The sequence below is a fragment of the Eublepharis macularius genome, chromosome 4 (genome assembly GCF_028583425.1).
Source record: "Eublepharis macularius isolate TG4126 chromosome 4, MPM_Emac_v1.0, whole genome shotgun sequence".
In the NCBI taxonomy this organism is placed as follows: Eukaryota; Metazoa; Chordata; class Lepidosauria; order Squamata; family Eublepharidae; genus Eublepharis; species Eublepharis macularius.
The window spans coordinates 166,519,866-166,578,165 of record NC_072793.1 but is presented as its reverse complement, the minus strand read 5'-3'; the positions used below and the strand labels follow the sequence as shown (position 1 = coordinate 166,578,165).

Below are 58,300 nucleotides of genomic sequence, written 5' to 3'. Positions count from 1 at the left end.
CCATAAAATGCCCCCAGGCGCACCAGCATTCAGCCCATCACATTTACTCCCTTACACACATAGGCACTCCCAGCATTTGTCCCATCACATTCTCTCCTGTTCATACACAGGCACTCCTCAGCATTCAGCCCACCACATTCACTACCATCTACACACACACACAGGCACTCCCCAGCTTCCATCCATGAACGTCCCCCTGCTTCTGCTAGCTGACATCTGAGCTTCACTCAGGCAACACCAACTGACAGTTTCAGGCTGTGGTACTGTGCCAGTCATGAGTCAGCCCCTGCTGATGCTGCACCCACTTTCACAAGAGAACTTGCCTTCTTGATCCTTTTCCATCCACACAACTACCCACTGCCAAGGGCCAACTTCCCCCCCCCCCCATTACCCACTTAGATGTGCTTTGCTCTGCCCAGAGTAGAAACTTGAAATCAGGACTTAAGTTCGAGACTGCTTGAGATGGGCCTGTCTGAGAACTCAGTTCTACCTCTATGTGCTGGGTCATCCTTCAAAGGGCTGACTCCTTGAAGAAAGAGTACCCAACAGCAGCTGTGGCAGAGAGAAATAAAATCAATAAGGAATATTTTTCTTCTACCCTGTGCTCTGGGAATCTAACATGTTTCTGGCCTCCAAAAGTTTACCTCACAGCAACTGTGAGGGTTGTTTAGGCAGAGAGTGACTCCACAATCTTGATGGCTCCATGTAGATTTGAGTATGAGGCTCTCCAGTTCAAGACTGTAACAACAACAACCAATATATATACCACCCCTCAGGACAACTTAATGCCCACTCAGAGCACTTTACAAAGTTCATTATTATTATCCTCATGACAATCACCCTGTGAAGTGGGTTGGGCTGAGAGAACTCTGAGAGAGCTGTGTCTGACCCAAGGTGGAGGAGTGGGGAATCAAACCCCATTCTCCAGATTAGAGTCTTGCTGCTCTTAAATACTACACCAAACTGGCTTGCTGTACCAATACACCACACAGGTTTTCTACTTTTGAAGAAAATTCACAGGGATCAGTTTCTCCACTCCTTCCTCCTTCTCCTTGCCTGAGGGCCAAGCTACAAGTGATGAATGACAAAGGTTAGACACTTGTCACTTTCCCTTAAGTTTTGATGGGAAATGTCGGCATCCTGGTCTTGCAGCTTGGCTCTCCGACTGCTGCTCAATGCACTTTTCAACTGTCACTTGTCCAACATTCCACTAAGCTGCCTACATTTCCCATCAAAACTTGAGGGAAGCTGAGTCGGTTTCGTTTTCTCAGCCATGCCGGACGCTCCTCTCGGCTGGTCCGGGAGGAAACGACCGGGCACCCTGACCGGGCGGCTGATCTGCAAGGATTAGCCCCCAGGACTCCCAGGGAGGGAGCCAGGGTCCGGGACGCGGCGGGAAGAACTCCCCGAAATCAATGCGGGGAGGGAATTGCCCGTTTGTCCCTATGGAGGCCGGCAGATGTGCGCGGCGCCTCGAGTGCCGCCGGGCAACGAGAAACGGCAAGTAAAAGAAACAGGCGGAAGCCTGTAAACAAGCGAATCCCTTCTGTTCTACAAGCGTTTGTGAAGGAGAGGTTGATCTGAAGAAGACTCGCTCTTCCCCTTCGTGGAGTTCCAGAATTCTGTTGGCGCCCCCCCCCCAAATGGCAGCAAAGAAGCAAAGTCCCGCTCTCGGTAAGTCAATCTCGGCCACCTTGCAGAAAGGGGAGTCGCTCGAAGAATTGGTGCGCAGGGCGGTGGTGGAAGCTATAAAACCCTTTGTTGACAAGCTGAACGAAACTGATCAAAGGGTGGGCTTAATTGAAAGCGAGGTGAAAACCATTAAGGCAGCAGCGGGGGGGGCAGAAAAGTCTGCTCTGGAAAGTGCGTCACTTGTGAAGGCTACAAAAAAGGAGTTGAAGTTGGTGGAGAACCAACTGATCGGGCTACAAGTGGAACGAACGCAGACAATTTTGCGTCTCCAAAACGTGAAAGAGGAGGAAAATGAGGATCTGTGGGATTTGGTCTCGGAACTACTGGCGACACCCGCGAGGACGACTAAAGAAGAGGTTAAAAGCGCCATTTTGGAGGTCCGTCGGGCTTCTTCAAAATATGCAACAAAGCGACAGTTGCCTCGTGAGATCATTATTGACTTTTCAACTAAAAAGATTCGGGACACCATCCTATATAACTCATACAATGCGGATTTGGACTTTATGGGTTTGAAAGTCAAGATTTTGAAGGACGTTCCATTTCTAGTCCGGAAACGGCGTTTTAAATATAAAAAGTTTGCAGCTCTTCTGAGGGACCATGGAATAAAGTACAAATGGTTATTCCCGGAAGGAATATGGTTCAGATATAAAGATCAGGCCTATAAGATATTATCAGAAGATCAACTAAAGGATTTTGAGAATAAAAACCCAGAATTCTGCTGCACCAAGAACGAAGAAAAGGAGGAGCCGGAGGGGGGGGGGGAAGAGGAGAGCATTGCAACAGCAGTTGCACAGAGAGAATTGCGTCCGGGACCCAGAAGGGGGAGGAAAGTTTAATCAGAATTTGAAATGTTTATTCTCTGTATGATTAACCACTCCATCATTATTCTATGGAGCTATTTTTGTATTATGACAGTATGAAGGGAAACATTGAAGTGTAGTGCTTAGTGTTTGTAGTTCATTCCCCCCCCCCTTTTTCTTTTTCCACTCCCCTTTGTCCCTTCCCTCTTCCCTTTCCTTGTGATAGTCTGGTGTAGTGTTTTGTAGTTATGAAAAATAAAAAAATTTATAAAAAAAAAAACTTGAGGGAAGCTGACAAGTGTCCAACCTGTGTCATTTGTCACTTGTAGTTTGGCCCCGAGTGCCCCTGAGGTTGCCATCCTCTGAAGCTGGTGGTGCCCCCGAGTTAAGCAAGACCTGAGATGATATTGCAATGTCACAGTATGGAAATGCGCTCCTCCCCATCTGGTCTCGATGCGATGTCTTCCTCCATGAATCTCATTAATAAACATACATGAACATGCATGAAGCTGCCTTATACTGAATCAGACAATCCATCCATTAAAGTAAGTATTGTCTATTCAGCCTGGCAGCAGCTCTCCAAAGTCCAGGTCAAGGTCTTTCACATTATCTACTACTACCTGATCCTTTCCACTCGAGAGGCCAGGGATTGAGCTTGGGACCTTCTGCATACAAAGCAGAGCTTCTTCCACTGAGCCACAGGCCCTTCCCAATCCACGTCTTATGTGCTCTAGGGAGGGAAGGCAGCATGAATAGTCCATACATGGATGGCAGACTATCAAAGCAGACTCTGCAGAGGACGGCAGAGGCAAGGTTTATACCTTGCCTTTCTCCTCAAGGGGGGTCCAAAGTGGCTCACATCATTCTTTCTTTTCTGTTTTTCCTTTTTCCATTTCATCCTCACAACAACCTTGAGAGTCTGTGACTAGCCCAAGGCCACCCAAGAAGCTTTCATGACGGTGTGCAGATTCGGAACCTAGGTCTCTCATATGCCATACCTTCCGTATCCTGGTCAGACTCTCTAACCACTACCCCATGCAGTGTCTCCCAAATAGGCAGTCCCCTCATTAGTTGGGGGAAATTAGCTTAAAGGAGACAAACTGAGAGGGGGTAACGGTGATTCTCCACTAATGTTTATGGGGATTTTCCCCTTAAGATAACTCTAGAAATAAATCAGGCGGAAAGGTTTTTATTAAGAGAGAAATAAAAAGGCATTTCATACAAACACACACAAGAGAAAATCACGGAAGAAAGGGGAGAAAGCAATTTTGGCGAAGGCAAGTAGACTTGGTGCATATATGGATCCACATCCCGCCCCCCCCTACACACACACACAGCCCGGGGCAAGCTGACATCTTCCTCCCCGAAACAATAACTTGATGGGTTTTCTGGAGGTAAATAATAAGTTGGCAGAGGCTTAATGGGTCTACCTGAGGTGGACTAAAGGTGAAAATGAGTACCAGATGGGTGAGTTGGGGCACTGACAAAATTAACAGAGTTTATTTGGAGACCTATTGTCCTGAATTATGAACCTCTCTGGGCGTGGAGGAGGCTATCAGTCAGCCAGCTGCTATGACTTACCTTTTAAAATATTTTTCCAGGCTCTTACCTGGCTGGCACCCACTTTGTGTCATTACAGGCCAGGCAGTGCCTTGTGCTTATGACATTTGAGGGAAGGGTCTGATTGCTAACAGCTGGGTCTATAAAAAGGCCTTTGGACCTGAGTGTATATTTCCAGTATGTATGACTGGTGAGCAGGGCTGCCGAGACAGACATGGCGACCCCAACATTTTTATTGAAAATAAGAAAGACATGGAAAGAAAGGAGGAAAGGGAGGGAAAGGAGGGAGGGAAATAAACTAAACAAAGATGTATGGCAATACTCAAGAGACTTCTGGGAGCTGCTCAATATGTCTAGAAGAGTCACATGTGGCTCCCAAGCTGCAGTTTTGCCACCTCTGTTCTAGCTTGATGGCTGCTGCTGCCTTAGGGTTGCTATCCTCCAGGTGGTGTTTGGAGATTTCCCAGAATTACAACTGATCTCCAGGCCAGAGAGATCAGTTCCCTTGGAGAAAATGGCTGCTTTGGAGGGCGGAGTCTACGGGGTTATAGCTAAGGTTGCCAGGTTCCCTGGAGCCCAAGCTGAGGATGGGGTGGGAGGGACACACACACTGGGAGGACTCATATTTGAGGAACGTTGGAGGCTGATTTTTATCAAATTAATCCCGTGAGGGGGAGGCCATCATTTGCTTGTTGCACTGGGAATGACATCATTCCCAGCAGGACAAGGAAGTCCTCTGGAGCTTGCAGGACCATGCTGTGGGGCTCCTGGAGCCATTCCCCACGTCTTTTCCCCTACTAGCTAGGTGAGAGGTATCGGGGCACAGGCTAGGAGTAGGGGATCCCCGCCCCATCAGGGGACTACTAACCCTATTCCCAAGGCTCCATTCCCAAAATCTCCAGAAATGTCCCAACCTGGAGCTGGTAACCCTATGCTGCCAACAGTTGGGGGCACAGGTCTCTGCTCTGGCACTTAGTGCCTTTTTTCCAGCTTTGGTTGATACTCCAGCTATGGTTGTTCCTTAAAAAGTGTGATTTGGCCATGCTCCAATCACATCCCATTTCAATAACTGTAATCAAATTGTGTGGTTTTTAGGATATTTTTCATTACTCAGAAGTAGCACTTGTTAGAGAAAAAGCCTGTTCTATGACAGAACTAAAGCCTGGCGTAGCTCATTAAGAAAAAAATCAGGGAACCCCCAAATTAGCTACCAGCCTCATCTTGATAATCAGAGATTTGGTGCCAAAAATTAATCCTGGTGCAGAATAGCTCCCAAATATCCCTTGCTAGTTGCAATGGAAGCAAAGATTTATTCACAAGAAGCCTGGAGGGAAGAAATGGCACAGGGAGGGAGGGTGGAAAATTCCCCCTCAGTTAAAAAACAGAGGAGGGTAAACAACTTCCCTGACCTATCAGAACCTGCACAGTGTAGCAGTTAGAATGTCTGACTAGGAGCAAAGAGATCCAGAGCTGAATCCCTAGTCTGTCAATGAATGTTCTTGACACTGTCAGCCAGACCTAACCTCACAGGGTTGTCTTGACGACAAAATGGAGAGAACACCACAAACTGCTTTGGTTTCCCATCGAGGAGGCAGCACTGTCATGGAGGCTGGAAAATGTCTCCTCCTTTACAAAACCAAGCATAACCACATTTCCTTAGACAGGTGTGGACTCTAACTTGGTTCTGGGGCACTCACCCAGAACCGCAACCAATTTGGGGGTATTAAGCTCAGTGTCAGGGGGAATCCTCTTCCCACTTCTATAGTCTGACTAGCTGGGAAAACTGAAACATTTGCCAATTGGGGGAGCAGAATATGTGATTAATGATCTTTCACCTGGATACTGGGCAAGCAAGCTCAAAGGCTACCAGTAAGACTAAACAAGGATCAGAATTTATTGAGATATAGAGATACAAGGATTGAAAAGGTATTCACGCATAAGAATAGTGCAATTGTTGTGTTCAGAGGGACATGTTGACTTAAACAAATATATTTGCATAGGTTGTTTGCCCCCCCCCATTCCACAATTCATACCCCCCCCATTCCACAATTCATACCTAGGTAAATGTAGTCCCCTGGGCAAGCACTGAGTCATTACTGACCCATGGAGGGACGTCACACCGTTTTCTTTGCAGGTGTGGTTTGCTGTTGCCTTCCCCAGTCATCTACGCTTTACCCCCAGGAAACTGGGTACTCATTTTACCGACCTCAGAAGGATAGAAGGCTGAGTTAACCTTGAGCCGGCTTTTTGAACCCGGATTCCACCAGGATTGAACTCTGGTCATGTGAGCATAGCTTGGGCTGTAGTATTGCAGCTTAGTACTCTGCGCCAGGAGGCTTCATACCTAACTGCATTTTTTTTCTCACTAGGAAACTTCTGCTGTTAGGTTTAAATGTTATCATATCTTGCAATCCATTTACTGAATGACTCAAAAGGGTTTTTTCATACTTGTATTCTGTCTTTGGTCCCGCTGAGAAAGGTGGTTTAAAAAAAACAAAAAACAAATGAATCTGGAGGATAAGGTGAATAGCAGGAGACGGTATGGAAACGGTACCCTCCCCTTTTTTGTCCTATCCTTTTCCCTTTTTTGTGATTGGTAACAATTACATAATATGATGGCATTAATTATTGATTTGATAAGAGGTTATCAGATTATAGTGTTTATTTTTTCTTTGGCATTTGTTGTTGTGTATACTTATAAGCAAAGGCACACTAAGGACACGCCAAAAGACCACTGCTGCAATCCAAAGCTTTATTCATAAATGCCGAGGGTCAAAATCAAAAGGATGGGGGAGCGCCCACTCTCTCCGGCTGCTCCCGGCAGGAGACTGGCAACGGGTTTGCCTGGCTAAATTGTCCCGTTTCGCAAGGCTCACAGCTTCATCAAAAGCCACAAATGAATTCTTAGTGTAAAGCATATTCCTTTACTACAAAGAAACCTGCTGGACAACAGTCAAGTTGCTTCTTAGTTTTAGTTCAACAATATTTCCTCTCTTGTCCATCAGCAGCGGTCTTTTGGCGTGTCCTTAGTGTGCCTTTGCTTTGGAGTTTGGGACCGTTCCCCCTGTCCTTTGCCGTGTATACTTATAAAACAATAAAAACTATTCTTATAAAAAGAATGCTACACGAGGTAGCAGTGTGTGAAGAAGGTCTTGGGATACAGGTGGATAGGAAGCTAAATATGAGCAGTCGGTGTGATGCAGCAGCAAAAAAGGCAAATGCAGTCTTGGATTGTATCAACAAAGGCATAACATCCAAATCACAGGATGTCATTATCCCACAATATACAACATTGGTCAGGCCCCACTTGGAGTATTGTGAGCAACTCTGGAGGCCTCACTTCAAAAAGAATGTGGACAAACTGAAACGGGTGCAGAGGAGAGCAACCAAGAGGATCGAGGGCCTGGAGACCAAGCCCTAGGTGGAAAGACTGAGGGACCGGGGAATGTTCACTTTGGAGAAGAGAGGGCTGAGGGGAGACATGATTGCTCTCTTAGAGGTTGTTACTTAAAGGAGGGAAGACAGCTGTTCCTATTGGCAACAAAGGATAGGACTTGAAACAATGGGTTTAAACTATAGAAGGGAAGTTAGGAAAAACTTTTTCAGGTTAAGAGTAATTCAACAGCGGAATTGGCTCCCTAGGGATGTGGCGGGTTCCCCCTCATGGCAGTCTTCAAGGACCAGATATACGAGTACTTGTCAGGGCTGCTTTAGGCTGTTCCTGCATTGGGTGGGGGGTTGGACTGGGTAATCTGTAAGGCCCCTTCCAACTCTACGGTTCGATGATAGGGACAGAATTTGGCCTCAATGAAACCTATACCTCATGCAACATCTTAAATTCATCTCCTAAGTTAATACGCTGTCTGCCAAGTGTTTTCTATGCTTTCTTTTGAAAAGGCATTGTGAATGTCACGGGCTTAGAAAAAACGTTAAAGAGATATATTTTTTTTTGTTTATAAACTTTTTATTAAACGAAAACAATTACAACATACAAACTTGAACATGTACAACAAACAAACAATCAATTCAATGCATGGAATTTTGTTACAGAAGGAGAGTCAGCACATGTCAACAAAGTTATATACATTGTGGAACTTTATAGTGTAAAACCCTTTGACATAGTTATTGTTTGAAGGATTTTTGATTTCGGCTGAATGTTATGTTTTTCAACATATTCAAAAAACGGGAACCATTTCTCCACAAAATTAGAGCTCACCGGAAACTTCTCTGCTACATAGAGACCGTTGTGTGTTTTTTCCACAATGAAATAATTCCACACTTTTTCCAACCATGCTTCAATTAAGGGAGCTGAGTTTTTCTTCCAAACCAAAGCTATCTCATTCTTTGCTACTACAAGAAAAGTTGCAATCAGATCTCTTCTAATTTTAGGTATAGGTAAATCACCCCACTGATTCAAGAAGATAATCTTGGGGTCTAACGGGATTATATACTCTGTTATTACTCTGATTTCTTCAAGCACTTTACTCCAATAATTTTTAATAAGTGCACATTCCCACCAACAGTGGGCGAACGTTCCTACCTCTCCACATTTCTTCCAGCACTGTGGGGAGGCCAATGGGTATATATGTGATATTCTCTTAGGGGTAAGATACCACCTGTGCACAATCTTGAAAGATTGTAACTTAGTTGAAATAACATTTGATTTGAAAATGTCTGATGTCCAAATTTTTTTCCAGGTTTCCAAGGATTGGTCTACCTTACTGTCTTTGGCCCAGCTGGATTGACATGAAATCTGTTTTTTATTCACCGTGTTTAGAAGGATAGAATAAAGTATCGATATCATACCCTTTTTTTGCGTTGTATAGGAGCGTAGCACCATTTCAAATTCTGTCAGTGGTTCTTTCATAATTGACTTCAGACCTATTTGTTCTGACATGCTTTTAACCTGTAGATATCTGAACCATAACAGTTTTTGTTTCAGTTTACGTTCTAGTTCTAGTCTTCCCAGCAGACCCGCGGGTGACGCTAAGTCAATTAATCTTGTCAAGTTGGCTTGTCGAAAAATGTTTTGGAAAACTGGATCTTTACCTGGAGAAAACCAGGTTTGATTTATGAAGGAAGAGAATCTGGATATGTCTGGAACCAGTTTATTTTTATGTTTATCCCATGAGTTCAGTATTGCAAATAAAAACCTATTTTTATGAATGCTATTGGGCCTGTTTGTTTGCTTATTCCACATTAGATCGTTGATAGTGTAAGTGTCTATAAGCGTCTTGAAGAGAGTGACCCAGCCTGCTGTATTATTTTCGGAGATAAGTTGAAGTAAATTGAGAAGCCTGATTGCTGTTTGGTATAGGTTGAGGTCTGGGAAATTAAAACCACCATCTCTGGATTTCCAACGTAGTGTGGAGAATGGGATCCTGGGGTGTTTATTTTGCCATAGAAAGTTATTAATTAATGTCTGCCATTGAGTGATTAGAGTTATGGGAATTACCACTGGGATTGCCCTAAAAATGAAGAGAAATTTGGGTAAAATGAATGCTTTTATTAGTTGGTATCTGTCAAACCAGCTAAGTTGTAATTTGTTCCAATTAGAGATCTCAATCTTGATCTGTTTTTCTATCCTTTGGTGGTTTAATTTAATAAGGTCATTTAAATTGGAGGGAATATTAATGCCAAGATATGTTAGATATTTTGATGCCCATTGGAATTTGTACTGTGTGCCAATTTGATCTTCTAAATTTTTAGCTATATTTATGGGGAGAATTTGAGATTTTGATTGATTAACCCTCAGGCCAGAGATATTACCAAATTCCGATAATAAGGGATGGAGATGTTTCAAAGAATTTACTGGATGTGATAGATAAATAAGCATGTCATCCGCAAAGAGGGATAATTTAAGGGAGTCATTTTTAATGGGAATACCATGAATGTCCATGTTTTCCCTTAATGCTATTGCAAGTGGTTCTAAGGCAATTGCAAAAAGTATGGGCGATAGTGGGCAACCCTGTCTGGTACCTCTATTTATTACAATTTTCTCTGATCGTAACCCATTAATTTTGATGTTGGCCGAGGTGTGTGAGTATATAGCCCCTACAGCATTCAAAATTTTTTCCCCAAATCCAAAAAATTGGAGGGTACTACTCAAGTAATTTTTCTCCACAGAGTCAAAAGCTTTTTGAATGTCTAAAGACAAAAATAAGGCTTCAATTTTGTTGTTTTTGCAATGTTCTATCAAAGACAGAGTTTTGTAGATATTATCTGTGATTTCTCTTTTTGGGATAAAACCTGTCTGGTTGGGGTGGATATAATTGCTTATGAATGAGTTTAGACGCCGGACTAGAATGGATGTGAATACTTTATAATCATGGTTGAGCAGTGATATCGGTCTATATGATTCTGCATTTAATGGGTCTTTCCCTTGTTTATGTATTACGATAATGTCAGCCATGTTCCAAGTAGGGGGCATTTTACATTCATTCAAAACTACATTGCATGCATTGGTTAAGTGTTGAGCTAAAAGAACCGCATATTTTTTATAGAACTCTGATGGATAACCATCCGGTCCCGTAGCTTTGTTATTTTTTGCCAAGTTGATTGCTTCTAATGTTTCCTGCAAAGAGACAGGTTTGTCTAAGAGAGTCCTATGGCAACTTTCTATTTTTTTGACATTTTTGAGGGATTGTAAGAACTCCATGATTTTAGATTGATTAGGGTTCGTTGATGAGTACAAGTTCGTGTAAAATTCCCTAAAAATTTTTAGAATTGATTTGGAATCGTGAAATTTAACCTTGTTTACATCTTGAAGAAGATGGATATCATTCTGAGTGTTCCTCTGCTTTATTCTTTTCGATAGGGTCCTTAAAGCTTTTGGAGTATTAAACCAGTATCTTTGCTTGGTCTTAATTAAACTTCTATGTACTTTATTTGTTTCTAGCGTCTCCAAGATTTTACGTTGAGCCGTTAGAGCCATGTATGTCTTTTTATTTCCTGTTAGTTTATGTTTCTCCTCCAATATTTTAATGGACTCTTCTAATTCCTTCCTTTTCCTCATGTTTTCTTTATTTATTTTTGATGACAAAGCTATAATATGACCTCTAGCCACAGTCTTGATCGTGTCCCAAAGAGTGCTAGCCCCTATTTCTTCTGACATATTCTCATCTATGGTTCTTTTTAAAATTTTACCTATTTCTTCAGCTGACTGTTGGTTATAAATCAAATGCTTAGGCAGACACCATTGTTTAGAGCCTTGAATATGTGGTTCTGCTGTTATTAACACATTGACCCAAGAATGATCAGAGCATGTGCTTGAACCAATATCTGAATCAGTCACTTGATCAATCACTGAATTAGAGATCAATATGAAATCAATTCTAGTGTATGTGTTGTGTCTTTGGGAATAGTACGTATAATCTCTTTCCCCTTCGTGTAGTTGTCTCCATATATCAGTAATTTTATGCTTCATTATTATGGGAAACAGTTTGGTTTTACTATGTTTCTGAGTGGAACTTTTCCCAAAATTTGATTTGTCCCACTTATAATCCATTATGTGGTTTAGGTCCCCCCCCCCCCCCAGTATGAGATGACCTTCCTGAAATTTTCCCAATTTATCTAAAGTTTCTTCTATGAAGTTCAGTTGTTGACTATTGGGGGCATATATAGATGCCAAGGTATAAGGTTGATTCCCCAGTAAACCTTTCACAAAAATGTATCTTCCTTTAGGGTCTTTAAGAGTTTTTTTGTGTTGGAAAGGAAGACCTTTGGCCAGTATTATTGCCACCCCCCTTGACTTAGAGTTACCTGCTGCACAATATTGGGATTGAATCCAGCTTGCTTTTAGTAAGCATGGAACATCGTTTCTAGCATGAGTTTCTTGTAGAAAGATTATTTGAGAGTTAGTCTTAGCTAACATTGATATCACTCTTCGTCTTTTAATAGGGTTTCCCAAACCTCTTACATTCAGAGTAGTTGCTTTAAATTTGGAAGCCATATTATACTAATTAAATTTCTACTGTTGCACTAAAATATCGTTTCAGAATTCCTGTAATATTATCAGCAGCGATGAGCTTACAATATATTACTTTATATAATTTTACAAGTTTACATACTATCAATATACGTGCAGCCAAACCTTGAATCTTGTCCCTAGATAAATACCTTATTGATCAACCTTGCTTGCTTCTGTATTTTTTCCTTCTTTTTTATTTCCCACAGTTTCAAAAACGATGTTATCCTTGCTTGTGTTTTATGTTCCTTTGGGATTTTACTACCTCCTGCACTAAACTATCCTGTACGACACTCCCCCCCTCTTTCCCTTAGTATAAAACTTCCAATAAGAATGAATACAAGCCTCAAACGTCCCCCCTCCCCTCCCCACTCCCTTACCCCTAGAATATCAAGTAACTTTATGACTTTCCCAATCAACTTTAACACTTTTAACCACTTTTTAAACTAATATATATTTTCCTCAAAATTGTTTCAAACAAGCTTAATTTTCTATAACTTGTAAATAACAAATGACTTCTTATTAGTTTAACTTTTCTTTAAACATGCAGAATTCTGCCCCTCTTCCCTTTCTTCTCCAAACACTTTGAACCTTGTTCCAACAATGAATTCCCCCCCTATAAACCAACACCCCCTCCCCCTCTTCCCAAACTATCTAACAGCCCTATAAACACTCTCTATCCCCCCCAACCTCCCAATTTGTCTAATAACTCTGTAAATATTCTTATATATAAGTATATTCTAACTAGTTATCACCTGATATCAACAATTCCAGCTCAATATAGAACTTTCAGACTAGAGCGATCAATACCCACTCTAGTCTTGGACAGCCCAGCTTCCAAATGAAAAGTTCTACAAATAAGGAGCTATGCCGAGGTCACCCTTCTCCCACCCCCCAAATCCCCATTTGGCATTTATTAAAGATATTTAGTACACAACGAAAACTACTTGTTACTGAGATATCAATCCTGTCTTCCAAGGCACCTTAAGCATGTCTTATGGGAATTTTACTTCCCTTCTGCGGAGAAAGTAAGTCCGTTGATTTCCTCTTCTGGTTCTGTTTGCTTGTCTCCATAGGGATCTCCACCCCGATGTTGTTGAGAAGTTCTGTTCCATTTTCCAAGTTAGTAGCAATATGATGCTTCCCATTCTGTATTACTAATATTTTCACGTAGTTTAGCCATTTATATCTAACGTTGGCTTTCCTCAGTGTCTCTGTGATAGGCTTTAGTTCTTTTCGTATCAGTAAGGCTTCTCTTGGCAAGTCATTGAATATTTGCACAGGGGATCCATTAAATAAAAATGATCCAGTTATTTTAACCTTTTCGATTATCTTCATCCTTATTCTTTGGTCAGGAATTTCTATAATTATGTCCCTTGGTACTGATTTATTTCTATATTGCTTGATTGTTCCAACTCGATATGCTTTGGTGATTAGGGGGGCTATACCCTCCTCTAATTCAATTTGCTTTACAAGCCAGCTTGTAATCACAGATGTTAAGTCCTCCTTTTGTGTAAAAAGCTCATCAATTCCTCTTAGTTTAAGGTGATTTTGTCTGACATTGATTTCAAGATTAATTAGTCTCTCTTGTTGGGTCTCGATGGTTTCTTGCAGCGTTTTTATTTCACTTTGTGCAGCAGAGTTCATATCCAAGGCTCTGTCTGCTTTCTGATTTGCTGACTGCAGATCGAATTTTATTTCAGCAAGTTGTGAAGTTAATGGGGCAATTAATTTAGACATTTGGTCTAGAATGTCAGTTTTCAGTTTTGCAAGCTGTGGAACCAGTATAATTTCAGAATTATTTACCTTTTCAGTCCCATTTGTAAAGCTTCCGTCGGCCATTTTGGCCTGCTCCGTTTTTCCTTCTTCGCTTAGTAGTGTCTCTTTTGATGCCGAAAAGAATGATTGTAAGTTTTTCACTGCTCTAGAATCATTTTTCTTCTTTTTAGCACTTGAATTTCTCATACTCTATTGTTTAAAAGATCCGTTGTGTTGCTTTTAATGGGGATTCAGGGGATGGGAGGATCGGAGATCTCTCAGCATGCATCCATCCCGCAGGCAGCGATGCCACACCCCCGTTAAAGAGATATTTGATGGACTTTATTTATGCCTGTGGAGTTTGATTTCTTGAGTCTTGCCCCCAAAAGCTGAGTGTAACTTAAAATCAGCACCCTCTGAAGCAGCTCTGTATCTAACTTACAGTGCAGGCTTGCCCAGGATTCTCCATCATGCCCTGAAGAATTTTCCTTTCGCCAGCTCTTTATAAACAATTGCATTTTCTGTAAGATCCAGCCTGAGGAAGAATTCTAAAGCTCACATAGTTACAGTTCATTGGGTTGATCATAATAAAAGAAAGCTCACAAAATCCTTTCAGCTGCTGGGACCCCAACTTAGTGGTACCTGAGCTCCTGCCTGGGCCTACTGGCTTGAGCACATGCATGCAGTTTGAACAAGGAAATTGACTGAATGAGTATGAGGTCTTGTTCTCTGTCTTTTTGTTGTAATGTTGCCTGCGATTTGTGAAAAGTCTCCATTTACTGATGCAACCCCTATTCAGCTGCTGGGCCTACTGGCTTGAGCACATCCGTGCAGTTTCTGCCTCCACAAATGAAGCCTGGTGGGATGAAAGCAACAATGGATGGCATGCAGTCTAAAGCTCCGTACTCTTCCTTCGGAAACAAGCACTTTCACACAGGCTCTCTGTGTTTAAGAGCAACTCTCATCTAAGGTATATACTTACTTCAGTACCAAGCATACACTCTCTCTGCAGCTAGCTGAGCAATTTCTTGCTTCACAGGTCACAGCTTGTGAGGCTCTAAGTTTATTCGTAGAAATTGTGATATATTCACTACACATCCTTGCCATGACAACAGTCATCTAGCCTGTCCCCAGGACAGATGTACATGTGTGAGACAAAGCCTTCCCCCTCCCAAATGCCTCTCAGGACCAGCAACAATCCAATGGAGCCAGCCAAGGCTATAAGTGAAAGTAAGTACAATGTTTTGGTTACAGTGCTGGATGGGAGTTGGGCAGGCTTGTATTCAAATTCTCCTCAGTCATAAAGCACACAGGGTGAGTTTACGACCCTGAATTTCTTCTTGCCTGGCCTGTCTTTTTGGATTATTGGAAGAAGAAACTTAAGTGGTAAGAGAATGGTGTATGTTGAACTCCTACTGGAAACAATTGGGATAAAATCATATAAAATGTATAGGTATTAAGCATTTGAAAGTGTTGTAACTCAAGAAGGCACTTTTATTTAAAAAAAAAAACTGGGCAGCAGTCCCCATGCAGAGGTGGTGATGGAGTAAGATGCCTCGACATCAGGAGTGGAGGTTGCAAGAGAGGGGAAGCCCTGGGAGGCAAGACAGCCAGGAGGGGTATGGGAGGGGACAGGAGGAGGAGTCACAAGTGCAGATGCCTGGCCAAGCAAGCATGGAGGCACTGTCACTCACCTGGCCCAGTCCAGTGGAGGCAGCCATGGCACATCTCATTGTTGGAAGCTGGCCAGCCAGCCCCATCCTGCTGGGCCAGCCCCATTAGGAGCAGGCCTGGGAGGAGGCGTGCTGAGGAGCCCAAGGCTGGGCTAGTACCCCCGTCACATCCTAGGGTGCCCTCTATAAAAGTGGGCTCAATGCACAGGTCAGGGAGGAGGGAGAGCTGAACAGGTGATGGAGAAGGGAAGCGTGCAAGCATAAGCTTAATGCCCCTGCTGGCCAACCTGGGGGAGGGGGGATGAAAGGGGGCAGTGTGCTAAAGCCAGCCAGAGCTTTAGGGGTCAACCTGGAGGGCGGGTCCCCTACAGGCTCTGACGTCCTGGATGCGGAGTCTGACAAACCTATACCAACTTTATCACCACTCCAATGAAACGGCTGTCCAACACACTAACAGAGAATATCAATGAATTTAATTCAGTTATAAACTTCAAAAATCAGACAGAAATATATTGATAAAAACAAACAGAAAAGCATGCCATATTTCACTTTTCATGTTATGTGACTCCAATAACTAATAAACACATGCAGTTGCTGCATAGATACCTATGGTCTAGATGCCCTCCTTAAATGGAAATATACAGCTATTCAAATACTTCTTTGCTCTCTATGTATCATTTCTGATTTGCTTCAAATATTCCCCCACAGCCAAGTTAAATTCTTCTCCTGGTGTACAATCGGACCCTTTCTTACAATAGAAAATAGTGATGGATTCCTGATGTAGTAATGGATATCAGATTCATTTGCATGGCATCTCCTTGGTGTGAATCCTTCGGTGGTAAGTTTTACATTCTCTTTCCACACTCCAGACAAGTATAAGGTTTCTCCCCTGTATGCATCCTTCAGTGAGAAGTAAGGCATGAGCTTCATCCATACTATGAGCTTTTATACAGTTTCTCTTCTGTGAAGGGCTTATGCTGTAGCTGTAACTCTTTTCACACACCAAGCATTTCTGCAGTTTCTCTCCTATGTTAATCCTTTGATGTGAAGTTAGATGTCCTTTCCACACTCCAGATATTCTTAGGGTTTCTCCCCAGTGTGAATCCTTTGATGCCTAGCGAGATTACTGCTGCAACTTAAGCTCCTTCCACACTCAAAGCATTTATATGGATTCTCTCCTGTGTGGATTCTTTGATGTGAAATTAGATGTTCCCTCCGACTGAAACTCTTTCCACACTCCAAGCATTTGTATGGTTTCTCTCCTGTGTGAATTCTTTGATGTGAAGTAAGATTGGCTCTCAGACTGAAACTCTTTCCACACTCCAAGCATTTGTACGGTTTCTCTCCTGTGTGAATTCTTTGATGTGAAGTTAGATGGTCCCTCCGACTGAAACTCTTTCCGCACTCCAGGCATTTATATGGTTTCTCTCCTGTGTGTATTCTTTGATGTGAAATTAGATAATTCCTATGTCCGAAAGTCTGTCCACACTCCAAGCATTTGTATGGTTTCTCTCCTGTATGAATTCTTTGATGTGAAATTAGATGTTCCCTCCGACGGAAACTTTTTCCACACTCTAAACATTTATATGGTTTCTCTCCTGTGTGTAATTTTTTATGTGTAATTAGATAATTTCTATGTCCGAAACTCTGTCCACACTCCAAGCATTTGTATGGTTTCTCTCCTGTGTGAATTCTTTGATGTGAAATTAGATGTTCCCTCCAACGGAAACTCTTTCCACACTCAAAGCATTTGTATGGTTTCTCTCCTGTGTGAATTCTTTGATGTGAAGTTAAACAGTCCCTCCGACTGAAACTCTTACTACACTCCAAGCATTTATATGGTTTCTCTTTGAAGTGAATCTGTGAATGAATAGCAAAGCTCTTTCTACTACAAAAGCTCTTTCCACACTCCCAGAATTCATACAGTTTCTCTCCAGTGTGATTTCTCTGGTTTTCTTTAAAACTTGATTTGCAGTCTGATCTTTTCCCACTCAGAGGATACTTTTTCCTTCTTCCCCCCTCCTGTATTTTGCCTTCAGAGAGGATTTCCTGGACATCCCTCCTTTCAACAGTGAATGACTTCTGCTTTCCTTCTCTCTTCTGCCTGCCTTGATTCCCAGCTTCTTCGACTTCCACCTCGTCTCTTCCTACATTCACTGTATTTGGACCCCTTTCATCACCTTCTGGAATACAAAGAGAAATCCAATAAAAGCCCAGGAAGCAGTCACCACATATAAGGAACAGTCACATATGAATGGGGGTTGGGGAAGGGCGTCTAGTAGTTGTGTTTCAGTTCTCACAAGAAAAGCAGCCACTTAGGTCAAGATTATGTTTGGCTTATTTACAGATTAGAAGGGAACAGAGAAAGGGGGAATTAGCATCTATATCTAAGTTCCACATCTTTTACTGTGCACTCCGTGAAGGACAAGCCTCAAAGGAGAAGCTGAGCCCTCCATCTCAGAAAAACACTTTCCTCATTGACCAGAACCCCGCTCTGGCTCCTCCCGTTCCTGTCCCCAGTCTGTCCTTTCCTGTGGCACCAGCACAGCGAGTCCCGTGGAGCCACACAGGTGTTAAAGGCGGGACCAGGTTTTGCAAACTCTGAAGACCACTCCTCTACTACATATGCAAAGCAAATCCTAAACAGAGTTACTCCAGTCTAAATCCATTGATTTCAGTGAGCTTAGGCTGGAGAAACTCTGTTTAGCATTGCACTGATGAAGACCTGAAGTTCTCCAAGGGCCAAATCCCTTGGCTAAATTAGGCTAAGCTGAAGGACTTGAACCAATATTGAAGTAAAAGCCTTCACAGCTTTTAACCTGAGGTTGGTTTATGGGTATGAGAAAAGGAATGAGTGAATGAGGGTTGCATGAGAGAAGGGTGAGTGAATGCATCTTTAGTATCTACTGCATATTTGCACCAGAAGGGTATAAAAAGCACAGATTTGCATTTCTTAAGGGAACTGCAGCAAGTGACATAGGATAACATGTATCTCTTACGATTATCCTCCACTGAATCTTCACAACTGGGTTAGTCTGAGGGGAATGCCTGGCCCACGGCTACCCAGGGAGCTTAAGGCAGAGTCAGGACTCTAACCTCAGTATCCACAATTTCAAACTGGCTCCCTAGTCACGACACCAGACTGCTGTGCTTTACTGCTGAAAGGCCTCATCCTGGTGTTAGTTTCTCTTCATGTTCTATCTGGCCTTCTGTTTAAGATCTGCCTCCCAAGCCATGCTTTTACCACTAAGGCAAAGTCAGGACTTCAACCTGGGTATTGCGAATTTCAAGCAGGCACTCTAACCACTACACCATACTGCCCTGCCTCATCTTGATGTTAAGATTTGTCTCTCTAGCCCTGCTTTCTGTGACCCGACCTTGAGAGGTTAGGTGGGTGGTGACCAGAGACAGAGCATTTTCTCTGGTGGCTCCTCACCTCCAGAACACCCTCCCCTTGACACTAGCCTGGCACCAAGTTTACTCTTTTAGGAATCAGAAACTAAAGAGTCCTTCCAGACATTTAAGGTGGAGGGGTTCGTTTCCTGAGAGTACTGAGCAAACACCCAACCTGCGTTCTCCAACCAGGAGATATCAGGTCTGCAGGTTGAAGATCCTTCTAGGAGGAAAAGCAACACTAACTAATCACACTTCTGATATGTCTCCTCTACAGACCATCTATCTTAACAATAATTCATTAATGGAATCAATGAACTGAAATTTGGGAGGAAACTGAAAGAAGAAAGAGACAGGGATCTCTACCAGAGAATTCTCAGAACATTCACAAAATGACCCAAGACCTTCCACCCACCAGCCAGCCTCTTGCTTACCCAACGATGCCACGGTGCAAAAGATCTCCATCATGACTTCCCTATAAAGAGCTCTTTGGCCAGGATCCAGCAGAGCCCACTCCTCCTCCGTGAAATACACAGCCACCTCCTCGAAGGACACTGGGCCCTGAAAGACAGAGGAAGCACTCTTTATCAACAGGGAAGTCCAACTCAGGAAATGTACTTCCTATGGGAAAAGGCGGGAAGAGTTTGCAGCCTACCTTGCTTTGACATCTTGAACTGGCTGAAAGGCCCCCATGAGAAAGAAGTGGAGACATAGTATGTTCCTTGTTCATCTCCCTGGCCTGAGTGAGCCTTAGGCCGAAAGGCTTATTTTCACAGCTCTGCAAAGAAGTGGTGACCTGGATCAGGTCTGGGACGTCTTTCTGCTGCCTGTGAGCAATACAAAAGATGGTGGAAGATGTCTCTCACTTTTATTTTTACTTCATTTATACTCCACCTTTCTCCCCAGTGGAAGGTTAAACCTGGATTACCCAGATCTTAGTCTATAACTCTAGTCACTACACTATACACTCATAGATCCAATTTCTACTCCCAAGTCAATCTTTTTCCACCTTCCATGTATTGCAAGAGTAATGAGATCTACAGGGCAGGTATTTCCATATCCAACTATATCCATAAAAAATCTTCCTACTCACGTGGCCTTACATACTAGTGATAAAACTCCCATGCTCATATCAGCTTTTAAAACAGTTTGCTTCTGTTTTATAGTGTTGATGCCCAACGGACTTTGAATGGCTTGTTTTTACATGTTGCATTGGGTTTTTTGGTAAGACACCTCGAGCAGGAGTCTGAAGAAACAACATTATTTATTTGCTGTCCTTTATCCCCATCTTTCTCTACAACGGGGACCCAAGGTATCTTACATAGTTCTCCTCCTCCATTTTACCACACCACCTACACAAATTCACCTTCTACTTAATGCCCCTTTGATCGTGTTTCATCCCAGAGAGAATCGGCCATTTTGGTTCCATGGAGCTGGGGCGGGGCTACTAAAACAGCCTCCCAGAACTTCCTTCTCCCTTGCCTGCAGACAACTAAAAGAGACCTATCTAAATAAAATGGTTTTCTTATTTTATTTATGTCATTTATAGTCCGCCTTTCTCCCTGAGACTCAAGGCAGATTGCACAGCGTGAGATTAGTACAATCAGTATCAAGACCATTTCAATACAGTATCAAGGATATTTCCATAAACACTGCCGTAGGGTAAATGGACACAAGTTTAACAGTAAACACGGAGCACTGGTGGTACACAGGAGTACATATTTAAAGCATCAGATAATATGTACGGCAATATAGTGATGAAGCCTCTGGTCCCTAACTCACTCCCAGTCGTGCTGCAGCATTTTGCCCTCCAGAACACTCTTTTTTAAAATGTCTTTTTGTTATTGGAGCAGGTGGAAAGTTGTGTCTCAAGGTAATTTCATGGTTGGTTCGTCATTGACCGTGGATATAGGACTAAATAGACAGCGAGTATCATGCAGCAGGCTTCTCTGTTGTGTGGGATTTTTATCCCTCCCCACCCTGTTCCACGAGTTCAGCATGGCAGGAATGTTCCTCTCTTTAACCAAACATCAGCCCTGCAAGGTAGATGAGGCGGAGAGGGAAGGCTCAATATCTGAAGCCAGGGCTTCCTCTCCTCCCTTCCCACTACCCCACACGGCTTCCCTCGGGGCTCTTCCGAGAAGCGCCTCCGCCTCACGGCACCCAACGAACCACGTGCTCGGGGGGGGGGGTTCAAAGCCAGCAGGAGCCGTTTCCCAGCGGCGGAGGCGCCGGCAAGGAGCTCAGCAGAGCCCCCCAACGCCCGCCCCCCAACAGCCTTGCCCGGCCGGCTGCCCGGGGCTCCCTCCGCTCCAGCCGAGACCCTGCACGGAGCGCCACCCGAGCGAGGCACGCCGAAGCTTCCCTCCAAAACGCCGCCGGCAGCCGGCCCAGAAGCGCCAGCCAGGGGCAGCCCCAGCCCCGCCGAAGCCCCGCGCGAGTCCGGCTGCAGCCCCGCAGGGGGACCTGTGAGCAGCCGAGAAAGGAGAAGCCAAGCGCGGACGCCCCCGCAGGGGCCCCCTTACCTGCCCGCAGCAGCTGGGAAGGCCAGGAAGGAGGACGCCGCTGGATGGAGAGCGGAGCGCCGCGGAGCTCGGGAGTCGAACTGACCGCCCAAGAGACGAGCACGTGAAGGAGGGCGGGGCCTCGAGGGAAAGGAAGGTCTGGGGAGGGGGAGGGGTTCCGGAGGCCGTGAGGGGCGGTCTTCTGGGGAAGGGGCGGGGCGGAAACCGGGGCCGGTCGCGCCTGAAGGACCCGCGCGGTGCCCTGAGCAGGAGGGACGGGGGCAAAGCCGGGACGGGCGTACGACAAAGACTGGTCCCACCCAAACCAGTGGGATGTGTTAAGGACCCTCCAGAGCAAGATTGTAGAAATGGAAACTCGGAACTGGCACGCTTTTATTAACCTTACCCATGCCAAATGCTCCCGGGACAGCACGAAGCAGGCCCGAACGGGCACTAAAGAAATGCCAGTACTACAAAAAACAGTGGGAAGCACTACAGACCCTGCTGAAAAAGATTTTAGAAGTGAAATCACTGAACTGGCAGGCTGTTTCGGGGGGTACTGGCTGGACGTTAGGAAAATCATCTTTATATTAAGAATAATCCAGCAGCTGCCTAGGGCTGTGGTGGGTTCCCCCTCGTGGGCAGGCGGCAGCTGGACGAATACTTCCCAGGGGGATTTTCGGCTGGGCCTCCATTGGGCAGGGGGTTGGACTAGATGGTCTGGAAGGCCCCTCCCAACTCTCAGATTCTACGAAGGGCCCTTCTGAGGCTTCTTTGAAGTCCCAGCTTCAGGCTGCTGCACCGTTCCTGCAGAGAGACTTCTAAACCACAAGAATGAAATACACCACCTTTGCCTCAGAGGAAAAAAGGGAATCCTTCTTAAGACATCTAGTGATTAACATGTGGAATTCAATGCTAGAGGATGAAGCAATTACCACAGGCAATTAAAAGTTTAAAAGAACTCCATGGCACAGAGTGGTCCAAGTTCCGCTCATGACCTGAGTTCAATCCTGGCAGAAACCAGGTTCAGGTAGCTGGGTCAAGGTTGACTCAGCCTTCCATCCTTCTGAGGGTGATAAAATGAGTACCCAGTTTCCCGGAGGTAAAGTGTAGATGGCTGGGGAAGGCAAACCACCCCGTAAAAAGTCTGCCAAGAAAACGATGTGATGCGACGTCCCACATGGGTCAGTAAGGACTTGGTGCGTGCACTACCAAAACCGTGTCATGGAGTACCGGGTCTATCAGTGGATACTAGCCATGGTGACTAAAGGAAACTTCCCCATTCAGAGGCAGCTAAAGCTCTGAATAGGACAGCTAGGAGGAAATACGGGGGGGATAGCCTTGGCCTCTATGCCGTGTGGTTGGCCCTCCAGAGGAACTGGTTGGCCCCTGTATGACACAGGTTGCTGGATTAGATGGACAACTGGTGTGATCCAGCAGGGATGTTCTTATGTGGATCACATTTCATCACTCCAAAGGAAAAGTGATCAGCATAAGCCCAAATTAAGGAAAGGATGCTGAGATAGCATGTTATGAGCTATTTTAGTGGGCATCCACATATGAAGGCCTCAGACAGAATAAATAAGTGCTGAGAAACACCCATATTTTACGGACACCCAACTATCAAAAATAATTTTTTGAAACTAATATGCTTAGCGTTGGGGGCAGGGGTCGTCATTTATTTATTTTATAAAACTTATACAGCAGCTTTCTGTCCTCATAAGAATTGTGCTCTTCACAAGATTATGAAGGAGCCAGACATCTGTGGCATATTTAACTGGGAAGTTAAGTATTTCTTGCTTTATCTCAGAGGCTGGCCCATCCGGGCTGTGCTTCCAGGTTCAAAGATTACTCCATGATGGAAACTCAGCATGCCTTGTTGGACATGTCTCTGTGTGTATGTGTAATCAGGGCTTTTTTCTGGGCAAAGAGGTGGTGGAACTCCGTGGGTTGCCCTCGGCGAAAATGGTCACATGGCTGGTGGCCCCGCCCTCTGATCTCCAGACAGAGGGGAGTTTAGATTGCCCTCCATGCTGAAGAAAAGCCCTGTGTGTAATTCTCTTTTGTCTAAAGCGGGAATGCCTCCTGATGCCTCCTCTGTCTCTGTGTCTCTTAGGAGATTTCTTCTTCTTGCCTCGTGGCCTTCCAAAGGGGGATGTATTTCTCAGCAGTCCTGCCATGAAGGCCTCATCAACCGACCCACTTGCAGCCTCGATGCCAGACAGATCACCATGGTCTATATAGAGAAACTAACTCTTCTCTAAGATACTGCCATGAATGGAATCTACCTCAATAAACTTTTAAGTTCTATCTATAGTTTGATTGCCTGAGAATTAATTACTGCACATTGGAGAAAACACTTCTGACAAAGTAACTCTGCTACCAAACAAAATAGATCTAATTCTAATACCCGCAAAGAGACAAGTGGCTTGTGTTGATTATTATGATATTTATTAAAAACTTAATAAGATGTTATGAGCAAGGTGATGCAAAATAAAGGAAATGCGAAGAAAACTTACAACGTCCCTTCAGGTGCAGTGGACCCTGGGTCAGCAGTGGATGAACTCCCAGTCCTGTTGTTTGGATAATGTCTGTGCAGTTTCTATGTCTGCCACTGAAGCTCAATGGGTTAAAGCAACTGTTGTCTTCCCGATAAAGCAAGCACCTTCACACAGCCTGTATTTGCAAAAACTCTCTTCTAAAGTATGCACTCACTACAGTACCAAGCAGCAGTCACACTTTCTAGCCAGCTGAGAACTCTCTTGCTTTACTGACCACAGAATGTGAAACTCTGAAAGGGCGAAACATGGTCATTCATGGAACCTATGAATGATTTACTGTGAGCCGAGCTACAAGTGACGAATTACACTTGCCTGGCAAGTGAACAAATTCCTCCCTGTTCACTTGCCATTTACTTGTGCTCCACTTGATCAAGTAGAGTGCAAGTGAATGGCAAGTGAACAGGGAGGAATACACGTGAGTCTGTTCACTTGCCAGGCAAGTGTAATTCGTCACTTGTAGCTTGGCTCTGTGCCTCCTTGTCTTGACAATAGTCTTCCAGTCTGTCTCCAGTACAGCCGTACATATGTGACGCAAAGCTTCCCTCCTTCTAGATGCCTCTCAGGACTCCCAACAATCCACGAATGGATTCCGCTGAGGTCATATGTGATAGTTCAGAACATGTTTTGGTTACAGTGATGGACAGGAGTGGGACATGCTTGGATTCAACTCCTCCTCAACTATAAAGTTCGCGGGGTGAGTTTAAGACACTGAATTTCTCTCTGCCTGGGTTGTTGGAAGGGGAAAACTTTTAAGTGGTAAGAGACTAGTGGATGTTTCTTCTAAGGTATGCACTTAATACAGTACAAAGCATACAGTCCCTCTTCAGCTAGCTGAACAATCTCTTGCTTCACAGTCCAAGGCTCCAAAGGGGTGAAAAGTGAGCATTAATGGAAACTAGAAAAAGAGTCCAGCGGCACCTTTAAGACTAACCAACTTTACTGTAGCATAAACTTTCTAGAATCACAGTTCTCTTCATCAGATGCAGTTTGAGAACTGTGATTCTTGAAAGCTTATGCTTAGTCTTAAAGGTGCTACTGGACTCTTTTCTATTTTGCTGCTACAGACTAACACAGCTAACTCCTCTGGATTAACGGAAACTGTGAAGGATTCACTGTGCCTCCTTGCCATTACAGTAAGTCTTCTAGTCTGTCCCAAGTACAGCTGTTGATGTGTGAAGCAAGGCCTTTGCCCTCCCAAGTGCCTCTCGGGACCTGCAACAATGCATGAATGGAGCCAGCCTACACTGTAAGCTGTAGCTAATTCTGCACACATTGGGTAATGTACTTTCAATGCACTTTAGCAATCATTTGGAAGTGGATTTTTTTGTTTCACACATGAAAAATTCTGTTCCGAATGATCTCTAAAGAGGATTGGAAGTGCATTATCCAACGTGTGCAGAATCAAAATGAAAGTAAGTACAATGTTTTGTTTACAGTATTGGATTGGGGTTGGGCACACTTGGATTCAAATTCACCTGAGTCATAAAGTGCGTGTTGAACTTCTACTGGAAACAATTGGATAAAATCGTATAAAATGTATAGGTATTAAGCATTTGAATGTGTTGTAACTGAAGAAGGCACTTGTTATAAACAATACCCTGGGCTCCCACAACAATACAATGGCTAGACAACACATTAACAGTAAAAATCAACTATTTAATTTGGTTATAAACTTCAAAAATCAAACAGGAAGATAACACTTTTTTAAAAAAACAAAACATGTCATGTCTCACTTCTTCTGTTATGTGACTCCAATAATTAATATGGATATCAGGATTCTGGAAGCATCCACCATACCCATATCTGACGGTTGGGGCTGGATGTTATGATTATCTGTTGCAGCTGCGTTTCTTCACTCTCACTGGATGTGAATCTGGTTGTTCTTGGAATTCTCTCTCTTAGACTATGCTGGCTCCTAGCCACTGAGAAAGCAGCCTGCATAACCTTGAACCTTGTGTCTTCCCCAGCATAGATAGTTCCCAGCATACTTAGCCAGCCTTAAGGAAAAGAGCGGGGGGGGGGGGGAATGCTAGCCTGTGAATGATATATGTTCCTGATACTTGTTGGTGCTTTTTTCCTGACAATGAACCCAGGAAGATCATGAAACTAGCAACTTTTCAATAAAGCTTTACTAACCAAAGTGGACTCTTTTGGAAAGTCACTTGGCAGATCCTTACAATGTATAATTTCTGATTTGCTTCAAATAGTCCCCACAGGCAGTTACATTCTTCTCCTGGTGTACAGTCAGACAATGGCAGGTGTGACTTCTCTTTAACTAGGATCAGCTTCATTTGCATAGATTCTCCCTGGTAATTAGTCCTTCAGTGGGAACTAAGTTTTGCATTCTCTTTTCACACTCCAAACAAGTATAGGGGTTCTCCCTGGTGTGAATTCTTCAATGAGAACTAAGGTATGAGCTAACTGAGGCTATGTCTATGCTATGAGTTTTTATACAGATTCTCCTCTGTGCAATTCCTCGGATGCAGAGTAAAGCTTATGCTGTGACTTAATCTCTTTCCACACTCCAAATATTTATATGGTTTCTCTCTTATGTGAATCCTTTGATGTGCAGCAAGGCTTATGCTGTGACTGTAGCTCTTTCCACAAACCAAGCATTTGTATGGTTTCTCTCCTGGATGAATCCTTTGATGTGAAGTTAGATGGTCCCTCCGATGGAAACTCTTTCCACACTCCAAGCATCCATATGGTTTCTCCCCAGTGTGAATCCTTTGGTGAATACGAAGTGTACCGCTCTTACTAAAGATCTTCCCACACTCCAAGCAATTATACACCTTCTCTCCGGTGTGAATCCTTTGATGAGAAGTAAGATATGAGGTCTGATTGAAACTCTCTCCACACTCAAGACACTTGTACAGTTTCTCCCTTGTGTGAGTCCTTTGGTGAACAGTAAGATATTGGCTCCTACCAAAGCTCTTTCCACACTCCAAGCATTTATATGGTTTCTCCCCAGTGTGAATCCTTTGGTGAATACTAAGGTTTTTGCTGCTACTAAAGCTCTTTCCACACTCCAAGCATTTATATGGTTTCTCCCCAATGTGAATCCTTTGGTGAATAGTAAGGCTTTGGTTCTTACAAAAACTCTTTCCACATTCCAAGCATTTATATGGTTTCTTGCCAGTGTGAATGCTTTGGTGAATCGTAAGGCTTTTGCTGCTACTAAAGCTCTTTCCACACTCCAGGCATTTATATCGTTTCTCCCCTGTGTGAATTTTTTGATGTGAAGTTAGATGGTCCTTCCGACTGAAACTCTTTCCACACTCCAGGCATTCATACGGTTTCTCCCCAGTGTGAATCCTTTGGTGAACAGTAAGGCTTTTGCTGCCACTAAAGATTTTTCCACACTCCAAGCATTTATATGGTTTCTCCCCTGTATGAGTCCTTTGATGCAAAGCAAAGCTCATGCTGTGACGGTAGCTTTTTCCACACTCCAAGCATTTATATGGCTTCTCTCCTGTGTGAATTCTTTGATGTGATGTTAAATAGTCTTTCCGGCTGAAATTCTTTCCACACTCCAGGCATTCATACGGTTTCTCCCCAGTGTGAATCCTTTGATGTGAAGACAGATAACCCCTCTGACTGAAACTCTTTTCACACTCAAAGCATTTGTATTGTTTCTCCCTAGTGTGAATTCGTTGGTGAACAGTAAGGCTTTTGTTGCTACTGAAGCTCTTTCCACCATCCAAGCATTCATATGCTTTCTCCCCTGTGTGATTCCTCTGATGTGAAGTTAGACAGTCCCTTCGACTGAAACTCTTTCCACATTCTATGCATTCATACAGTTTCCCCCCAAAATGAATCCATGAGTGAATACTAAAGCTTTTGCTACTACAGAAGCTCTTACCACACTTCAAGCATTCATATAGTTTCTCTCCAGTGTGATTTCTCTGGTTTTCTTTAAAACATGATTTACAGTCTGATCTTTTCCCACTCAGAGGATACTTGTTCCTTTGTTCCCCCTCCTGTATTTTGCCTTCAAAGAGAATTGCCTGGACAGCCCTCCTTTCAAAGGCGAATGACTTCTGCTTTCCTTCTCTCTTCTGCCTGCCTTGATTCCCAGCTTCTTCCACCTCCACATCCTTGTCTCTTCGTACATTCACTGTATTTGGACCCCTTTCATCACCTTCTGGAATACAGAGAGAAATCCAATAAAAGCCAAGGAAACAGTCACCACATATCAGGAACAGTCATGTGTGAAAGGGGGCCGGAGATAGGGTGGCCTGGAAAGTGCCAGCACTTTCTAGTGGAATTGCTCTGTGCAGTATAGAGATTCAGGGAAATCTCCAGGCCCCATCTTGAGGATGCCGACCCTAGGCAGAGGTACACATTTAATATTTGTGTTAAATATCATAAGCAGAGAGAGTGGGCACACCTCTAGGAAATAATTAATAAATAAATGAGCTTCCCGACAGCATGGATTACAGCTCCTACAATAGGACAATATCTCTCACACAATGTAGAAATCATCCCAGATTATGCCTTGTCTGTTTTTCTGATACCATTATAAAAGAAACTTGCTCTCACCCAGTTCTGTCAGGAAGAAAATGTTCTCTTGAGATCCTCCCAATAAACACTCTGGCATGTCTTCAGATTCAAGGCCTTCCCACGAAGAACTCTCCACCTGCATCTCTCTCATGGTTGGGTCTTCTTTTGGAGATTGAAAGATGAGTCCATTTGTCAAGCAAGAAAGGGAATTTAAGGAAGGAGAAACTGTCTTGACTTAAATAAGATGGAACCTATAATCCTAGCCCACAGAAAAGGAATATGGATTCCCTATTATTATTAGCCTTTCAGTCATGAGGGGATGATACACAGCTACAGAGATGGTCAATGGAAAACCCCAGAGGCAGATGGATCAACATATTCTGAGTGGAATGAGGGCAGGAGAACCATTCTCAGAAACTGAAGGTTTAAGGCAGTACTTGTGGAGGTGTTCATTTCCTGAGAATACTGAACAAACACCCAACCTGCGTTCTCCAACCCAGAGATATCAGGTTTGCAGGTCCAAGATCCTTCTGGTAGGAAAAGCAACACAAACTAATCACACTACTGATACTACGTCTCCTCTGCAGACGATCTAGCTTAACAATAACTCATTAAAGGAATCAATGAACTGAAATTTGGGGGGAAATCAAAGAAAGAAAGAGACAGGGATCTCTACCAGAGAATTCTCAGAATAATCATAAAATGACTGAGGACCTTCCACCCATCAGCCAGCCTCTTGCTTACCTAAAGATGCCACGATGCAAAAATTCTCCACCATGACTTCTCTGTACAGAGCTCTTTGGCCAGGATCCAGCAGAGCCCACTCTTCCTCCGTGAAATATACTGCCACCTCCTCAAAGGATACAAGGCTCTGAAAAGAGGAGGAAGCGCTCTTTATCAACATCTAAGTCCAACTCAGGAATTGTCCATTCTCATGCAGGATGAGATGCTTTGTGTGGGAAGGGTGAGGGGAGGTTACAGCCTACCTTGCTTTGACATCTTGCACCAGCTGAAAGTCCCTGATGAGAAAGAAGGGGAGATACAGGATGTCCCTTGTTCATCTCCCTGATGCGAGCGAGCCTTAGGCAGAACGGCTGTTTCCACTGCTCTGCAAAGAAGCCGTGATCCGGATCAGGCCTGGGACGTCTTTCTGTTGTCTGTGAGCAACACAAAAGATGGGGGAAGATGTCTCTCGGTTTAATTTACTTCATTTTATTTACTTCATTTATACCCTACCTTTCTCCCCAGGGGGGAGATCAAACCTGTGTAGCCCAGATCCTAGTTTGTAACTATAGTCACTACACTAAACACTCATAGATCCTATTTCTACTCCACAGTTAATCTTTTTTTCACCTTCCAAGCTCTCCAAAAGCAGTGAGATTCTACAGGGCAGCTGTTTACATATCCAACTATATCCACAAAAAGTCTTACCGCTCACGTGGTCTTGCATACCAGTGTGAATAAACTTCTACACTCATCCCATTTTACAGGAGTTCTTTGCCTAGGAGCCATTCATAAATATCTATGTTATGAGTCTGATCAAATGACAGTTTCCGGGAGACAGAGGGAGAGAGAGGTGTGTGCCATTTTACAACACACAGATGAAGAAGGAAGGGGCATCCAGGCAAGCAGCTGTATTCTGATGAACTTCTAAACATACAAAACTGTATTCCCAATAGCCCAATTCTGATTCAGACTGATCCTCCCTCTCTTGGTTCTTTGGCAGAGGTTTGTAACATGTTTCTTCAAAACAGAAACGGAGAGTGCGTGCATGCACGTATGCGGAGGACAATCTTTCTCCAAAAATGAGTAAATAAATAAGGGTGCTCTGCAGGTAAGATGGAGGAGAGAGGAACCATAATTCCCAAGCTCCTTGAAGAAAGGACAGAATAACTAACCTATGGTAATATTAGGGGTTATGAGGAGTCATACAAAATGATTGAGATGGTATTAACCACTAATAATATGATAAAAACTGGCAGGACATACAAAAAAATTACAATTACAATTAACAGGTGGATTACCTAACATCTTTCCCATACAAATAAATAGAAACTATATTCAAAGACAGAAGTATTAGGCATATAGAGGAACAAATCCTGCATAGGGGAAACAGCATGGGTTCTGCAAAGGAAGTCCTGCCTCACCAATCTTCTGGAGGTCTTTGAGAAAGTGAGCAAGCATGTCAGTAATGGAGTCCAGGGAGAAATTATATACTTGGACTTTCAAAAGGCTTTTGATAAGGTGCCTCACCAAAGACCAATGATTAACCTTAGCATTTATGGGATAAGAGGTTGGGTCATCTTATGGATTAAAGACTGGTTTAATGACAGGAAGCAAAATAAATGGACAGTTCTCACAATGGACAGAAGAAAGCTGCAAGGTCCCCCAAAGAATCTTTATTGGGACTGTTGCTATTTAATTTGTTCATAAATCATCTGGAAGGGAGGGTGAACAGTGTAGTGGCCAAGACTGCAGATGATACGAAACTATTCAGGCTGGTGAAAACCAAGGAAATTCCACAAAATGAAAAGCAAGTGGGCAACAACGTGACTAATGAAGTTCAACGTAGGCAAGGGTAAGGTAATGCACAGTGGAACAAAAAATCCCAACTTCAAGCACGTGCTAATGGGGTCTGAACTTACCCGAAAGCGCTTACCTTGCACATTGTGTTTGCAGGCAGCCTCAGCAGCTGCTGGAAAAAGTCGGTTTGGAGGGGAGATTGGGCCCTTTGTCACTGCTGCTCACCTGCCTTTCAAAAAATTGTTTTAGCTCGGTACATGTGTAATCACATGCTGAGAGCTTGTGGGGAGATGCTGTGCACAGGCTGGAGGTTTTCTTGGTACGCTATTGCCACTCGCATGCCCAGGGACAAAGAAAGAGTGCTCCATTGAGCTGCGCTAAAACAAAAGACTGGAGAAAGTGCGTTCATGGAAGAAACGCCTAAAAAGCAATTGGCAAACGCCCTGCACCCGTTTTGCTAATGGAGACTTGTGAAAGGAAATGGAACAGCCGCCCACATTCTGTGAGTGTGTCCTTCCTTTAAGGATGTGTGGCAGTGGCCCAAGATGATCAGGAGGTGGGAGCACTTTTGCTATGGGGAAAGGCTGAAGAGTGTGGGAGTTTTCAGTTCAGAAAATAGATGGCTAAGGGGAGACATAATAAAGGTTTATAAAGTTATGCGTGGGGTTGAGAGGGTAAACAGAGAACTTTTTCTTCCTCTTCCTTCATAATAGAACTCGAGGGTGTCCAATGAAGCTGATGGGCAGTAGATTCAAGACAGACCAAAGGAAATATTAATTTCAACAATAAGCGTTTAAGATGTAGAATTCACTGCCAGAGGATGCAGGGATGGCCACAGGCACAGTCAGCTTTAAAAGGGGAATAGACAGAGTCATGGAGGACAGACCCACAGTAACCAATCGGCAGCTGCATAGGGCAGGATTCCGCGCTGGATTGACCAATGCTCTGAGCCGGTAGACCTCTTCTCATGTTCTATGATGAAGGAGGTATGGCGAACTGCTAAACTGTCTATTCAGAGAGGGTGTTTGTTAAAGGCATGGCAGGCACGGTAAATCTATTTGTTGCTAGAAAAGGAATTGAAAACGTTTTACGTTCCTTCTTTTCCAGAACTTCAGCATCTGCGGCAGCCACCAATTTCCTACCTCGTTTAATCTACAAATTTCAGTTTCATTCTCATTTTTTTCCCTACAGAATTTCCATGGGATGACCAAAATGAGGTCTCCTGAATGTCTTAATTATTTTTCCCAATCTGTGATAGCCTATTTTTCAGCTGACACCTGTCTTCAGCATCAGGTCCCATTAGCTTCAAGGGGACTTGCCCTCAAGGAAGTGTGCAAAGAACAGCATGTTCTTTGAAAGAGAGGACAGACTTCAAAAACAGAGAGGGGGATGGTACAGAAGGAAGCAACAATTATTCCATGTGTGAGGGGAAAAAAGAGATACTGACTAGTTCCAGAAGTAGGTGAAAAAGCTTAAAGGGCAGGGGACTCCTACTAGCAAGTTCTTGCTGCCCCAGGTTAATAACTGCTATTCTGCGACTGAAACATCTCGAAAATAAGTTGAAGCCCCTGCATGCTGGCTTACCCTCATTGAAGGACCACGCCTGCACAAAAGCACCACACCCACAGCAAAGGGCCTTTCTCCTGCCCTATACAAATCCACCTTCTAAATAACAATTCCTCTTTGATCCTGCTTCTTTCCAGAGGGAACTGGCCATTGTGGTTCCATCGAGCTGGGGTGAGGCTACTAAAACAGCCACTGCGAAACCTTCTTTCCCAAAGGGCCAAGCAGGCTCCAATTCAAACTCCCTTGCCTACATACATGTTATAGACCTATATAAATAAACAAAATGGCCTTCTCCAGAACACTCTTTTTATGCCTTTTTGTTGTTGTTTGCAGCTGGCAGGGAATTGCATTTCCAGGCAATGTCGTGGCTAGTTTGTCATTTTTATCCCGCATCACTCCTGTGCCGAGAGCTCAGCATGGCATGAACGTTCCTCTCTTTCACCAAACATCCACCCTGCAAGGTAGATGAGGCTGAGAGGGCCCGCTAAATATCTGGACGCAGAGCTTCCGCCCAGCTCTAACCACGGCTTCCCTCAAGGCTCTTCAAAAAAAAGCGCCTCCCCTCAGGGCAGCAGCTAACCACGTGCTCGGAGTTCAAAGCCAAGAGGAGCCGTTTCCCACCGGGGAGGCGCCGGCAAGGAGCTCAGCAGAGCACACCAACGCCCGCCCCCCCCCATTAGCCTCCCGGGGCTCCCTCGGCTCCAGCCAAGCCCCTGCACGGAGCGCCACCCGAGCGAGGCACGCCGAAGCTTCCCTCCAAAACGCCGCCAGCAACCGGTTCAGACGCACCCGCCAGGGGCAGCCCCAGCCAAGCCACGCGCGAGTCCGGCTGCAGCCCCACAGGGGGCCCCGTGAACAGCCGAGAAAGGAGAAGCCAAGCGCGGACGCCCCCTTCGTCCCCCAAGGAGCTCCCTTACCTGCCCGAAGGCGCTCGGAGAGCCAGGAAGGAGAAAGCCGCGGGATGGACTCGTCCGCCGCTGAGCTCAGGAGCCGAACTGACCGCCGAAGGGACGGCCACGCCGGGGTGTGTGTGGATTTCAATGCAAAGGCGGGTCAGGGGTGGGGTCATGGGCGGGGGAGCTTCAGGAGGACCAGAAGGGTGTTCCCCTGTGGCGGGGGCAGCGCAAAACTCGGCTCCAACAGCACCTCAAGGACCGGGACACGCGCCTTCCAGATTCAGGGCTCAGTGAGACGCAAACCCCGAGGGGTGTCGAAAGCACCTTCGAAGGAAATCTTTTCATGCAACTGGGCCCCCAGGACGGGACAGCAACATTCGGGTTCAGTGGCCCCTTAAAGACCCACTCGATTTCCAGGGCATGTGCTTTCCGGAGTCACAGCTCTCTTCTTCAGGTCCGTTTAGAAGTGGAAGTAGGTAGGGTTTTATCCTCCAGAAGACGCGAGGGTTAGTTAAGGCAAGGGCTTAAGGTATAGTACTACTACTACTACGGGATGGTTCTTGGCCTCCTGTACCTGGGAAGGGGCTTCTTTTATTTATTCGCTAGAGGCCTGCCCCAGCTTACTCCTTTTGCCAGCCCTGTAGCTGACAGGGCTTGCAGGTGCACCTTACACTGCCCCTTGGACATTATTACATTCGCTAACCCCAAAGCAGCGCTTTGCCACATCGTTCTCAAATGCTGAGCTTTTTCAATTCTGTTCCTGTTGGCAACAGAGGATAGGACTCGAAACAATGGGTTTAAACTACAGGAGGGAAGGTACCAGCTGGCTGTTAGGAAAAACTTCTTTACGTTAAGACTAATCCAGCAGAGGAATTGGCTGCCTGGGGGATGTGGTGGGTTCTGGAACACTCATCAGAGATGCTTTAGGCTGTGCCTGCATTGGGCAAAGGGTTGGACTAGATAGTCTGGAAGGCCCCTTCCAACTCTCCCGATTCCATGAAGGGCCCTTCTGGGGCTCCTTTGAGTCCCAGCCTCAGGCTGCTGCACTCTTCCTGCAGAGAGACTTCTATACCACAACAATTCAGAAGCAGCGAAACCTTTGAATACGACAGCAAGGAGGAAATATGGGGGGGGGATAGCCTTGGCCTCTATGACTTGCGGTTGGCCACATTGTACCTTTACATACCGATGCCCTCCCTTGTAACACCTACCCAACTTTGGCTGGGATATAAGGGCTCAAGGATCTCCATTCCTACTTGTATCTGAAGAAGATAGCTCTGACATTCAAAAGCTTACACCCTGGAAATCTAATTGGTCTCTAAGGTGCCACTGGACTCAAATCCTTCTGTTCTACTGCAGATGAACATGGCCACCTCCCTAAAGCAAGAAGCTTGATGAAGTAGATGATTTCTCCAAGTCTTCTGTGTCTATATATCTGTATCTTGCAGGGAATTTTTAAGCTGAGGGATCATTTAAAAGTTGGGGAGTCTGAAGATTAAAGAACAAAAGCAGATGAGGTGTTGAACTTTGTAAACACAAAGACTAACTAACATAAGCTTTGGGGCAAGGCCCTTTCTCATAGCAACCTTCTGTTGTGTAGGGGCGTTGCCTATCACTGACAAAGCCTTACACGGCCTCAGATTGACCGCTTCTCTTGCTATATACTCCAATGAGCTAAGCCTTCTAAAGACACTGCCCTGCAAAAATGTAAGCAGCTGTCCATAACCCATTCTCTGAGGTGGCTCATGTCACATCGAATTACCTGTCTGAACAGGCTAGGAAGGCTCCCATATTTCTGTCTTTCCACAGATGTGATTAAAAAGGGGAATTCACTGCCAGAGGATGTAGCGATGGCCCCAGACATTGACTGCCTTAAAAAGGGATTAGACAGAGCCATGGAGGACAGGTCTACCAGAGGCTACTAGCCATGGTGACGAAAAGGAACCTCCCCATTCAGAGGCAACTAAACCTCTGAATCCCAGGGCCAAGAGGCAACATCAGAAGGCCTTGGCCTCGGTGCACTGTTGTTGGCCCTTGTGTGAGACAGGATGCTGGGCTAGATGGGACAACTGGTCTTACCCTAATGGGATGTTCTTATGTGGATCACATTTCATCACTCCAAAGGAAAAGTGGTCAGTGTAAGCTCAAATTAAGGAAAAGATGCTGAGATAGCATGTTATGAGCTATTTTAGTGGGTATCCACATATGAGGGCCTCGGCCTGAATAGAGAAGTGCTGAGGCGTATATATTTTATATATGCCAATAAAGGCTTGCTTGCTTGCTGAGCAACACCCCTATTTCAAGGACTCTCCCATTACCCAAAATAATTTTTTGAAACTAATATGCTTAGTGTGTGTGTGGGGTGTGTGTGTGTGTGAGTTAATTACTTTATAAAACTTATACCGTACTTTTCTGCCCTCATTAGGGTTGTGCTTTGGTAAGGCAACATAGTATGCAACTTAGTGTTGAAGTCTATGGTCCCTAACTCATTAGCGAAGCATCTGAGACCCCCTCCCTACAATACAGCCCTCTTTTCTGAGCAAAAAACCTTTTTGAATAATTTGGTTTTGCATCGTTGGCAGAAAGTCAGAAAGGTGGGGGCTCTCCTGACCTCTTCAGGCAGGCCGTTCCACAGGGTAGGGGCCACCACAGAGAATGCTCATGGATGGGCTGCTGTTGATTTTGCCCATGTGCAGATTATAGATTTTAAGATGTTGTACAAACCATGTTTGTCCAATGTACAAACATTGGACAAACCAGCCAACCTCTACGCAAAAGAATAAATGGACACAAATCTGACATTAGAAATGGAAACGTCCAAAAACCAGTGGGAGAACACTTCAATCTACCAGGACATTCCACCAAAGACGTAAAGGTCGCTGTGGTTCAACAGAAACCTTTCAAAAACAAAATCCAACGGGAGGCTGCTGAATTGGAATTCATATGCAAATTTGACTCTGTCAAGCGGGGACTGAATAGAGACTATGAATGGTTATCACATTACCACAGGTAACAGATTCTCTTTACAGAGGCGTGATCTGGGGGAGCCCAGTGACGCCTGGTGTGGGCTTTCGGGGACCACAGTTCTCTTTGTCAGATGCAGCTGGCAGGGAGAGCTGTGGTCATTGAAGGCTTATACTACATAGGAATTGGATACTTTCACTGCTACAAACTAATACGGCAAACTGACTGCACACCAAAAGGAGATGTTTACATTTCCAAGCAAAGGAATGTTTTGATTGCCTCCACGCTAATTGCATTCTGTCCCCTTGTGATATATGTCCCCTTCTTTCCTCTCTCTCTCTCTTCTCCCCTCCTCTTCTGTATCTGCCCAGTTTTGATCAGGCATCTGACGAAGAGAACTTGATTCTCGAAAGCTTATGCTACAATAAAATTGGTTAGTCTTAAAGGTGTTACTGGACTCTTTTTGATTAAGATGTTGTAATAATCAGTACACTATACTGGCTATCCAGCATGCAAATGAAATAAACAGTTTGATTATAAACTTTCAAGTTATACTGAAAAATAAAGAAAAACACATTTATTTTATTTATGTTCTTCATAGTCCATCTTTCTAGCTGACACTCAACATGGATTATATTGTGTAAATGAATACATTCAACAGGATGGGACTTCCAAGTAACAAAGCAGTAGGGCATGGATTAAAGAAATCTGAAACTGAGCTGAAGCAAAGCTTTAGGTTTTAAAGACGACACATTAAATGATGCAGAAATTACAAAGTAGAAGCATATTTATAGCAGCAGACAGTAGCATATGGCCAAACTACAAGTGATGCCTGACACTAATTGGACACTTGTCAGCTTCCCTCATGTTTTGATGGGAAATGTAGGCAGCTTGGTGGAATGTTGGACAAGTGACCATTGAAAAGTCCATTGGACAGCAGTTGGAGAGCCAAGCTGCAAGACCAGGATGCCTACATTTCCCATCAAAACTTGAGGGAAGCTGACAAGTGTCCAACTAGTGTCAGGCATCACTTGTAGTTTGGCCCATAGTCTCTATCCCTTTACCAAAGCCTCTTTCCAAACTATTATAGTACAATTATATTTTGATTATTGTTGTTTTCCTATACTCCCCTTGTTGCAGATTTTAATTTTCAATCACTGTTTAGTATGTTTCTATACAGTCGCCCTAAGAATTCGTATAAATAAATAAATATACATTTCTCACTGCTCTGTCTTACAGTTTACAGCCTCAGGTAGGATAACACATGAATCAATGACTTTATACTCAGAATAAATCTCAGAACTGAGACAGAGTTTGCAACCGTTAAGCTTTTGAATGATCAGGGATGAGGGCAGATGGGGCAGGACGTTTTTATGGCAATTGATCAGCTATGCGGCAACACCAAGGCTGGGCCTCATCTGGCCAGATATGTGCAGTGGGAGTGAAACATCCCTTTGACTTGTTATCTAGCAGCCAAACTGGGCTGGGGGGGTGCTTTTTGCTCCAAAATACAAGGCCCAGATTTGCTATAGCCTTAGACTGCCAAGGCCTGGGTTCAAATTCCTGCTCAGGCATGAAGCCCACTAGGTCTTGCCCTAACTTCCCTCACCGGGTTGCTGGGAGGATAAAAATGCCACAGTCCCTTTGAAACATCATAAAAGAAAGAAGTAGGTATATAAATGAAAATGGCTTAGTATGGTTTTGAAGAGACACTAAAGCCAACAGGGAGAAAAACCTTTAGTATAAATAAACAGTGGAAACATCCCAGTAGGGTATCCCCAAAGGGGCAAACTTAGATCAGAAAATGGGGGCCTGCGAGAAAGGGCTAAACACCCCCTTCAGCAGCACTGCTCTCCCTTTCCAAATCCCTCCCCCTCTCAGTGGCACTGGAACAACTAAAAAGCTGTGGGATATGATTACAAATTTCTCAGCAGAGGGTTGCCAACCTCCAGGCAGGGCTTGGAGCTTCCCTCTCAACAGCTGGCAGAGATGGAGGGGAGGAAATAGATGGGAGGCAGATTGAGGGTCCTGGAAGCTGGATAGGCCCAGGGGTCTATTTAGAGCAGGCCTATTATTCTTTGTGATGTGAAATGTGTTACTGTCATTTTCAGAAATAACTTACAAAAACTGTCTCCATTTTAGTTAAGTCTGTTTTGGTGACTGGGAGCTTGTAGCGACCTTTGCAGGATTTAAAGGGCTCTTGAGAAAATGTATTTTCTTTTTAATGGTCCTCATGTGAAGAAAGGTTTTAAGAAGAGAGGCTGAGGTGGCCTTCTGAACGCACCCAAAATAAGGGCAAGAGGGTCTCTCCAGAGAAGGAGGCTCCAGAGAACTTGTAGAGAAGAGTCGCTCCGTCGGCATTGAAAAAGGCCACTTGCCCCCCTGCATAGTTCAGACACACTCGGATCCTCTTGAGCTCTCCACTTACAGACAGGATAGAGTGGCCTTCTATGCTAGCCCTGTACTCACCTGACCACTTCCCCACCGCCCATATCCCTTCCTTAGATTTAAAGATGACCTTTCCTTGCCTCTTCACAGACTTCCTGGCAACCCCGATAGCCCACTCTTCCTTGCTTTGCATGCTGACTTCCCAGAAATGTTGGCCTGCTGTGAATCCCTCACGCCCCAGCACAATACCCCATTGGTCAAATCTCTCAGGATTCTTAGGTAGATGTTCATATGTGCCTCCCCTTCTCACACTCTTCTGATCTGCCGACAAGATGAGTTCAGGATGGGCTGTGTCTGGATCGAGAATTACATTTGCTGTTGCAGAGAAGATGAAAAACAGTATCAGCTAGAAATACTGCCAGTTACTCAGCATTGTGGTTAATTTCCCCTCTGGATATCCCTGAGGTGGTTGATTGTCTAGAAATTTCTCCCTGTGGCTGGTTCTGTTCCTGTCTCCTGCCAATCACAATTTTTCCCTACCTCCTTTTTTGTTTTAGCCTGCATCTGGATTCACAGGCTCTCCTGCCTTCCTCTAACCTCTTCAAAGAAGTCTGCTCCACCCTAAGTGCAGACTAGTCTTCCCATGTGCTTCAAGAGAAGGTAACTAAGAACACATAAGAAAATTCCATGTGAATATACCCCACCCCCAAGAAGGGAACCTTGAGGGAGAAGATGACAACAGTGGATATTTCAACCATCATCTTTAAAAAAATGAACACCAGATCATGCCAAAATGATGCAGAGTACGGGTTGAACTTGTGAAGTGGATCTTAGTCATCATATCCCAGGAATGACATTTCTGTTCCAATCATGAGGATTTCTTAGGGCTACATTCCAGATTCAGATACACTGATTTTTCAACCTGAACATCTCCAACTTTGAACAAGGACAGAGCCTGAAATCTAAGCAAAAGCTAACAGCAGGTTGATGGACTCAAGAAAATATGTTCTTCAAAACCAACTTTTAATTATTTGTTTGGAAAAAAAATAATAACTAGCAACAAAGCCTGTTGCTCTACCAAACGGTTGGGAGGGATGCGCTGTGCTGAGCCTCCTTGCCACCCCCTCCTTGGCAGTATTGTAATGCTCTTCTATAGCATTATGATGCAGCCACATTGGAATGTGTACAATTCTAGTTGCCTTATCTCAGAGAAGCCGTTGTACTGCTGGAAAGTGTGCCAAAAATCATCCACAATTATCAAGAGATTGGAGTGCTTTTCCCAAGACGAAAGGCTAAAGAGATTAGCAAGGCAATCCTGAATACTTACCGTTCTAAGTCCACCTTAGAAACATGTGACTCCCTTTATAGTTTTGGTGGCTGATTATCAGGGCTCATTTCGAGGGGGAACGCGCAGGAATGCAGTTCCGACAGTTCCCCAAAGAGGTCACATGTCAGGTGGCCCTACCCACCTGACTCTTGGCCATTTTGGGCCCATTTTGTCCTGGATTGGGCCTCTGACAGGTGGTGGATCACTCTCCTATTTAGCAGTGGCTCAGTCCTGACCATTTGGGGCCCCTTTTCGGCCATGAATGGCCAGGATTGGGTCCAAAACAGCCAGGATAGGTGATGTCAGGGTGTGTGGCATAAGCAAATCAGTCTCGCCAACGACACATTTCTAGTGATGTCAAGGGGCATGGCATATGCTAATGAGTTATGCTAATGAGTTGTGCTAATGAGTTCCTCCAGCTCTTTTTCTACAAAATGACCCCTGCTGATTATGCCCATTACACCAATTGATCAGCTGCTCCATTCATATCCAGGCTGAATTCAAGTTCTTTATAGGTAAGTCCCTCATAGCGTAGGACTCGTACTTACTTCTCCCAGTATGCTTTGCTGCAGCAGTTTCACTCCTCTGAGCAAAGCCGCCTGCCGGTACCACCCTGCAACTGGGTTAGAGCAACAACTCCCCACACCTGCGCATTCCCCGATGTGGCTCTCACCTGATGGAACGGCCTGCCTGAGGAGCTAAGGAAGTCTCCCACACGTCTATTATTTTGAGGATGCATACAATGGAATTGTTCAGGGGGGCACTTTTTACAAACAGAACAGAGTTGCGGTAAAATACAGTTGGTCAGGAGGGCACTTTTTACGAAGGAAATAGGGTTGGAGTTAGTGGCTATGAAATTTTAGGCAGTTTTCACCGCTTTGTCCATTGTATACATGATACTGTTTTATTGCATTGCTCTCTAATTTTACTGTCCAACTTTGTTGCATTGTAGGTTATATTATATTGTTTAAGTGGATTGTTCTCTAATGTTGTAATCTGATTTTATTCCATTCTTATTGCATTGTTTCAATACAATCTGCCTTACCATATTGCTCTTATTTTTTAAAAAACAGATTGTTCAATATAAGCCTTGAAACACAATGTATTTACATTTCATTTTAATCCAAAGAAAAGACTCTTTGGTTGTTGTGGATTTTCTGAGCTGTATAGCTGTGGTCTTGACATTGTAGCATCGAAAGACAGAGATTTCTCAGTGTCAATAAGATACTGTGTCCTGTTTGAGTTATTTATCTTATCCAGGACACTAAAATACTGGACAACACTTCCAACTACTTTGTCAGATTGCACAGGGAAGCCACTGAAATTCATAAGCATAAGCACAATTTCAACAGGAAAGAAGAGACTTTAAGAATGAATAGAGCATGGTTTCCAGTCCTGAAAAACACTAGGCTAACAAAATACTCTACATCTTACAATAGCCCTGCAGATAATAAGATTAGCATATCAAGCACCAATCCATATGCAAAAGAACCTCCTCAGGATACAGTGAAGCCTCCCGCCATTAGCATTCCACACCCTGGGAAACTCTTACAGGATGACTCAGCCCAAACCCACCTTCCTGGGTAGATATAAATTACCTGCCAACTTCCTTTCCACACTGTGACACTGAGAGATCTCTGTCTTTCGGTGCTACACCTCTGAAGATACCAGTCACAGCTGCTGGCGAAACGTCAGGAACTACAATGCCAAGACCACAGCTATACAGCCCGGAAAACCCACAACAACCAACAACCATTATTCTCCGGCCATGAAAGCCTTCGACAATATAAAAGAATATTTGTTCAACGTTTCTGTAAAATTTAGTGAGTTAAGACCATGGAAAACTTTATAAGAAATATCAAACGCTCTGACGTTTTAGCAAATGTGAGTAGGCTTTGGCTCACGGACGCTTCTGTCTCAAGTTTCTTATTTCTAACCAATGCAACCTAAATTCCTAAAGCAGTGGTCTTCCCCCTGTGAGCCAGGATCCCTTTTGCCCCTGAGCAAGCGGGAGAGCCTTGCAACCTCAAATTGTCTTCTCCACCTGACTTGCTCTGTCATTGAAGGCAGGTTGTCAACATCCAGGTGGTGATGGGAGGTCTGGAACTGCAACTGATCTCCAGACCACCGAGATCAGTTCCCCTGAAGGAAATGGCTGCTTAGGAGAAGGGATTCTATGGCATTATACCCAGCTGAGGTTCCTTCCCTCTCCAAACTGCACCTGAAGCTGACAACCCTAATTCCCAACTTCCAGGTGGTGGCTGGAGATCTTTTGGAGTCACAACTGATCTCAACCTGACTGAGATCCCTTCCACTGGAGGACAGGGCTGCTTTGGAGGGTGGCCGCTACGGCATTATACCCTGCTGAGGTCCCCAAAGCCCACCCACTCCAGGCTCCTCCCCCCATTCCCTGGAATTTCCCCACCTGAAGCTGGCAGCCCAAAAGCGTACCTCCTGCCGCCTTTTGGACCCCCGCTGGGTTCTCCTTTGCTGCAGCTCAGTTGGCTGGCTGCACCTGATACAGAACGATCCCCCAGCTGGCCTGGGCCGGGCCTGCGCCAGGAAGGTGAAAGCGGAATGGTTCCCACTCACCTACCCGCCCACCCACACTGACCTGAGGCGGGCCAAGCTCCATGCACACTCCATGGGGCTCTGCCAAGGGGAGCTGACATACAACCAGTGGGCACGCACAAGAGCAAGCAGGAAAAAATTGAGTTGATGTTCCCAGTGAGGCAGAGGGAGAGCCGGCCATGGAGGCTGAAGCGGGTGGCAGCTGCAGAGAAAGCAGCTGGTGCCTGCTGCCTTGAGTGGCTGAGAGGAAGTAGAACAAGCTGGGTGCCTAGCTGCCTACCTGGCTGGGTGGCAGCTGAGACAGGCACACTTCTCCCCTGCTCACTTTTGGAGCCACTTTGTAGCGCTTCTCCGTGTGCCTCTGAGCAGGCGGCTCTCTCTGCACCGAGCCACTGGGGGGGGGCACCCAGCTCTGGCTACAGCTGCTGAGGGGGGGGGGGGGTCAGTGCCAGGTGACCTGGAGGCTCATGTGCCTGACATTGCTCCCTCCCCAGCGCCCATTGGCACCAGATCGGCCGGGCGGTGAGTGCAGCCAGGAGCGACTCTCCTCTTATCCCCACTAAGGACGTGCTAATGCACCTGCGCTTTGGGATATGGAGTGAGTCGTCTCAAATACACCTACTCAGTTATGTAGTAAGATAGTTTCTGTTTCACAGTATGGGTAATTTGGACAAAAGAGAGTGGGATTTCCATTCCCTTGAAACTGTGTGAGAACTAGATATTTGTGACTTTTAGAGGGAACAAGGTGGTTAGGCCCACGCTAGAAGTGACAGAAATATCCTTGCTCTTTATTCATGTCCTCTCTGTGCCTGTGGAAGTAACATTTACAGCTTTCCAAAAACCAGCTCTGCAACTTTATTAAAAGCTCATCAAGTTTAGTGCAGGAGAGGGGCAATTTGGTAAAGGATTAATACTTGAGATATGTGCTTTTTGAAAACATATTCATTTAGTACAGTGATCAATCAACTCTACACAGAGGCGAGCAGCAAAACAGAGCTAAGCCAGCATTTGACCTGCATGCATACATGTGGAAATAGCCAGTTCCCAAGCCCAGTTCACAATGCTAAAAAACAGCTGCCTTTGTGCTGTCTGAATTCACCCTAAAATATACTCAGGAGAGGGCCTCTTCCTGCCCAGAACTGTGCATCCCAGAGACAGCCAGGGAGGCAGAAGACCAGGCTAAACAGGGGGGCTATGTGTGAAGGGATGCAATTTCACTTTTTAATTGTGTGCAAACAACTGGAAGATAGCTGGACTTCTGCCTTCAAATATTGTTATTCCATGATTCCAATACACAACATAGCACCTTAAAATAGAGAGAAGCCCAGAAAGCAGGTAAGGAAATCTGTTGAGGGAAAACGGAGACCCGGTCTCTGCCTTTCATGTGGAGGGTTATGAAAAGCCTTCAAGCATTGATGGCCAGCACCTGTGTCCCCATCATTTCCATATGGCAGCTGGGAGAGATGAAAGGAGGCAGTTCATCCCCTCAGAGAGCACCTTCTCTGCCACTCTTACAGCCCTCTTCAGAACAAGGAGGAACTGGCAAGGGCAGAGAGGGTAAGATTTTAAGGAACAAAACAAGAGGGCCCAGGCAATCTTATCACTGGGAAAACACCAAGTAGAAGAACACAAATTGTAAGGTGAAGCTTTTTAGTTTAAAAATAATTTATTAGTGCGTGAAGTAAACTGTACCTTTCTGCAGATGAAACCCGGAGTCCAGAGTGTCTGAGGAAGCAAACGGAACATAAAGTAAGCAGCAGGATCTTCTGCTTATCACAAATCTTCTGACAAAAAATATCAGTTAATAACATACTTTTTCTTTGTGTCAGCTGAAGGGTTAAGTAGAAGCTACTTCTTGGGGGGAGGGGGAAATTTCTCCCAGATTTTATTTGTGTGCAAATATTCAAATTTGTTTTCACTTTATGCGAGTTTCCTCACCATTCCTAATTAAGGCCTGATTCTGCACATGTTGGATAATGTACTTTCAATGCACTTTATCAATTGTTTGAGTTGGATTTTTTGTTCCGCACACAAAAAAATCCGTTCCAAATGATCTATAAAGAGGATTGGAAGTGCATTATCCAACGTGTGCGGAATCACTCTGGACTTAGAATACAAAGAGAAAAAAATATCAAATTTAGCAAACTTTCCCTTATCTCTACTAAAAGAGACCAAGAATGATCCTGAACATGGTTATCCATAAGTAAGTCACTTCGAGTTGAGACTCACTTCATAGAAAGTATGCTAACGACTGAAGCCCAAACCTCCAATCCAGCTAAACTTAGGATGGTTTCCCACTGAGGTTTTCCTACAGTTTGGCATCCAAACTGGAGCAGGGGTTTCTGGAGATGCGCCCATACCATGTCATCGCCCAATCACCCACTTTCCAGGATTGCCCCTGGTTTACTCTGATCTCTCCTAAATCCTGTTTGACACAGTCAAGATCACAATCAAAGAGTATTTATATACTGTGCTGTGTGGATAGGGAGGTGTCCCTACCTAATTATCTGTCTGTCTTCTGGATTCATTGGGAATCCTGATATTGTCAAAGCAGTGACAGTCTGTGTCACAAAATCAATTGCACTCCCAAAAACTTTCCCAGTTCTTGCTACAGCTAGATATTTTGGACAATTTAATTCTATATTGCATGGTTGATGAAATGGCTTGGCACCGTAGACAAAAAAAAAATGATTTAATTGGAATACAAAGAGTTCATGCCAAGAATGCTCTCCAGGCACCATTTTCCTTACTCAGCCTTCCCATGGCTACTATTTCCCTCCTCTCACTACTTTCTCTGCTATGGTATTTATATTTTAAGCCACCTTGAGTTCTCACAAGGTAGAAAAAGGGCTAATAAATGTTTTAAATAAACAAATAAATACTAGTAGTTATTCTGAATTTCTAGTTTTCATTTAATTATAAAAAGCAAGTTGTGGAGATAACAGGGAATGTGCATTCCTTATCTTTTTGTAGTAAAGAGGGCTAGTGAATTTTTAAAAAAAGAAAACTGAGAATTCAGAAGCAGCAGTGGATCATTGCAATAGTTTATAATGTCATTGTGCTATAGCAATTTAGCAGTCAGATTTTTAAACATAAAGGCTGCACATTCCCCCATATAACTAGGCAATGAAAAGAGCTAGATTTTTTAAAAAACTGAGAAGCCCCATCTGTGAACTCAGTCAGAGCCAGGAGACTCTGCTTAACAGTACGATCAATCCCCTTAAGACCATTCTGTGGGCTCCACAAGAACACACTCAAGCAAACAACACACTCAGAGAGGCCAATGAGTCCAATCTGGGAACAGACACGTTGTAACACAAAGTGGGGGATGTTCCTGAAGGTGATCAAGTGGGTGTCTCCATTAAGTGAGGATGCCCTGAAGGGCAGGTTCGCCCCTTTCATTATGGATGCCTCTGCTACCATCCTCCTGCCAGTTTGCCAGGGCATGGAGATAGGCATGACTAGAGATCGGCAACGTAGAATAATTTTGAAAAAATCTAGATAATGCAGTTCCAAACTAAAGTTGAAGGAGAGTTGGTACACAACTTCCCCTTATTTCCGCACCTGCTAATGATATATGCAACTTGGAACATACTAAAACACATCTGACCCAATCAAATATCCTATCTGAAATCCCTGCAGCATTCATTACCTTTGTATTGCTTCATGATGCCCTCCAAAAGAGGATTTATATTCCAGAAATCCCAGATCCGCCATTTCAGTGCAAGAGGAAAAGTCACTGGATCCTCAAATGTCTCCTTTTCTTCATACCTTGAGAAAATCATATTCAGCTACCATTCAAAGTCCTTGACACCTTTGGATGTCTTTTATTCCTTCTCTCATAATACTAGAACTCTGGGGGCACCCAGTGATGTTGTCAAGAAATATGATCAGGCGCTACTTAGGTTCTTTAGAGTGCAGCAGAGAGATGGTAAAAGAAAACACGCCACATGATATCAGTGTACTCAGAAGGGTCCTTTTCATCATTTGCCCCTTGTGGGAGGCATGGAAACTTGGCAATTTTTCTTCCTCCAAATCTATCTGGCGAGATATACAGCATGAGTTTCTGATCAACAGCCATCTATTCCCCATAATAGGTTGCTCTGCACAGCAATTCTTTTCTTCTGTATCCCTATTGTTACTGTAGTTGCCAAAGCAACACAGCGGTAACGTGACATCCTGAGGGCGGGTTTTCTTTCCCCAGTTTCTATGGCAGCCATTACTCCATTTTGCATTACCAGGGGAGGGGGCTTTTCCCAAGTTTTTTAAAAAGGTAATTGTCATATTGATATAACATTATACCAAGATAGCAGTTGCTGATTTGAAAAAAAAAGCACCACAGTGGCATGCAGGGGTGTGGGAATTATTGCCATTCCTGCTTCCCCTCAGCACTGAATAAGGGACAAACTTTGAATGTGGAAGTGACCACCGTCTAATCTAAGCAGGAACATTGCTGGAATCGTGGCACACACCAACATCTGCCTCCTCATGTGTAGACTCACCTACTCTCCTTAACAACACATGGAGCACATCAGCTCAAGATGGGAGGCCATTACAGCACTCATCAGTAAAGTGCTCCTGTAGCTGTGCCTAGTCCCAGTGCCAATCAAGGCATTATATGGGTAAAATAAAATTTACCATCTGCCATTTTGTGCAGTGAACGTAGCTGAGGAGAGACAAACTCTGTATTTCCTGGGGTGGGGGTGGCTTGTTTGACATGAAAGGCCACCCCAGGTATAGCACCAGAGTTTGGGCTGGATGTTGTAGAGATGCACAGTTATGAGTCAACCTTGACCCATTCCCACTGTATGATTTCCTGTTGATAGGGCTCTATGCATAAGCTGTTTGCCGTTGACAGAAGAACCATCTGGTTTGGCCCTAAGCCATGATCCTGAAGGAACACGTTCTTCTCAAGCCACCCCAACGCTTCCCAACATCAAAAAGGTTAATAAGCAGGGCTTTTTTTCAGCTGGAACACGGTGGAACGGAGTTTCGGCACCTCTTGAAAATGGTCACATGGTCTGTGGCCCCGGAGGGCCATCTAAACTCCCCTCTGTCTGGAGATCAGGGGGCGGGGCCACAGGCCATGTGACCATTTTCACAAAGGGTGATTTAAATTTTTAAAAACTCCTTGTTCCAGATGACCCAAAGTGATGTCGTTGTGTGGTCTTGAGTTCCACCACCTCTTTTCCCAGAAAAAAAAGCCCTGTTAGTAAGAGATATCCACTTACCTCTGCAAGGTGCTTCTGGCAGCCTAAAGAAAAGAGACAGAGAGAGAGAAAGAAGAGAGATCTCAGAGCTTGCTAACAGGCCATACCAGGCAGACGTCCTCAGACCCTGGAAGAGTCTACACTCCAGCTCTTTTCTTGCTCACAACTAACACTCCAATCAAAAACTGATCTTCATAAAATGGGAGAAAACCTTCATGAGGTTAATACAAACAGACAAAGTGGAGCCATTTCAGAGCAAAACTGGGTGATCTGCTTTGACAACTCAAGAGTGGCTGCTTTCACACAAGGGTTTTTCCTCACCAGAGAAGAGAAAGAAAGCCTTTAAACAACACAAAATTTTAAATGCGGATGTCACTTGTCTCCAAGAAACACATATAAAAAGAAGGATTAATGTATTGTCGAAGGCTTTCACGGCCGGAGAACGATGATTGTTGTGGGTTTTCCGGGCTGTATTGCCGTGGTCTTGGCATTGTAGTTCCTGATGTTTCGCCAGCAGCTGTGGCTGGCATCTTCAGAGGTGTAGCACCAAAAGACAGAGATCTCTCAGTGTCACAGTGTGGAAAAGGTGTTGGCAAGTCATTTATATCTACTCAGGAGGGGTGGGGTTGAGCTGAGTCATCCTGTAAGAGTTTCCCAGGGTGTGGAATGCTAATGGCAGGAGGCTTCACTGTATCCTGAGGAGGTTCTTTTGCATATGGATTGGTGCTTGATGTGCTAATCTTCTCTGCAGGGCTATTGTCGGGTGTAGAGTGTTTTGTTAGCCTGGTGTTTTTAAGAACTGGAAGCCATGCTCTGTTCATTCTTAAGGTTTCTTCTTTCCTGTTGAAGTTTTGCTTATGCTGTTGAAGAAACCTTAAGAATGAACAGAGCATGGTTTCCAGTTGTGAAAAACACCAGGCTAACAAAACACTCTACACCCGACAATAGCCCTGCAGAGAAGATTAGCACATCAAGCAGCAATCCATATGCAAAAGAACCTCCTCAGGATACAGTGAAGCCTCCCGCCATTAGCATTCCACACCCTGGTAAACTCTTACAGGATGACCCAGCTCAACCCCACCCCTCCTGAGTAGATATAAATGACCTGCCAACACCTTTTCCACACTGTGACAATGAGAGATCTCTGTCTTTTGGTGCTACACCTCTGAAGATGCCAGCCACAGCTGCTGGCGAAACATCAGGAACTACAATGCCAAGACCACGGCAATACAGCCCAGAAAACCCACAACAACCAAGAAGGATTAACATTACATGTAAAAAACTTGGCCTTACCTTTGCCTCATCAGACTGTTAAGAGATATAGTAGCATATATATAAAAAGAATTGAAACCAAACTTGATATATTCAGCTGAAGATGGCAGATCTCTATTAGTAGAAATTTGCGGGGGTGGGGGGGCAGAATCTTGCTGGTAATGATATATGCACCAAATGATCAAGAACAAATTTGTAACGGTTTAAATGAGGTTTTGGCAAGATTTGATTATATGGATATATACCTGTTGGGAGACTTTAATGCTGTATTTGATCAAGATATAGATAGAAAAACGAGTAAGAAGATTTTAAAAAATCTAAAGGTCTCCTCCCAAGATGCTTTCTCAAATTGGCTGAAAAATACAAACTGGTTGATGTTTGGAGAGTAAGAAATCCAATGGGAAGAGATTATACATTTTATTCAGATAGCCATAAGTCCTGGTCCAGAATTGGTATGTGTTGGACCTCTGCAAGCTTTCTACAGGAATTTAAATATATTAATATTCTCCCTAGGACATATGCAGACCATAATCCTGTGTTGTTGAACATAACGGACACTCCCAAAGAAATTTAGATGAAGATTGACTGTGCAATTGTTGAAAAATAGACAATCTCTACAAGAAGTAAAGGAAGAAATCAAACATTATTTCCAGCAAAATATAAATTCTGAAACGCATATGAAAATTGTTTGGGATGTGAGCAAAGCCTATTTTAGAGGACTGGCGATAAGATTTGTGGCCAAACGGAGACGAGAGAAGAGGCAACGATACCAAGAGATAACGAAAATGTTGGAGAAGAATGAAAATGATTTTTAAAAGATCCTTCAAATGCAAATTTAAAATGTAATATTAAGATTCTTCAAAATCAAATAAATTTACTACTAGCTGAAGAAATTGCTAAAAATTTTAAATTTGCCAAACAAAATTTTGAACATGCAAATAGACCAGGGCATTGGCTAGCCTATAAACTCAGAAAGGAAAGAGAAAAGAGACTGATTTATGCCCTGTATGATGATACAAAGAGAGAGAAGACTCAAAAGGAGGAACTGAAGATAATTGTAGAAACTTTCTATAAACAATTATATGGGAAAGTGGAAATATCAAGAGAGGATCAAAAACAGTATTTACTGTTGCCCAAACTGTCAGAGGAAAATAGGAAATGCCTTAATAACTTGACTGATGAAGGGCTTGGAGCCAGCCTTCTCCCACAGAAGGGCCCGCCTGTTCCTGCCACTTGCTTACCTGCAGGACTTCACTGGCTGGCTGCTGGATCTTCTCTTCCATATCCTGGATGAGGCTCTCAAGAGAGGAGAGTTCTTCAGAGAGCTCCACCAGGTGCTTGTCCCTTCTTCTTGCCACCTCCTTCTCCATCTCTTCCATCTGGGCCAGAAGAAGTTTCTCTTGTTCCTCCAGAAAGGAGTGCAGTTTCTTGAACCTGTTCACTGTCTTGTTCCATTGTCCTTTGGTTTGCTTCTGAGATGGAAAAAGAAGAGGGGGAACAAGAATACAGCTGATCTTTGCAGTGGGTTGAAACAGGCCCAAAATGGCAATTTTTGGCCATTTTAGGCCCATTTTGGGGCCAAAACGGCCCGGATCAGGGCTGAAACAGCTGGGACCAGGCTGGTGCCAGACGGGGGAGGCTCCCCCTGCCCAGCACCGACCTGATCCCGGCCGTTTCGGCCACAATCCATTTCGGGGCTGAAACGGACCAGATCGGGGCCGAAACGACCAGGATCAGGTCAGTGCCGGGCAGGGGGAGCCTCCCCCACCCAGCACCGACCCAGTCCCAGCCATTTTGGCCCCGATCCTGGTCAAAAATGGCTATTGTCGGCCATTTTGGGTCTTTTTGGCCTGGATTGGGCCCATTTTGGCCCGAAACAGCCCAGATTCAGTCGGTGCCAAGCAAGGGAAGACTCCCCCGCCTGGCATGGACATGGTGCCAGCTGTTTCAGCCCCCATCATGGCCAAAATGGCCCGAAAATGGCAATTTTCGGCCATTTGGGGCCTATTTCAGCCAGGATTGGGGCCCAAGGGGCCTGGATCGGGTCAGTGCTGGGCGGAGGAAGCATCCCCCACCCAGCACCATCCCAATCTGAGCCTTTTAGGCCCCAAGTCTGACTCAAACAGGCCCAAAATTGCCGGTTCTGGCACTTTGGGGCCCTTTTGGGCATGGATCTGGGCCAAAACAGCCTTGACTGGGTCAGTCCTGGGCAGGGGAGGGTTCCCCTGCTCAGCTCCAACCAGATTCAGTCCTTTTCAGCCCCAATCCTGGCCCAAAAGGGCCACTTTTGGCCATTTGGGCCATTTTCTGCCAGGACCGGGGGTGGAACTACCAGGATCGGACCAGTGCCAGGTGGGGGAACACTCCCCTGCCCAGTACTGATCTGGTCCAGGCTGTTTCGGCCATGATCCGGGCCCAAACGGGGCCCTTTTCGGCTGGGATCAGGACCCAAACTGCCAAGATTGGGTCGGTGCCTGGTGGGGGGACCCCTGCCCTGCTTGGCACCAACCCAATCCGGGTCGTTTTGGGCCTGACCCAGGCCAAAACATGGCCAAAATGGCTATTTTGAGCCATTTGGCCTGGATTGGGGGCAAAACAGCCCTGATCAGGCTACTGTCAGGTGGGGGAACACTCCCCCGTCTGACAGCAGCCGAATCCTGGCCATTTTGGCCCGATCAAGTGGTGTGGCATATGTTAATGAGTTATGCTAATCAGTTCCTGCAGTTCTTTTTCTATGATTTATCTATCTATGCTTATCATCACCCAGACACCTTCAGCTGGGTTATCAGGACACATTTGCCATTCACAGAGATCCCATAAACATTCAGTAGGAAAAGAGAGAGATTCAGAAGGACCCATCCAAAGTGCACATGAATCTTTATAACTGTGTTGTTTTCTTTTCGTTTTGCTTTTTTAAGGTTTTTTTTAAATTCTGTTCAAATATTCTTAATAACATTCTTGAAAAAAAAGGAGCACGTGAATGTTGTTTTCATTATTTTCTTCTTGGGGTGTTCTTTTCCTTTACAGAACTCAAATATACGCTACAGCACAAGATACTGAGAGCCAAAGGAGCTTTTTAAGTCCACCAACCCCTCCCCGGACACTAAGGTTACTTCCACATGGAGCTTTTGCTCTGGTATGGCATCCAATTATTTTCATTGCAGAGATATAAAGGGAAAGGAGCACCTCTTATATTCACAAAGACTTATTCTAAGTGGTCTTTCATTAACTTTTTTGTGTGAAACCAAGGCATTTCAAATGAGTGGCAAGGCTGCCTTGTGCTCTGATTTTTCTGTACTCAGTTCGCGCTCCCCCCCATATAAGTTTCTTGAGTCTATAAACCTCCCTGCCACAGTAACACTTACAAGCAGGTCTTGGCTTTCCTTCACTAGATTAGCTTTATATGCCAGAATTCTTTTTCTTTCCTTCTTCAGAATCTCCAGACACTTGTAGAACTGATCCTAGAAAAAAAGCCCCCAAATTAAGGCTTGCTCCTTTATAGAGGTCTATTATAAAACACATAAAACTGTCATTAAAGGCCAAATTAGATGTATGTGCAGGATGTCCCCTTCTCACGCCACCCTCCAGGATAGCATTTTTTTAAGAAAAAAAATAAGAACATAGCGTGGGGTGGTGGGGAGGAAATAGATTAAACCTTCTGCCATAGGCGGCTGCTCCCTGGTGTCTTATCAGGACAATCAGTTGGCCATATGTCAACACAGACAGACCTGAATAACAACACATACATCAGTTCATTTATATACCACTCTTCTGAATAATTAGTGTCTACTTAGAGCAGTGAACAAAGTCTGTGATCTTATTATCTCTACAATTCAGCTGAGGAGTTGGGGCTGAGAGGAGTGGCTTCCCCAAGGCCACCCGCTGATATCATGAGTTGTTCAGAGTTGAACAAGCATAGTGCTGCATCACAGCTCAGCCACTTATCCACTATGCTACATCAGCGACACCTGAAGGGTGCCAGTGTCCTAACATTGCTCCATAATTGGCCTGAGCAGGAGTGGGGGCAATTTGCAAGGGAGCAGCCAAGCCAGGAGATCGGCAGCAAACAGAAGTTTCCACCCAAAGCCTGGGAGTTTCCACCCAAAGCAGTGTCATGGAACATCCAGAAGTGCAGCTAGTGCAGTGTCATGGAACATCCACCAACACCCACCTTGTAGATTTCCTACCTTGTACTCTTGGAAAACCTCCTCAATAGGAAGGATTTCGTGATCTTTGTGCTCCTCAGATCCGACACAGACCACACAGATGGGAGCTTCATCGTCCTGGCAAAAGAGTTTCAGCGGCTCCTGGTGCTTCTGGCAAACTGTCTCCTTTACAGCTGCCACAATTGTCTGATAATCAAAAACAAAAGAACTGCTTTTGTTTTATTTCCCCCCATATTCTGCGTGCGTGCTCTCCCCCCCTCTCCTTTTAAGTAACTGGACATAATCCATGACTTATTCAGAAAAAAAAGGTACGTGAAAGGTAGATGTAACTAAGATTTTATCAAAGCATTCCAGCCTCAAATTCTTTTGAAAACCAACTGGATAAATAACAATTCCTGGTTCAGAGTAAACCACATACTTCCTGCATCCATTCTGCCACTCATTCTGCACCTCCAGACCCTCACTTGGGGCTCCCCTCTCCTTCAGAAACAAGATTTCGGGTACAATTTGGGGTTGCTCCAGGAGGAGGAAGTCATGCTCCACAGGTCAAAGTCATTCGGCCCATGAAACTATTGTACTGTATCCAACTCAGACCTCTCAAATGCTAACCCATCTTTTTTGTGCGCTCCACAGTTTATTATGACCAAACTGCGGAAGCAGGTAAAGTTGGAACTGCCTGAATGCGGTGGGATCCTGGTGGATTTCTAAACTACCTTTCACATTATGAACCAACCCCAACCACCATCTCACAGACTCAATCTTTCCCTATCTAATCTCCTGAAAAAAACACCATTAAACTTACAAATAAATGATCATTCTGAATTCTGAGTGTGGCACCAGGGGTCATTTCGTAGAAAAAGAGCTGGAGGAAATCATTAGCATAGCTCATTAGCATAACTCATTAGCATATGCCATGCCTCTTGCCATCTCTGGAAGTGTGTCATTAGTATAACTGATTTGCATATGCCACACCCCCTGACATCACCTATTCTGGCTGTTTTGGACCCAATCCTGGCCATTCAGGGCTGAAATTGGGCCCAAAATGGCAAAAAGGGGCTGAAAATGGCTGAAAAGGGGCCCAAAATGGTCAGGATCAGGCTGTTGATGAGCAGGAGTGTGATCCACCACCCGTCAGAGGCCCGATCCAGGCCATTTTGGCCCCAATCCAGGCCGTTTCAGCCCCAAAATGGCCGAGTCAGGTGGGCAGGGCCTCCTGACATGTGACCTCTTTGGGGAACTGCCAGAACTGTGTTCCTGTGTGTTCCTCCTCGAAATGAGCCCTGACTGGCACAATTATTTTTTCTCCTGCCACTGGCGAATTGATATTCTTTTTGATGCAAGTTCACAAGTTGGGGGGGGGAGGGGTTTGCTTGATTGTAACTTAATTCTTGTGGATTTAAAAATAAAAATAAAATAAAATAATACATGTTTTCGTATTTGGGTCAGGCATAACTCAATGAAAAAAAGGTGCGAGTTTTAAATCGGCCACCAGCTTCAGTGTAAAAATGAAGGGAATCTCGGAACATACTGGCCAATTGCCTCCAAAGTGAGACAATTGTGATATTGGCAAAGGAAGAGATGGCTTACTCCAGGGGTCCCCAATCTTTCTAAGCCTGCAGCCACCTTTGTAATTTTGAGGCTGCTGCAGGAGGCGGAGCCACAGAAAATATCTCCCTCCCCACTTTGTAAAAGGATCACAGAAGAAGAATTGAAAAGCAAGAGCAGGGGGAGATTGGTGATAAAAAGAATTAAAGCATTAAGGGGGAGTGGAACTCTACACTGACTAAGACAAGACAGGGTGCTACCACTTCTACTCCAGCGGCCGCATGTAAAACTGTTTCATAACAAGCTCTGCCCTACAATGGCCCCACACATTTTCTGAAAACCTCAGTGCACAGCATGTTGGAGAAGTCTGATTTACTCACTAGAAGCCAGGAAGATGGAGATGGCACAGACAGGGCAGGTGGAGTATATCCCCTCATTTACAAATCAAAGGGGGGTACTTCTTTGAGCTATCAGTGGTCATCTTCACAACTACTGAAAACTTTTCAAGGCTCTGTTTTTAGAGACTTCTGCCGAGATCGAAGTCTTCCTGCAAGCTGAAGTACAACTTCAGCTACAGCCACACACAGACCAAGAAGGAGGCAAATTGTCTGAAACGTTTGTAAAGGAAACAAAAAAAAAATGTGTCCAAAGGATAATTTTTTTCCCTGAAGATGCAGTTTCAAGATCAAAAGTTTGCTGAGGGGTGCTGCTGTGCGCTGTTACGGTGTAACCAAAAGCAACTGCGCCTGAGGGCAAGCAGTATCAAGAGTCACCTGTACAACAACACTACATTATGTCTCCTAATTACAAACAGCAGTGGGCTGACAGGAACAACATCTGCTGAGGCTGCTAAAGCAAGATATCCAGTAACTGCCTAAGTCACCTGTAGCTGCGATAGCCAGCCCAGCACATAACAAGATCAGAGTCCTCTGACTCCACTATGGTTCAGGTGCCTGAGAAGAAAGCAGTACACCCGGTCTGCATATCACCTTCAGATAATGCACTGGCTGGGGGCGAGGGGGGTGTCTGCACATCTGGTGGTGAGTTTTGGGTGAGACCACATAAAAACCACGAGTGTGCTTTGGATCTATGCGTTTGAGTCACGGAGTACTACGATGAGGTGGATCCATGCTTTTACTGGTGTAATCTGAAGCTGTGCATGTGATCTGCTGATGAGTTTTAGGGGACCACATGCTATGGAAATACATTTTTGTGCCGCCGCAGCAGTATGAAGTGGTGGATGCATGATGTTTGTGATGCAAACTGTGGTTATAGACCTATGTGATTTGATGGTAAGTTTTGGGTGGCCACCACATGCAAAAACCACGAGGACCCATTGGGATCCGTGCTTTGGAGCCATGGTTTTGTGCCAGGGCTGTGCTACAAATCAGGGGATGCGTGATTGTTACAGCGCAACCTACAGGCTAAGGTATGTTCTACAATATGCTGAAGGTTTTCTTTTGTTTCAGCATAAAAATCATATGAATTCATGAGGTCCGACTTTCACCCAATCTCCACAAATAAAAGCCCTGCAGAATCATCCCAAACGAAGGATCTACCAGTGTTCCTTTTCCAACTCTGAACAACCAGATGGGGACAGCTGAAGGCAAAGGGACTCCTAGTTTGCTGTCAGTTAGTTGATTCCTAAAATTATTTGCATTTAAACCAGGACTCTTTTCACTGGACCGAACCTCCAGAGAGAAGCCCAGCAGAAGCCACGCCTAGTCCCCAAGAAGATTCACAGGGATTTCTTACCTCGTACTCTTGGGAAGCCTGCCCCAGAGGAGCCACCTCGTGATGTATTGTCGAAGGCTTTCACGGCCGGAGAACGATGGTTGTTGGGGGTTTTCCGGGCTGTCTTGCCGTGGTCTTGGCATTGTAGTTCCTGACGTTTCGCCAGCAGCTGTGGCTGGCATCTTCAGAGGTGTAGCACCAAAAGACAGAGATCTCTCAGTGTCACAGTGTGGAAAAGATGTAGGTCATTTGTATCTACTCAGGAGGGGTGGGGTTGAGCTGAGTCATAGCATTCCACACCCTGGGAAACTCTTACAGAATGACTCAGCTCAACCCCACCCCTCCTGAGTAGATACAAATGACCTACATCTTTTCCACACTGTGACACTGAGAGATCTCTGTCTTTTGGTGCTACACCTCTGAAGATGCCAGCCACAGCTGCTGGCGAAACGTCAGGAACTACAATGCCAAGACCACGGCAAGACAGCCCGGAAAACCCCCAACAACCATCACCTCGTGATCTTTGTGCTCCCTGGATCTTCCGCAAACCAGGCAGATGGCTTCTTCGTCATCCTTGCAGAAGAGCCTCAGGGGCTCCCCGTGCTTCTCGCAGACTCCCTCCTCGCCTTCCGCTTCTTGAGCCACCTGACGAGGGAATTTCTTGGCTATTGCCGCAACGTTTGCCAGCTGCAGGTTCTGCCTGAGGTTCTTCGGCTGAGCAATTCCTCTGCATTGGGGGCAGGAAGCCTCTGCCCCCGACTCCCCCCAGCTCTGGGTCAGGCAGCCTCGGCAAAAATTGTGGCCGCACTCGGCGATCGTGACGGGATCCTTGAAATACTCCAGGCAGACGGAGCAAGTGGCTTCCTCGCAGAGCTCCTTGACTGGACCCCCACACGCCATGGCCGCCTCAGCAAAGGGAAAGGAGAGCAACCGCGGTAGTTTCGTTTTCCCGCTTTTCAAAACAGCGACGGGGAGTTTCCCTTCCCGCATATGACTGCAAAAAAGGAGGGGCGGGTCTTATTTGTGAGGGGGAGGGGGTGACACTCTCTAGTTTCCGCAGGGAGTGGACTCGAAACGAGGAAAGAAGATCCAGCCGCTTGGCGGCGATTCCCCCTCTTGGGCCCTTGCTAGTGGAGCCTTGCCCAGCTCCATTAGCCCTTCCCACGACAGCAACATACGCGTGTCCCCTTGCAAAAAGAAATCTGGATGCAGGCTCAACCTTGCAAGATAGAGCAGAACTGGCCGCACCTCTCCAGAAAGTGGGGAAGGAGAGTCACATTTCTGAAAGCTTCCCCAAAGTTCAAGAAAATGGCACGCAAACGGACGAGCAGCACGGCACAGAACGGGATGAGAAAATCACCTTGCTCCCTGAGGTGTTAGTTTTCTGTTGCCAGGGAGAGAGAGACAAAAGGCACAGATTGGACACTTGTCAGCTTCCCTCAAGTTTTGATGGGAAATGTAGGCAGCTTGGCGGAATGTTGGACAAGTGACAGTTGAAAAGTCCATTGGACAGCAGTCAGAGAGCCAAGCTGCAAGACCAGGATGCCTACATTTCCCATCAAAACTTGAGGGAAGCAGACAAGTGTCCAACCTGTGCCTTTTGTCACTTGTGGTTCTGCTCACAGAGGGGTACAGCCTTCCAGTTATGCAAGGGCAGGTATCAAAACCTTAAGAGGAGGAGCCCTCCTATATTGATGTTGCTGGTGGGTGAAACTTGACCCTACGTGG

The 58,300-nt window shown here is 44.8% G+C and overlaps 2 protein-coding genes across 2 annotated transcripts; both read right to left on the bottom strand.

The window, feature by feature from the left end:
• Positions 1–16,029: 16,029 nt before the first annotated feature.
• On the bottom strand, positions 16,030–29,314 carry LOC129327766 (zinc finger protein 665-like). The gene is made up of 4 exons (XM_054976524.1): positions 29,155–29,314; positions 26,362–28,051; positions 21,368–21,447; positions 16,030–17,632 (listed from the first exon to the last, which is right to left on the bottom strand). The coding sequence occupies exons 1-4, from the start codon at positions 29,312–29,314 to the stop codon at positions 16,530–16,532; spliced, it is 3,033 nt and encodes a 1,010-aa protein (XP_054832499.1). The 3' UTR covers positions 16,030–16,529.
• A 7,898-nt stretch (positions 29,315–37,212) lies between these two features.
• Positions 37,213–57,546, bottom strand: LOC129329398 (E3 ubiquitin-protein ligase TRIM7-like). Its single transcript, XM_054978955.1, has 9 exons — positions 57,086–57,546; positions 56,594–56,629; positions 53,315–53,479; positions 52,493–52,588; positions 50,369–50,599; positions 47,877–47,899; positions 46,298–46,416; positions 44,338–44,370; positions 37,213–39,122 (listed from the first exon to the last, which is right to left on the bottom strand). Exons 1-9 carry the CDS (start codon positions 57,470–57,472, stop codon positions 38,608–38,610), a joined length of 1,605 nt encoding a protein of 534 aa, XP_054834930.1. The 5' UTR covers positions 57,473–57,546; the 3' UTR covers positions 37,213–38,607.
• Positions 57,547–58,300: the final 754 nt, after the last annotated feature.

Coding starts and splice junctions, on each gene's coding strand:
- LOC129327766 (XM_054976524.1), bottom strand. CDS start 29,314: ATGTTGATAAAGAGCGCTTCCTCCTCTTTTCAGAGCCTTGTATCCTTT. Junction 21,448..26,361: donor AATTGCACAGAGGAGAATCT/GTATAAAAACTC, acceptor TTGGGCGGTCAG/TTCGACTCCCGAGCTCCGCG. Junction 17,633..21,367: donor TTCCCAGCTGCTGCGGGCAG/GTAAGGGGGCCC, acceptor TTTGTATTCCAG/AAGGTGATGAAAGGGGTCCA.
- LOC129329398 (XM_054978955.1), bottom strand. CDS start 57,472: ATGGCGTGTGGGGGTCCAGTCAAGGAGCTCTGCGAGGAAGCCACTTGC. Junction 56,630..57,085: donor GGGAGCACAAAGATCACGAG/GTGATGGTTGTT, acceptor ATACATCACGAG/GTGGCTCCTCTGGGGCAGGC. Junction 46,417..47,876: donor GCCAGAAGCACCTTGCAGAG/GTAAGTGGATAT, acceptor GATTTTCTCAAG/GTATGAAGAAAAGGAGACAT.